The 60,948-nt window shown below is 44.3% G+C and overlaps 1 protein-coding gene across 1 annotated transcript; it reads right to left on the bottom strand.

The window, feature by feature from the left end:
- Positions 1-459: 459 nt before the first annotated feature.
- On the bottom strand, positions 460-40,582 carry LRP11 (LDL receptor related protein 11). The gene is made up of 7 exons (XM_030195105.1): positions 39,997-40,582; positions 36,172-36,329; positions 24,825-24,966; positions 18,453-18,578; positions 14,928-15,140; positions 7,727-7,819; positions 460-1,395 (listed from the first exon to the last, which is right to left on the bottom strand). Exons 1-7 carry the CDS (start codon positions 40,580-40,582, stop codon positions 1,241-1,243), a joined length of 1,473 nt encoding a protein of 490 aa, XP_030050965.1. The 3' UTR covers positions 460-1,240.
- Positions 40,583-60,948: the final 20,366 nt, after the last annotated feature.

Below are 60,948 nucleotides of genomic sequence, written 5' to 3'. Positions count from 1 at the left end.
GGACCCCCTGCCGATGATCCTCTTGACCCCCCTCCCGCTGCCAATCCTCCCCCGCCACCGCTGTCAGCTACCTTTGTTGGCGGTGGACCCCAACCCCCACCAGCCGAGGTCTTCTTCCGGCGCAAGGCTTCGTTCTGTTTCTGTGAGTCTGACATCCTGCACAGACTCACAGAAACAGAACGAAGCCTTGTGCCGGAAGAAGAGGACCTCGGCTGGCGGGGTTGGGATCCCCCGCCAGCAAAGGATGGCGGCGGTGGGAGAGGGTTGGCGGTGGGAGGGGGTCGAAAGGGTCGTCAGCAGGGAGGGTCAAAGTTGGTGGCGGCGGTGGTGGTGGGGTCAAAAATGGCGGGGGGGGGGGGTCTGCGACGCCAGGAGGGGGTAGAATGTGCCTCCTCACCTCAGGCTCTGGACCCCCCCACCGAACCCCCTCCCCCCCACCAAACTCTTGCTACGCCCCTGGTCTGCACTAGTACACAGCCAGCCGCGCTAGTGGCTTAGTAAATCTCAGTGATGGAACAGGCATGGTGAGAGAAATTAGGGCTGAAGGCAGATTTTGTGGTCTATCCTATTCTGTTCCTATATTACACTGATTCCTCTGATATAATAATCTCAATACCTATCTTCTTTGGGGCCAAGCCAAATCTTTTTCACATAAAAGTCACATGGACAGACCTGCCAGGGGCTAACCTGTGCCTGTTTAGTATGTGAATCCCCTCTTATCTGCATGGTGGAGCCACCTGAATTTGGCTCCTTTTGTTACTGAATTTGTAGCTAAAGGAGCAATGCATTGACAGGATACAGTACATTTGGGTTTTCATGTCACTGAAAGTAAATAAAAGTAGTGATGGCTAATATTTCTCTAGACTGGCTACTAAATCAAATCAGTTACATTTACAATGTATGTAATGAAATTAAATGTGGTACTTTCCACTTTGATGCTGCATTTCGGTTTCCAGCCATCCCTTCCTTTTTGCTGGTCTTCTGACATTTTCACGCTTCTCCACTTTATAACCAACATATTGCCCAAACCTGCAGTTGGCTACTTGTGTATGAGCTCAAATTACCATCTTCTGATTCTGATAAATATCTGAAACTCTGAAATAGGAGAACACAAAATGGTCTGCATTTGCTTGCTTTCTTTTTTGTAAAGAATAGTTTTCATAGTGCAGAATTTCACCAGCATTAACCATCAGCAGTCAGGAAGAGCTAGGCCCCTTCTGGAAACTTCATATTGCATTCTCTATAGGTACATGCCATTTATGAGATAGTCCGACGCCTCAGAGGATATGGGACGGGCTTTTTTCAGTTTTTGTCTCACCAAACGCAGTCGGCATGCAACCATGAGAAGCAACAGTGCAGTAATGGCTAAGCCCAGGGCTAAAGGCAAGACAGCTCCTAACGATGGATTAAGAAGAAAAAAAAACATGTCATTAGCTAAGTGATGGTTGTTGTAACATTCATTTTTTTCTATGTACATGTCAATATGTCTCATAACCACAGTTTCCATTTTGCTAAATTTTATTAGCTGAATTTCAAGTGTTTCATTTGCTTGGAAAATAGCATATATTATTTCAGAAACTACACAAAAATGTTGTGTTTTCCAGCATTTTATTTTGAAATGAAATGAACAAGGTTTTGTTTTTTTCATTTTGTTTCAAAGCAAATGCACATCGCTGGTGTTTGTGCTCTAACAGTGCACTACTAATTTGGGGGGACCATTTTACTAAGCCGCGGTAAAACCTGCAGCAGTGCGAGCACGTCTTTTGGGCATGTGCCGGGCCTGTTTTTGCCACATCCTTGAAAAGGGCTTTTTTAAAAGAGGCCAGGAAATGGGCGTGTGACAAAATAAAAACCAGCAAGTGGCCATTTTCAGTCAGAGACCTTACTGCCACCTACTCACTTAGCGGTAAGGTCTCACGAACTACCCGGGTGGTAAGCATGCAGTGAGCGTCCACTGCTGTTTACCACTAGATAAGTGCCATTTGATAGAAAATGTTTTCTACCACGTGTTTTCGGCATGTGCCAAATTCAAAATTACCACCTGGGGCATGCGGTAGTCGACACGCACAAGCCCTTAGACACCTCTGAAAAATGGCTCCTTGGTTTCTAGATGAGTGGGCAGGTTTTGACTGATCTTTCAGTGGGTCAAATTGTAACTTAAACCTTTGTCCTACACAAATTTATGTCAACATCTTACAAATATTCTTCAAAGTGAACCATTATAACCACATTAGTCAGTTTTAGGCAAACCTGTGCAGAGATGGCTTTCTCCACATCAAGTCAAGTTTGATAGCTCACTTTGGCTCTCATGTACAAAGTGACTTTGGAAAAGTACACTTCACATGAAAAATGCAAAACATTTGGAAACTCATAAAAATGCCACATTTCAGGTGTGTTGTGAAGTATTCTTTTGTAAATGTCACTGCCCTTATTTGGCAATCTGACCTTTTGTAGCTGTATCAAATGATTACCACTAGGGGTCAGGAGGTACAATTTGAAGGGGCAAGAGTGAGTGGGAATCCTTCCTGCCTCTGTTACCCCCCAGTCCCCTTGGGACTTGGGTGAGTCAGGGTCTCAAGGGGATGACAATGGAGGAGATGCCTATCCTCAAAATTTTTTTTTTAATTTAAGGGATGGTGTTTCATAGGGATAGGAGATTCTTCAGGCATGTATATATGTACCATTGCTAGGGAAGGGAACTGCAGCTGTTGCACACTAGACCACCAGATCTTTAAGGACTCCTTTGGGTTTCCGGGGGCCCTTGTTAGAACCATTTATCATCATCATCATTTATTAATTTGATATATGATGATATACCGCAAGGGACCAAAAACAGTGGTATCTAAGAGGGGTACAATAAAACACAATGAATAGCTACAAAGAGATAGATAAGAAAAATACAAAATAAGGGAAAGAGACAGGAAGACAACTAACTAAAAGATGGAAAAGCCAGTCTGAATAGATGGGTTTTTAGTGCAGTTTTGAAAATATCGAAGGAGGGTTCAAGCGGATCTGCATGGGGAGTGAGTTCCATAGTATAGGACTGATATAACTGAAAGCAGAGGCACGAGTGATGCCCAAATGAATGACGAAGGAGGAGGTAGGAAAAGGAGACCAGCATTAGAGGACTGGAATGTGCAACGGGTACGCAGGGAATGAGTAGACATTGTAAATAGTCAGGGGCATGGGGAAAGTAAGGGTCAAAAATTTGAATTGAATACGAGAGGAAAGAGGCAGCCACTGTTCAGAATGAAGAAGCGGAGTAATGTGGTCGAATGGGTGGGTGTTATGAAGTAATTGTACGGCTGTAGACTGTACTAACTGAAGGCGTTTAATGGAGCATAGTGGCAAACCAGCATAGAGAGAGTTGCAATCGTCCAGAGACGTGTGATGACCAGGGCATCAGGGTTGGAAGGAGTTGAGGGGGCTACTGGCCCACTGGGGATTAGAGGCCCTGGGAGGTCCAAGGGGCCTCTGAAGTGGGTCATCAGGGCTCTTTAAATATCAGTTGCCAGTGCCCAAAATAAGTCTTTGATTTTTCATATTACTGGCCATGATAACAGCAAAAAATTACTTTCAATAATTAGCTATGGGATGCAGATGAACCAAGAGCTCATTTGCATTTTATAGCTACATAGCGGAAGTGGATACTAAGCTGTGAACACTTTCAGAGGTAGGTACATGAGATCATTTCTTGGGTGCTAGTATTTCTTCCTTTTTTCCAAAGTAATCATAAAGTGTGTTAGGATCCTGGTGCCATTCACTACTGCCTGGAGATGTTCCCCTAGTCCAATAGGGCTCCTGTTATTCAGCTGCAGTAAGCACTGTTGCGTGCTTCCTGCGATAAAAGCACAATGTGCATACACAAACCATAATACGCTAAAAAATAAAATTTATTTTTGCACAGAGGGGCAGGTCGGGGTGAGATTTGCAGAGAGTGGGCATTTCTGTGCTAATCAGTTAGTGCAGCTACACTGCCATACGCTGACTAGTGTGGGATTAGCGCATAAGCATTTACTGCCTACACCATAGGTGTCGGTAAGGGCTCGTACATTAATTTTTAATAATGGCCGTGCATTATGGCAACATAAGCACAAGGCCATTAATTCAGAAAATAGAAAATCAGCTGTTTTCTGCCTGTGGTAAAAATGGCCTTAGCATGCGGGAAAGACCCGTGTAAGGGTGCCCTACGGTTACATGCTACCACAGCTTAGTAAAAGGAGCCCTTAGTCTGATCCCGGCATTAATGGGCCAGAGGCTGATAGTCACACACCAGTGTTACTTCTGGAGTCCTGTAGCTTGAGCTCTAAATTGAGGCTGCAAATCGGTGGGAAAATGTGGGATACAAATGCTACAAATAATAATAATAAATCTGGTCATCAGGTATTGGTCTTAATGATGACCAGAATTCTCTCTCTCTCTCTCTCTCTCCCCCCCCCCCCGCCGCTCCCCGCCGCTGCAGTCCCCGGTCTCACCTGCTTGCACTCGGCTCCGGGCCCCCTGCATTCATCGGCAGTGCCTCACCTCCGTGTGGAAGCGGCAGATTGCCTCCCTTCGGGCCTTCCCTCACTGTGCCCCACCCTCGTCTGATGTAACGTCCGGTTTCCGCGAGGGCGGGACACGGGGAGGGCCCAAAGGGAGGCGATCTGCCGCTTCGAATGCAGGGGGCCCGGAGCAGACAGCAGGCAAGTAAGATCAGGGACTGCAGCGCCGGCGGCCTGACCCTGGGGCCAGGCCCCCTTGAAGGCCTGGGCCTGGGGAATTTGGTCCCCCCTGCCCCCCCCCCCTTGGCGGCCCTGAGTGCTGCCTTCATGACATCACCAGCCCTGGCCGAGCTGGGGTGTGGAAAATCCCATCTGGGAGCTGACTCAGGGACTTTCCACATGAAAAAAACACTAGTTATTTGCATAAAAGGGTACTGGGCACAAATTGATAAAAACTAGCATGCAAAGAGGGGTATAATTGAACGAGAACGTCTATCTGCATGGGCGTTTATCTCCGAGAACGGGTCCATGAAGGGGCGGACCGAACCGTATTTTTGAAAAAAATAGACGTCCATGTTTTATTCGACAATTTGTGAGCTGGGCGTTTTTGTTTTTCAGTGATAATGGAAAATGAAAGCGCCCAGCTCAAAAATGAATAAATCCAAGGCATTTGTTCGTGGGAGGGGCCAGGAGTCGTAGTGCACTGGTCCCCCTCACATGCCAGGACACCAACCGGGCACCCTAGGGGGCACTTTTACAAAAACAAAAAAAAAAGGTAAAAGAGCTCCCAGGTGCATAGCACCCTTCCCTTGTGTGTTGAGCTCCCCAAATCCCCCTCAAAACCCACTGCCCACAAGTCTACACCATTACTATAGCCCTAAGGGGTGAAGGGGGGCACCTACATGTGGGTACAGTGGGTTTGGGGGGGTTTGACGACTAAGCATTAAGCAGCACAATTGTAACAGGTGGGGGGGGATGGGCCTTGGTCCACCTGCCTGAAGTCCACTGCACCCCCTAACAACTGCTCCAGGGACCTGCATACTGCTGCCAGGGAGGTGGGTATGACATTTGAGGGTGAAAATAAAAAGTTGTGAAACATCATTTTTTTGTGGTGGGAGGGGGTTAGTGACCACTGGGGGAGTCAGGGGAGGTCATCCCCGATTCCCTCTGGTGGTAATCTGGTCATTTAGGGCACGTTTTGGGGCCTTATTCGTGAAAAAACAGGGTCCAGGAAAAGTGCCCTAAATTCTAGCTACAAACGCATACTTTTTTTCCATTATCGGCGAAAGGCGCCCATCTCTCCTCAGCCGATAACCACGCCCCAGTTCCACCTTCGCCACGCCTCCGACACGCCCCGTCAACTTTGTACGCTTCCGCGATGGAGTGCAGTTGAAAACGTCCAAAATCGGCTTTCCATTATACCGATTTATTCGTTTTTGTGAGATAAATGTCTATCTCCCGATTTGGGTCGAAATCTAGGCGTTTTTCTCTTTCAATTATAAGGTGGATAGCATGCTATAACTTAGCTTGTGTGCAGGATTGAGGGAAGGTGGTGCTTGCAACACCATTGTCAGCTGATGCTAGAAGTTGCTGTGTTGAGAGGTATATGGATGACAAAAGGTAGAGGTGGGGGGTCATGTGACTTCCTCATGTTTTAAAAGGAAGCACTGCAGTAAAAGATCTTTTCCATATTTTTCAACACTAATAATTGTTTCAGAAAAAGTACCAAAGGTTTTTCCATCCCCATCAAAAAGTGTATGTGTGTGTGTGTGTGTGTTGGGGGGGGGGGGGGGGGGGGGGGGTGAGGGAACCATGGTGAAAAAGGCAGGGGAAACTAAAAGCCTAGTTAAATATCCCCCTTCCCCAACAACCAACTTTTGTCTCAGACCCTACCACAAGTAATTACCTCTCTCTGGAAGTACAGGAAGGTACTGGAGCTGAACCACGGACTGATCCAGTGCAGGCTCACTGACTCTGCCCCTTTCAGGCAGGGGCAGCACTCATCAGGAGCGGCACCTCGGAGGGGCAGTATCTCCCCCTTCACACCATTTTACCTCACGGTGACATTCCAAACCCGGCAGTGGTAGCGATTCCCATACACTGCCCTGCTGGCGCCTCTTCCCTTTACTGTGGCCGCCTCTCTGATGTAACTTCCTGTTTCGTCAGAGGCTCAGGCAGCTGTAGTAAAGGGAAGAGGCAGGTACTGGTGACAGCAGGGCAATGTATGGGAATCGCTGCCACTGTCGGGTTTGGAACATCACCGTGAGGTAAAGCGCTGCGAAGGAGGGGGGCGGCATCTCAGCCCGGGGGGGGGGGGGGAGCGGCATGTTAGCTCCACTTCAGGCGGCATCTTGCCTTGGGCCAGCCCTGCTTCCAGGCTTCCATATGTGAGGCAGGGCCTGTGAACCTGTACTGGGTCAGTCTTAGCAATCACTGCTGCTGCTAGCTTTGTTGGACTCAGCCATAATAATTTTCTTACACTTCGGAAGAGAGTGGGCTGACAAGGGTGGAAGCAAAGTAAGAAGAGAGGGGATGATGAAGCATCTATTTTTGTTCTTAAAAAAAGTGGAGAGCTGGTGCATATACAGAGTTAGTTGTTATTTTCCTGTTGAGTTCATTAACAAATGCAGACCTACATGTCCATGTGTGCAACTGAGTACAACTGCATTCAGATCAACCAGTCCTAAGAAGGAGGGAGCCAGTTGTCATCTCCTCTCTGTATCTTACTGATAGGGACATCATATCACAGTCAGTCTGCCCCAAGCTACTATGGCAGTGGTTCTCAACCAAATTCTTGGGGCACATCCATGCAATCAGGTTTTCAGGACATCCAAAATGACTATGTACAGAGCTGCCAAGGGAGTCAGCCTCCCGAGCGGGAGATTTAGGGCCTGCCTATAACTCTGCCCAGCCCACCCATAGCTCTGTCCAACCTGCCCACAGCCTCCCTTTCCAGCGTCAACAGGAGATGATGTTTAATGAAGACATTTCCTGCTGTCCCTGGAAATGGAGTTGTTCAGCGGGAGATCCCGGATCCCCGGTGGGAGCGTGGGAGATGACCCGCAAAAGAGGGAGACTTGGCAGGCCTGTATGTATGAGAGGTGCATATCAAGGAAGCAGTGCAAGCAAATCTCTCTCATGCATAGTCATTGTGAATATCCTGAAAAGCTACTGGCTGAGTGTACCCTAAGGACTGTACTATGGGTTGATCTTCCACTGAGATACGTAAGATTGCTATATACCTGTTTCTGGAGCTGGATGTCCTCCATCGTGACTCATCTTTGAGATGATATTTCCATTTTCATCTTCGGTAGCTGTCTCTGAAAGGTCTTTATCTGAGAAAAATAAGGCTGACAATATTATACTGATATCAAAGCTCTCTCACTGCTTGGAAGGAAGCAGTAATACTGTATCAAGTGTTCTCACAGGCTGCAAACTCTTTGGTTCAGCTACACTGCTGGAGTGCTCAGCTCAATTCATTTTTATTTATCTTTAGGCTCACAAGACAGCCAAGGTATATAAGCACGGCCTGAATACCCAAACAGAAATCTGCCCTGTGGCATGCTTCTCTAGTTATAGAACGGATTTGCCCTCTTTTTGACCTGCCCGAAGAAGTACATTGGTATTTTAGTTTATAAAGTGGGAATGCAGATACCCCAATTCTGGCCTGGATGCACACTTAATCAGTTGGGGTTTCATGATTGCCACAATGAACATGCATGAGTTAGATTTAAATATACTGGGTCTCAAATGTATGTAACTGTATCTCATGCATATTTACTTTGGATTTTTGGAACAGCTGACTGGTAGCTGGTTTGGGTTCTGCAGATTATGTTTTGCTTTTACTAAAATGCCACAGGCTGAAGACAACTCAGGTTAATGTCTGCAAACAAAGATGGATGACTTAAAAATGCTGACTACTGCCAAAAAAAAAAAAAAAGGTCTATCTTGTGTATGTATAGCCTCTACATGGCTACCATCTTGTTCTATTACTCTACCAAAACACAATTGGGACTAATACCCCTGTTTACAAAGCCACACGGCAATGCCAACACAGCCCATCCAAAGTAAACGGGCTGTGTTGGCATTAGCGCATGGCAGCCACTAGCGTGGCTTAGTAAACAGGGGGATAAAATCAGTAAATGGCGCCCAAAGTAGGGTGCCAAAACAAATGCATGCTGAGCGCTATTCTTTAAATGGTGCTCCAGATGGGTGCTGCTTATAGAATAGCACATAGGTTGGGATCCACACCCAACTTTTGGGCATGAGGAGTTACATCAGTTGAACCCTGATGTACATCCCCGCACCTAAAATAGACGCCAATCCCCTGAATTCTATAACGGTGTGCACATCGTTAATGAATGCCCCTGCCCCTCCCATGACCACGCCCCCTTTCCAGCTACATGCTAAAGAATTTAGAGGCGCTTCTTTATAGGATAGCACTTAGCAAGATGCACGCATAAATCCAAATTACTGCCAATTTAGCACCAATAATTGATAGTGCCCAATTATTGACACTAACAGGCTCATTACTTAAATTAAATTTGAGCGTACAATTTTTAGCGCCAATTATAGAATTCCCCTGTTGCAGATACATCTTCTTGCAAAGCCACATCAATCCTGAATATAAAATTAGAGGCCCTTTTAAAAAGTGGACTTAGTGTGCCCTTACGTGGGTCATTACTGCACACTAAGACTATTTTTACCACTGGAATAATGTGGCCCAAATTCCTATTTTTAGTATTCATGGCTTCACACTAATTATGCCATTAGTGCATGGCCGTTAAAAGTGTACATAAGTACATAAGTATTGCCATACTGGGACAGACCAAAAGTCCATCAAGCCCAGCATCCTGTTTCCAACAGTGGCCAATCCAGATCACAAATACCTGGCAAGATCCCCAAAAAGTACAAAACATTTTATACTGCTTATCCCAGAAATAGTGGATTTTCCCCGAGTCCAATTTAATAATGGTCTATGGACTTTTTCTTAAGGAAGCCGTCCAAACCTTTTTAAAACTCTGCTAAGCTGACTGCCTTTACCACATTCTCTGGCAATGAATTCCAGAGTTTAATTACACGTTGAGTGAAAAAACATTTTCTTTGATTCCTTTTAAATTTACTACTTTGTAGCTTCATCGCATGTCCCCTAGTCCTAGTATTTTTGGAAAGCGTAAACAGACGCTTCACATCTACCCGTTCAACTCCACTCATTATTTTATAGACCTCTATCATATCTCTCCTCAGCTGCCTTTTCTTCAAGCTGAAGAGCCCTAGCCACTTTAGCCTTTCCTCATAGGGAAGTCATCCCATCCCTTTTATCATTTTTGTCACCCTTCTCTGCACCTTTTCTAATTCCACTTTATCTTTTTTCAGATGTGGCGACCAGAATTGAACACAATATTCGAGGTGCGGTCGCACCATGGAGCGATACAAAGGCATTATAACGACCTCATTTTTGTTTTCCATTCCTTTCCTAATAATACCTAACATTCTATTTGATTTCTTAGCCGCAGCAGCACATTGAGCAGAAGGTTTCAATGTATCATCAACGACGACATCTAGATCCCTTTCTTGGTCGGTGACTCCTAACGTGGAACCTTGCATGATGTAGCTATAATTCGGGTTCCTCTTTCCCACATGCATCACTTTGCACTTGCTCACATTAAACGTCATCTGCCATTTAGACGCCCAGTCTCCCAGTCTCATAAGGTTCTCTTGTAATTTTTCACAATCCTCCCGCGATTTAACCACTTTGAATAACTTAGTGTCATCAGCAAATTTAATTACCTCACTAGTTACTCCCATCTCTAGGTCATCCTATATAATAATTCTCACCTCCAACAGGATGTGCCTGGGACTGTGCCTGCCGGAAGTGGTCTGCTAGGCAGGCATGCACTGACATCAGTAACATCAGTGACAGACAATTTGGCAAAGCAAAACAATCTGAGTGCTGGCCATTAGGACACAGGGTTGATAGGAGAGTTTTAAAAGACTGAAGGAAACAAACGTGTTAAACTGGAGAAGGGGGGGGGGGGAGTTGTGAAGGACCGAAAGACATGCAAATTTGGGACAGGAAAACAATCTCAATGCTGCCCATTAGCACACAGGGTACATAGCAGAGTTTTAAAAGACTGAAGGAACTGAAAGGGGGGAGGGGGGCAAGTTCTGAATGAATGAAAGAAATGAAAATTTACGAGAGGAAAACAATCTGAATGCCGGGCATTTGGACACAGGGTAGATAGGACACTTTAAAAAAAAATGAAGGATGTGAAAGTGTTACATCTTGGGGGAGGGGTGAGGAAGAAAGTGGTGGGGTATCCTGATACTGGGAGTTAGGGCCACGGGGGGGGGGGGGGGGGGGGGGGGGGGGTACATAGACTTTTGAAAGCCTTAAGGAACCCAAAGTGTGGGAAGGAGGAGGAGGAGAGGGAACGGGGTGAGGGGCATTAGGAACAGGGGAGGGGGCCCTGCCACACACTCTCCTTCTCACACACACACTGTCACACAGACAGTCTCACTCTGTCACACACCCGCACATTCACTCTGGCTCTCTCTCTCAAACATACACACTCCCAGGAAAACCTTGCTAGCGTCCGTTTCATTCGTTCCAGAAACGGGCCTTTTTTTACTAGTTTATAAATATGTTAAAAAGCAGCGGTCTCAGCACAGACCCCTGGGGAACCCCACTAACTACCCTTCTCCATTGAGAATACTGACCATTTAACCCTACTCTCTGTTTTCTATCTTTTAACCAGTTTTTAATCCACAATAGAACACTACCTCCTATCCCATGACTCTCCAATTTCCTCTGGAGTCTTTCATGAGGTACTTTGTCAAATGCCTTCTGAAAATCCAGATACACAATCAGGCTCATTTTCGAAAGAGAAGGACGCCCATCTTTCGACACAAATCGGAAGATGGACATCCTTCTCACAGAAACGTCCAAATCGGTATTTTTTTTTTAGCTTTCTACCCAAGAGTCTGGCTTCCAGAACCTCTCTCCTACATTTTCCTATGTGCTTGAGCCCTTACTGCCACCCATTATGCAAGCGGTAAGGGCCTATGTGCTAAGTGATTACTAGTTGTTGAGTGTGTGGCATTGTAGTTGTGCTAACCAGTTAGCTGCTCCTAGACATGTCCCCTGGACCGAAAAATAAGTTTTATTGTTTAGCATGTGGGTAGTGCACCTTGCTATATTGGATACAGTTGACATAGAGGCATATTTTCAAAGCAGTTACACTTACAAAGTACTTTGAAAATGAGGCCCATAGGCACTTAAAGGCCCTTTTACTAAGCCGCGTAAGCGTCTACGTATGCCCAACACGTGCCAAAATGGAGTTACTGCCCAGCTACCGCGTGGCTCTTGCAGTAAATTCATTTTTGGCACGCATCCGATACGTGCGGATGAAAAATAATTTTTTTCGGACATGCGTATCAGACGCGCGCCAAGTGGCATTTGAGGAGCATAGGTCATTACTGCCCGGTTACCATGTGAGACTTTACCGCTAGGTCAATGGCTGGCAGTAAGGTCGCAGACCCAAAATGAATGCACGACAATTTTGATTTTGCAGCTCGTCCATTTTTGGCAAAAATTTTAAAAAGGCCTTTTTTACAGGTGCGCTGAGAAATGGATCAGCGCGCACCCAAAACCTGCGCCTATACTACCACAAGCCATTTTTCAGCGCGCCTTAGTAAAAGGACCCCTTAAGTTTCAGATGCTGTAGGTTCTATGTATGTCTGTGAAAGGTACACATATAAACTGGAACAGGACATAGCAAAAATCAATATTGATATAAGATGTTCTCCCCCATTTCCTGTAATGAATACCAAAAAAGTCATATAAAGAGAGTTAATTTGTATGTACTGAGAGAGGCAGTTCAGTCCTTTTTTCATTATTAATATAGGATATGATTTACTGAAGTCAGTAAATATGGAGTAAGCCGAAACTGAATAAAGCTGTGCATAGTTCATGTTTGTACCTCAAAGTACAGGGTCTGGGGTAAATGTTCACCCCTAGAGACAGGCCAATGTCTCCATTAATTTATCCACTACTGAGGCCAGATCATCAGGCCTGTGGACCCTCCCTTCAATCCACCTGACCAAATTCAAGTGCTTAGTAGCGGTCGCTCATACCAGCTCAAAACTGGGTTCGGAGAAATGCAATGAACATCTAGACACTGTTCAGAAGAGCAAGTTCTGTAAGGCTGATGCTCAGATACTATCAGGTTAATATTTAAAAGAACTCATGCGGATAGCAGCACCTGACTATATGGACAGTGCCAGGACAGAGTGTGACCAGAGCTAGGGCAGTCCTGGAAATCATCCACATACCCCCAGATTCTGTATAGTGTAACCTAAGTTGCACGTGCAAAACCAGTCGTATTCTGGATTTGTGTACACAACTTAACTAGTTAACAAGCCAATCAGCACAAATAATTGCCACTTAACATGCAATTATTGACACTAATTGGCATTACATAGAATTTACGTGCAGAACAGTCTAAGTGTACTCTATAACATGATGCGCATAAATTCTAAGCCGCATAGTTGAAAAGGGGGCGCATCATGGGCATTTCTAAAATTTAGGTGCATTGTTATAGAATGCACTCGGTTCGTGCATAATTTAGATGTTGGCATTTATATGCGGATAAGCACTTGGCGTATTCTATAAACCACACAGAAATTTAGGCATATTCTATAAGGCACACCTAAATTTAGGCATATGCCTAGGTGTAGTTCATTTCGGCGCTGATTTTTTTAGGTATGATATATAGAATAGTCCATAGCTGTAACAGTCAATCTGCTATCTAAAGAACTTCATACTGCAAAAAAAAAGCTGTCCTAAATTATCTAGATAATTTGTCTGGATAGCATACTGAATATTGCCCCTAGTGGGACAAGTCATAGCACTGATAGCATCGTCTGAATATTCATTTATAGCCCGCTATAGCCAACAAAGAGTTCTTAGCGGATAACAACTAAAGATGCTAGACATGACGATATGATCATAAACAACTTTACTGTGACTGTTTACTTATCAAGATGATATTTTCAAAACATAGTTGTTTTTAAAACTTTTTTCAAAGTACCAACACTTGATAAAAGTTTAACTTCATCAGCCACTATCTGGATAGGGGGCAATTCTATAACTGGGCACCCCTGTTTAGGTGCCCTGATACCATGTGGTGAAAGCCTGTTCTAGAATGGCATCCTGGCACACAGATTCCATTATAGAATATTAACATAACCTGGAACTGCACACCTAACATTTATGCACCTGCAGTAATACCAGCCTAAGGGCCCTGTTTACTAAGGTGCGCTAGTCTTTTTAGCATGTGCTAAAAATGAGCACGCGCTGTGTAGATGACCATAGGAATATTATGGGCATCTACACAATTAGCACGTGCTAAAAATGCTAGCACGCCTCTAGCACAGCTTAGTAAACAGGACCCTAAATCTAGTATAACTGTGGGCACATAAATTTGGCAAGGATGGGCATAACTTAAAGTATTCTGTAAGTTGTATTGGTTAAGAGGCAGCAGCGCATACTCCCCTTGCATTTGCACACTATCCTCCTAATTCTGTAAAAGTTGTCAAAAATTGTGTGCACAAATTTGAGCGCACAATTTAAGTACATGACAAGCTAATTAGTGCAAATAATGAGCTTTTTAGCAAGCAATTATTGGTACTAATTGAATTTAATTGAATTTTACATGTGACCTGAAAAAGAGGGCACAGAAATGGGAGTGGCATGGGCGGAATGGGAACGTTCCTAATGCTGTCATAGAACAACAGTGATATGCGCCTAATGTAGGCACATACATTTCAGCTGGTGTAAATGGCTAAGCCTAAGGTTAGGCACGATTCCCAGGCTTAAGCTATTGTATAAACTGCACCTAACTTTAAGCACGGCTTACAGAATAGTGCATTTTTTGTGCCAATTTCTTTGGCACCATATATAGTATCAAGCCCTATGGACCGTATTCTATAAATAGCGCTGAAAAATCAGAGCTGATAAAATTCGGCACTCGATATTATTCTGTAAAGGGCGCTTCAGGGTGAGCACTCTTTATAGAGCACTGAGCATCAAATTCAGTGCTCAAATTTGGGCATGAGGACTTATACCAGCTGAAATCTGGTGTAAATCCTGTAGTTTTGTGGGCGTTCCCAAATTTACATGTGTTGTTATGGAATATGGCTCAGTCTGCCTAGATCTACGTGCAGGGATTTATGCCACGTTTTCGTGCATAGTTTTAGGCTCTGGGATATCAACTAAGCGTATTCTATATACCACAATTAAATGTTATAGAATACACGTAAGGAAAAATTATTTTCACAGGGATTTTCCAGCCACCATATATAGAATCTGGCCCTCGGTGCCTTTTAGTAAAAGGGCCCTTAACTTTTTATCTAAATAATTAATGAAATGATCATAGTTACCTGGTAGATGTTTCTCGATCTCCTGCTTTAGTTCCTGAATGACTGACTGGGTCACTGGCTCTGCGTTCAGTGGTACAAGTGGCTGGTCCTGGGGGGTGGTTTTCTGAGTATTTCCTACCAGCAAGCCCTTGTGTATATCTTTGACCCATTCCATGGTCCTCTGCTGGGCAGGGCTTTCAGCAACATGAATCATTGTCTTGTGATCAGGACTAACTGAATAAAATCAAAGAAACTCTGTAAGGTCATGTAATTATTTGGCTCTGTTTTCTGAACTTTTTCCATAATTTCTTTTGGCTTCCAATTGTTTTAACAATAGATGCCTTAAAACCTCCAGACTGGATATTTCCTGCTGTTCACTGTATGGTTGGTGACTGTGCTGTAGATTGCCTTAACACACCACTCTAACTTCACCCATCACAGTGTTCATTACAAGAAGGGATCCTTCTTCCTCATTGGCATTACTATTAATTGAATGTTTATTATATTAGATTTCATTTTTATCCTATTACTTCCAAACAATAGCTCATAGCAACAACAATTTAAGATCTCTGATATCGACAGAGACTATAAAGGGTCAGTGGAAGCCTCTCACATCCAAGGGAATATATATATTTATACTGCCACTGTTAATTTTGTCCCGAGTATCCCAATAGACTTATGAACAGGAAGGAAAAAAGCCTCAGAATACAGTTATTGCACTGTACTTTGAACGGTACTAAAACTGCTTACAGTACATTGTTATGCAAAACCTTCTTTCATAATTCATTTATGCCAATATTTATGTCTTTATATTCATCTGAAGTATTTATATGCATGCATGCTACTGTTTATCAAATAATTTAGGATTTATAATTATTATGTACTCAATCATTTTTCTGGATGATGCCCCAGAAAAGGAAATTATGTCAGAGGAAGGCGGGACCGGCAGCCACGAGCAGGAAGAGTGCGGCCCCACAATTTTTTCTCTGTTTTTGTCACCACTGCTGAAACAGCAACAGCAGCAGTGGTGGCCGTGACAGGGGGGTATTGGGTGGGAGTGGGGAGAGCCTGTTGCACGTCTCCTGCTCCCTCAAGATTTTTTTTTTGGGGGGGTGCCACATCGTCACCCTTGAAAACCATTTCCAGTAAAGGTAGATCTCTTACATCTTCTTCAGTAAAGACCGACGCAAAGAATTCATTAAATCTCCCCCATGGCCTTGTCCTCCCTGAGTGCCCCATTTGCTCCTTCGTGATCTAACAGTCCCACAGATTCCCTCACAGACTTTCTGCTTCTGATATACCTGATAAAGTTGTTAATATGAGTTTTTGTCTCTGCAGCCAGTTTTTCTTCATATTCTAACTTGCCAGTACTTATGTTGCTTCTTATTTTCTTCATTCGGATCCTTTTTCCATTCTTTGAAGGATGTTCTTTTGGCTCTAATAGTCTCTTTCCCTTCACCTTTTAACCATGCTGGCTGTCGTTTGCTTTTCTTTCCACCTTTGTTAATACATGGAATGCATCTGGTCTGGGCTTCCATGATAGTATTTTTAAATAATATCCATTCCTGATTTAAGGTCCTAACCTTTGCGACCAATCCTTTTAGCTTCTTTTTAAACAGTTTGCTCATAGCCACCCTTTCGAAAATTAAATGCTGCTACAGTAGATTTCCTTAGTGATTTCACTCCAGATATCAGCTCCAATTTGATCATGTTATGATCACTGTTTCCCAGTGGACCCAACAGCATTACCTCATGTGCTATGCCCTGCATTCTACAAGGACTAGATCTAAAATAGCTCCCCCTGCCACCAGTTGCTCCAAGAAGCAATCCTTTATGATGTCTAGGAATTTTACTTCCCTAGCACTCCCTGATGTAGCATTTATCAGTCAATATTGGCGTAACTGAAATCACCTATTATTAAACTGTTGCCAGTTTGCCAGCTTTCCTAATTTCTGTAAACATTTCTTCATCTAACCATTCTCTCCTGGTGGATGGTAGTTCAGCCCTACCAGTATACTCCTTCCCTTCACACATGGAATTTCTATCCATAAGGATTTCACGCTGCTGTTTCATGTAGAATGTTTATTTTGTTTGACTCGGTTCCTTCTTTAACATATAATACAGCCCCCCCTCCAGTTTGATCCACTTCATCATTGAAGACTGAACTAGGTCCTGCTGTGTGTTCTAGAGGCTATCTGTTAATGCTGTAGGCTGTGGTAGAAAGTTCAAGTTTACAACTATAGTGAAAAGGGTTTTTACACTATGGAAACTAATTAATAAAGTTTGCTTTTTTAAATTCAAGCTGTCTTTATCAAAAAACGTACAATTCCTCTTTTATCCCCAATCTTTAAATCACCACAGCAGAGAGCAAAATAATGTTCACTTACCCAGAGAAATGCCCTCTTCTCTCAGGGCTTCTCAATAAGTTCGATAACAGATTACCTATCTGATCTGGTACTTATACTGGTTTTGGGCACATTAAGGAACCCTTTTACTTAGCTGTGCTAGTATATGGGCTTAACACACCGGTACGCAGGTCTTTCCTGCATGTCCAGCCCATTTCTACTGCAGCCATAGCCTTTTTCTATTTATTTCATTTCTGGCAGTGCGCTAATGTCAGCATTAGTGAAAACCCATTACAAAAAGAATTTGTGTGGGAGCACTTACCGCATACTATTTAATGGCAGCACGTTAACTGAATAGCGCATTTGTGCCCATTCTCCACCCCTAACACATACCTCCAAAAAAATTACTGTGTGGTTAAGCATGCAGATGGCATAACTAATGCAGAATTCTTTAGCTCATCCTTGGTTGGGTCATTTTTGTTGCATTAAGCACACGTTAGCATCTAATGAAGCATAGTCCCTACAATTTTAAAGGTACACTAACAAACGGAGGGGTCCTTTTACAAAGGCACGCTGAAAAATGGCTTTCGGTAGTGTAGACGTGGGTTTTGGGTGCATGTCAATCCATTTTTCAGCATGCCTGTGAAAGGCCTTTTTTTTTTTTGCTGAAAATGCATGTGCGGCAAAATCAAAATTGCCGCGCGTCCATTTTGGGTCTGAGACTTTACCGCCAGTCATTGACCTAGCGGTAAAGTATCTGGACAAGGCCATGGGGGAGATATCTGGACGGTAATGACCTACGTGCATCAAATGCCACTTGGCGCACGTCCGAAAATAAAAAAGATGTTCAGACGCACGTATCGGACGTGTGCCAAAAATGAAATTCCCGCAAAAGCCATGTGGTAGTCAGGCGGTAACTCCATTTTGGCGCACATTGGGCACATGTAGATGCTTATGCAGCTTAGTAAAAGGACCCCCTGAATTTACACTAATGAATATACATCCCTACTGTCTTCATGCATATCAAGCTTTGGTACCAGGTCTGTGAGCAGAACAATAGATAACACATGAAGCCCTTGCACTGTGTGACCTATACTAAGGGACAGCATCTACCATTTACTGAAAAAAAAATAACTAGCACATTTCCATTTCCTCCCTCCAGAATTTTCCTTACTCCAAAACAGGCCATAAGAGTACTTACAGTTCTGGCAAAAGGCTTCATCAGACCCATCAGGACACTGCACCACTCTGTCACAAGCAAACGTGATGTCGATACAGCAGCCATCATCACAGGTGAACTGGTAGCGTGAGCAATCGCCTGTACAACCTGTCATAGCATAACATTCATTCAATGAGTTTCACAAATATCAACTTCATAAGAAACTACACACCATTTAAAACAAAAACATAAAACAAAACTGAGATATTTGGAATTCAGAGACAGGAGAGATTTAAAGTGTTAAAATTATATATATACTGTATGTGAAGGAACTTTGAGACCCTTTTACTAAGGTCTATGCTTCTCCTAACAGAGGATACATTGAGCCTGTTGAGTAGAGTGGACTGACCCATTTTGCTATGACACTTCCCTCCAGGTGTGATTGCAATGATTTAGTCCAGGTCAGTGAATGTCCAGAAGATTCTGATGAGAAGGGTTTTAAGTGAGAGAAGGAAAAAATCAGTCTCTGGTATCTCTCTAAGAGGGTTGGAACTGGTGGAAGGCAGAGGCAGCAGCCCATTGCCCCCACTTCCTGTTTACCATCAGACCTGGTCTTCAACTGGAGAGGAGGAAGCCTGCCTCCTGCCTCTGGTGTCCAGCAGTGGAAGCATAAGATCCCTGAGGTAGTGCTTCTGATACTGCACTGTAAGCAGTTGTTTCTAAGGAAACCAGCTATGGAAGAGAGGGCGGCCCTGATCTGATGATATAAATCACTGCTTTCCAAAATTTTATCCAATATGATTCCATTTTAACACTTAAAATCTCTAGTAACTCAAGATGGTTGAAAACAAAATAACTGATCTTCACTCCCTTCCACTTCCTCTCCCATTTCTTCCTCATCCCATTTATCCAAAACATGAAGGGAACAGTGACAGTAACAATAGAAAGGGCAGCACAGGGCCCAGTGCACCAGTGTGAGCTCACAGACTCCAATGCTCATAATAGGTTTCCATTCTAACAAGAAGCCCACACAGAAGAAGGAGACTGGGCCTGTGAATATTCATTGGTTCACAGTCCCCATGCTGGCTGCCACTATTAGGCATAGTTCACAATGGACACCAAGAGGGAAGGGGAACAGCTCTGTTCCAGTGATTCCATCTACTGATGATGTAACCCCATATGGGGTTCTGTCACATAGCTTGATGCATTCTTTTTGGCTGATATACGAATGGTTCACTAAACTGTATATAACAGATCTGAAAATTTCTGGATGTTGAATCTTTTTCTTCGCTCCCAAAACTATAAGAGAGGTGCATGGCTCTATTTTTCTTTTACCTGAATGTTGGACCCCTGATGCATGGGCCATGTTGGGTCTATGATCATTCAATAAATCTAGCTGTGCCTGTCTCCACTCCTTGTTTTTTTTGTTTTGTTTTGTTGGGGGGCTTTATCCAGGATGCCAAAGGAATCCAGAGGAAGAGAAGAGGAGAGGTGGAAAGGAGCTTAGAGCAGAAACTCAATAATTTGTTGTAGGTACCTATAGGGTGCTTGGGGAGTCAGAGAGCTCAACAGAAAACTCAAAGTACCTGCATATATGAAAACCACTTTGGTTGCACTAGAGAGGGGAGGTATATCAAATCCATCCATAAAAGTCCAAAGGAATGGAAGGAGGAAATCCTAAGAAAGTGTGGAAGTAAGAATCAAAAATATATCCTCCACTGAAAATATATCCTGTGAAGCTGCAGTTTACACTGTTCCAATTGCATTGCTTTACTTGGAAGACATGTGGGCTCATTTTCGAAAGGGAAGGATGCCCATCTTTCGACATAAATCGGAAGATGGGCGTCCTCACAGGGCTGTCCAAATTGGTATAATCGAAAGCCGATTTTGGACGTCCTCAACTGCTTTCCGTCGCAGGGACGGCCAAAGTTCATGGGGGCGTATCGGAGGCATAGCGAAGGCGGGACTTGGGCATGCCTAACACTAGGACGTCCTCGACCCATAATCGAAAGAAACAAGGATGTCCCTGATGAATAGTTGGACTTTACCTGGTTGTGTTTTTCTTACGACCAAGGCACAAAAAGGTGCCCAAACTGACCAGATAACCACTGGAGAGAATCAGGGATGACCTCCCCTTACTCCCCCAGTGGTCACTAACTCCCTCCCACCCTCAAAAAACATCTTTCAAAATATTGATTGCCAGCCTCAGATGTCATACTCAGGTCCATCACAGCAGTATGCAGGTACCTGGAGCAGTTTTAGTGGGTGCAGTGCACTTCAGGCAGGCGGACCCAGGCGCATCCCCCCCTACCTGTTACATTTGTGTAGGAAACAGCAAGCCCTCCAAAACCCACCAGAAACCCACTGTACCCACATCTAGGTGCCCCCCTTCACCCATAAGGGCTATGGTAATGGTGTGCAGTTGTGGGTAGTGGAGTTTGGGGGGCTCAGCACACAAGGTAAGGGAGCTATGTACCTAGGAGCAATTTCTGAAGTCCACTGCAGTGCCCCCTAGGGTGCCCTGTTGGTGTCCTGGCATGTCAGGGGGACCAGTGCACCAAAATGCTGGCTCCTCCCACAACCAAATGGCTTGCATTTGGACGTTTCTGAGATGGACATCCTTGGTTTCCATTATCGCCGAAAATCAGAAACGACCAAGTCTAGGGACGACCACCTCTAAGGACAACCAAATTTCAGGATTTGGGCATCCCTGACCGTATTATCGAAACAAAAGATGGACGTCCATCTTGTTTCGAAAATACTGGTTTCCCCTCCCCGGATGGGGACGTTTTGCGAGGACATCCTCATCAAAACTTGGACGTCCGTTTCGATTATGCCCCTCATGTTGACCTATAAAGTGTTCCTGCCGCATTCCAAACCAGAAATTGCCCCAAGCAAAACCATCCTTTCAGACCTACACTTTTTACTAGATATCTCTGGGGGAACTAATTATAGCCAGGGACCCAAAAGTTCTGTGGCGTCCTATAGCCACTGACCTTTATTAAAAGATAAAAAGAGGCTTATTCCTGTCTGCATTGATGTTGAGACCTACGCAGCAGTCCAGTGTTAGCATTTCAGCACTGCTCTCAACTACAAGGTCGACATGTACTGTAGGAAACTTTTATATATCAAATATTTGCACTTCTATGTTTAACACCCCATCCCAGTGTGCCCAGTGTGTAGTGTTGGCTTTTGTCAAGCATTGCTGCACCAGGTTCAGGCTATAACAGCTGATCAATCTTTTATAAATAACACACGGTGCTAGTGAATTATTAAGCAGCTGAGGCAACAGTAAAAGTATTTTGAATGACATACATCTCTCAGCTCTACAACTTAACTTTAACCATCTTACTGGTTAGACTAGATATATACTGGTCTTTTCTGCTGTCATTTGCTATGTTACTATGATGTCCTCTCATTTTTGAGTCTGAAACACAGCAAGGGGTGAACAAACATGTGGATAAAGGTGAGCCGGTCGATATTGCGTATCTGGATTTTCAAAAGTTATTTGACAAAGTACCTCATGAAAGACTCCAGAGGAAACTGGAGAGTCATGGGATAGGAGGTAGTGTCCTATTGTGAATTAAAAGCTGGTTGAAAGATAGAAAACAGAGAGTAGGGTTAAATTGTCAATATTCTCAATGGAGTAGGGCAGATAGAAGGGGAGAAATGAGAGCGGAGGAGCTTCATTCCTGGCAGGATGCTGCCAGTGCTCAGAAACAACCCTGATGCAGATAAACAGAATGTTATTTGAATTTGACTTATGGCCTCTATATGCACTTGAACTGTATATATTAGACTAGTTTTTTCATAAACTGATTTCGAGTTGTTTGTTCAGCAAAAAGAAAGCTGAAGTTACTCACCAAGGCTGCTGGTCATTTTTTGCTGAGAGCGAACTCTTGAGTATTCCAGGGGGAAAGAGCCTTTTGGCCTACTGGGATTTAGCCTGGTCCCGGCCTGCGCCCAGCTCAAATGGAGTACAATCTATTTTGTGGACCCTGGTCCTGGGTACTTGACCTAGGGAGCTTAGCCGGCAGTCCTGACTGAGGGGTAAACCAGAGTTACACTTACTTATTCTTCTGCAACCTGAATGCTCCCCTGAGACTTCATATTCTCAATATGGTGAGAGCACCTAGCCATGCTGAGGGCCCCTTTCACTAATGGTTAGCAAGCAATGAAAGCATTACCACTAAAATATCAATGGATGTTGACTGCATAACAATATCTAGGTAAAGGTCATAACAAAGGGAAAGACAGAAGGTGATGGGATTCTATGCTTAAACCAGCATCAGCGCCTTTGCAGACACAGAGGTTTAAGCACACATGTTAGTAAATAGGGGCCTGAGTATGGAGAACTTTTTATTTATTAGGATTTATTTACTGCCTTTTTGAAGGAATTCATTCAAGGTGGTGTACAGTAAGAATAAATCAAACATGAGCAATAGACAATTGCAGCAGTAAAAATATTCAAATAGTATGGCTGAGAGGGGCATAATCGAAAGGGGTGCCCAAGTTATCCTGAAGATGTCCTCGCAGGACATCCCGGCGAAGGGGCAGGGAAACCCGTATTATCGAAACAAGATGGGCGTCCATCTTTCGTTTCGATAATACGGTCGAGGACACCCAAATCGCAAAATTTAGGTGGACCTTAGAGATAGTCGTCCTTAGAGATGGTCATCCCCAATTTTTGGCCATAATGGAAACCGAGGACGCCCATCTCAGAAATGACCAAATGCAAGCACTTTGGTCGTGGGAGGAGCCAGCATTCGTACTGCACTGGTCTCCCTGACATACCAAGACACCAACCGGGCACCCTAGGGGGCACTGCAGTGGACTTCAGAAATTGCTCCCAGGTGCATAGCTCCATTACCTTGTGTGCTGAGCCCCCCCAAAACCCACTCCCCACAACTGTACACCACTACCATAGCCCTTATGGGTGAAGGGGGGCACCTAGATGTGGGTACAGTGGGTTTTTGGTGGGTTTTGAAGGGCTCACATTTACCACCACAAGTGCACACAGGTAGGGGGGGATGGGCCTGGGTCTGCCTGCCTGAAGTGCACTGCACTCACTAAAACTGCTCCAGGTACCTGCATACTGCTGTGATGGACCTGAGTATGACATCTGAGGCTGGCACAGAGGCTGGCAATCAATATTTTGAAAGATGTTTTTTGAGGGTGGGAGGGAGTTAGTGACCACTGAGGGAGTAAGGGGAGGTCATCCCCGATTCCCTCCGGTGGTCATCTGGTCATTTAGGGCACATTTTTGTGGCTTGGTCTTAAGAAAATAGGACCAGGTAAAGTCGTCCAAGTGTTCGTCAGGGACGCCCTTCTTTTTTCCATTATCGGTCGAGTCTTTGTACTTTTTGAAAGAGTAAAAAATTGGATTTATTTCTACTTGTTCTACATCAGCTCAGGATTTTGTAGACCTCAATCAAACAGAATGTTAGGAATTATTAGGAAAGGAACAGAGAATATTATAATGCCTCTATATCGCTTCATGTTAAGGCTGCATCTTGAGTATTGTGAACAGTTCTGGCTGTAACTTCTAAAAAAAGATGTAGTGGAACTGGGAAGGGTAGAAAGAAGAGCAATCAAAACGATGAAGGGGATGGAACAACTCTCATATGAGAAAAGGCTAAAGAGATTAGGGCTCTGAGTGGAAGGGGTAACTGTGAATCGATTGTTTACTCCTTCAAAAAGTACAAAGACTAAGGGACACTCCATGAAGTTTTAGAACAAATAGGAGAAAATATATATATTTTTTCACTCAGCCTACAGTTACTACTACTACTACTTAACATTTCTAGAGCGCTACTAGGGTTACGCAGCGCTGTACAAAATAAACAAAGAAGGATGGTCCCTGCTCAAAGGAGCTTACAATCTAAAGAACGAAATGTCAAGTTGGGCAGTCTAGATTTCCTGGGTAGAGGTGTAGAGGTTAGGTGCCGAAGGCGACGTTGAAGAGGTGGGCTTTAAGCAAAGATTTGAAGATGGGCAGGGAGGGGGCCTGGCGTATGGCCTCGGGGAGTTTGTTCCACGCGTTGGGTGAGGCGAGACAGAAAGGGCGGAGCCTGGAGTTGGCGGTGGTGGAGTTAGGCACTGAAACTTACTGCCAGAGCAAGTAGTAAAAGAAGTTGATATAGCTGGGTTTGAAAAAGCTTTGGACAAATGCATGGAGGAAAAGTCCATAAACTGTTATTAAGGTAGACCTGGGGAAAGTCACTGCTTGTACCTGAGGTTAAGTAGCGTGGAATCTTGCTACTCTTTTAAGTTCTGTAGTTATCTGTGACATGGACTGGCCACTGTTGGAAACAGGATATTAGGCTCGATGGACCCTTGGTTTGACCCAACATAGCAATTCCTATGTTCTTACTCTCATTCTTTCCCGTTCTTGAACTTCTACCAGTTTCTCACCTGTTCCACTGTGCTTGACAGGAAGGACTGTGACAGTAATATTGTCAGAGCTCCTTTGGCCAGACGTATCGGTCACAGTCAGCTGGAATGTGTACACTCCCTCTTGTAGGTGAGACAACTGCAACGTTCCTGGTTGTGGCACCTAAGCACAAAGAGAAATCAATGTATTTCTTAATGTGACAGCTTCAGTCTAGCCACTGGAAGAAGGGGAGGGGGAACTCTATGAAATAGATGCTAATGTTTATGCACCTATTATTCATGTAAACGTTCATAATAATCGCACAAATACTGATATGTGTGTACGTTCAACACATAGGTACCAAAAATGCACCTAAGCACCATTCTGTAAAAACTCATACATCTTGTATAACACCTATCTTTCAGGTAGACAGACTTTGGGCAGGACTCACACATTACATATGCCATGGGTACTCAGGGGGGGCCCACAGGTCAGTCGGGTTTTCAGGATATCCCTAATAAATATGCTGGAGAGAGAGATTTGCATGTAATGGAGGTGACAGACATGCAAATCTCTCTCATTACATTACATTACATTTTTTGCTTCTATACTGCAATATCCCCAAAGAGTTCTCTGCGGTGCATAATCTGAAGAAGCAGGACAAAACCCTGGAAAAACATTTATTTAACCTCACAATTAAAATTACAGTCATAACAATCTAAAATAAATTATAAACATAAGTTTTAAGAGCTTTTAAAAGTGCTGAATAGGGAAATATTTGCCAAATATTCAAAGGCAATAAATTCCACCAATGCAATGACTGATAAGAGAATGTACTGTTGGATAAAGTTTTATATATTACACCCTTCTCATACCTATTTATTAGGGAAAGGGATTGGGATTTGATATACTGCCATCCTGTGGTTACAATCAAAGCAGTGTATATATATGATATACAGGTACTTATTTTGTACTGTGGGCAACAGAGGGTTAAGTGACTTCCCTAGAGTCACAAGATGCTGCAGTGGGACTTGAACCCCATTCCCTTGGTTCTCAGGCCTCTGCACTAAGCATTTGACCACTCCAGGATAGTCCAAAGGAATACCACCTGGAGTGACAACTCCAGGAGAGCCAGCAGTAAAAAAACAATGAACACCAGTGATAATAAATTTTATCCTGGTTGCTATACTGGTGTTCACTGGCGTTTTCACTGCTGGCCTTCCTGGAGTTGCCATTCCAGCTGGTATTTCTTTTGTTTCTTTCACTGCCTCTTCAACATCTCTCTCTCTCTCTTCAGTAGGGGTATCCTGAAAGCCTGACTGGCCTAGGACAGGTCTGAGTACACCTGAAGTATTCTGTAAGTTATGTGCATATCTCTGGTATTCAGGTGTGCTTACACCGGCGCTACTGCTGGCTTAACTGCTCGCTCTTAAATTATAAGCATATAGGACCAGTTTCAATATTTGGTGCTTAAAAAAATTCGGTGACAGAAAAACTCACGCTTTGCGATTCTATAAACCTCTCCTAAAGTTAGGCGCAGTTTACAGAATATCCGTAGCACCTGTCCCTGTGACTAAAATTTAGGCACCACCATTTATGCTAACTAAAACCTGATGTAAATGTCCGCACCAAATTTAACATGGATCAAGCATATTCTATAACAGTGTATGTAATTTATAAGAATGCCCAGGGAACGACCATGCCCTTCTCATGGCTACGCCCCCTTTTGAGATCCACATATTAGAATTTACACGCACCACTTTACAAAATATGCTTAGAAAGTTGTGCGCATAAATTCTAATTAGTGCCAATTAGTGCTGATAATTACTTGTTAGTGGTCAATTATCAGTGCTGCTTGGCTTGTTAAACAATTAAGCTGTACATGCAAATTGGCCGCAAGGCCAATTTGCATGTGCAACTTTAGTCACCATATGTAGAATCTATGTGGGGGTGGGGGGGTACTATATTTCATCAGCTATGCTTCTGTCCTCTAAGGAACATAGGTACCTATTTTCATTATAGAACATGCACCAATCAGACATCTTCTGTATATCTCAGCTATATACAGTGGGGGAAATAAGTATTTGATCCCTTGCTGATTTTGTAAGTTTGCCCACTGACAAAGACATGAGCAGCCCATAATTGAAGGGTAGGTTATTGGTAACAGTGAGAGACAGCACATCACAAATTAAATCCGGAAAATCACATTGTGGAAAGTATATGAATTTATTTGCATTCTGCAGAGGGAAATAAGTATTTAATCCCTCTGGCAAACAAGACCTAATACTTGGTGGCAAAACCCTTGTTGGCAAGCACAGCGGTCAGACGTCTTCTGTAGTTGATGATGAGGTTTGCACACATGTCAGGAGGAATTTTGGTCCACTCCTCTTTGCAGATCATCTCTAAATCATTAAGAGTTCTGGGCTGTCGCTTGGCAACTCGCAGCTTCAGCTCCCTCCATAAGTTTTCAATGGGATTAAGGTCTGGTGACTGGCTAGGCCACTCCATGACCCTAATGTGCTTCTTCCTGAGCCACTCCTTTGTTGCCTTGGCTGTATGTTTTGGGTCATTGTCGTGCTGAAAGACCCAGCCACGACCCATTTTTAAGGCCCTGGCGGAGGGAAGGAGGTTGTCACTCAGAAATGTACGGTACATGGCCCCATCCATTCTCCCATTGATGCGGTGAAGTAGTCCTGTGCCCTTAGCAGAGAAACACCCCCAAAACATAACATTTCCACCTCCATGCTTGACAGTGGGGACGGTGTTCTTTGGGTCATAGGCAGCATTTCTCTTCCTCCAAACACGGCGAGTTGAGTTCATGCCAAAGAGCTCAATTTTTGTCTCATCTGACCACAGCACCTTCTCCCAATCACTCTCGGCATCATCCAGGTGTTCACTGGCAAACTTCAGACGGGCCGTCACATGTGCCTTCCGGAGCAGGGGGACCTTGCGGGCACTGCAGGATTGCAATCCGTTATGTCGTAATGTGTTACCAATGGTTTTCGTGGTGACAGTGGTCCCAGCTGCCTTGAGATCATTGACAAGTTCCCCCCTTGTAGTTGTAGGCTGATTTCTAACCTTCCTCATGATCAAGGATACCCCACGAGGTGAGATTTTGCGTGGAGCCCCAGATCTTTGTCGATTGACAGTCATTTTGTACTTCTTCCATTTTCTTACTATGGCACCAACAGTTGTCTCCTTCTCGCCCAGCGTCTTACTGATGGTTTTGTAGCCCATTCCAGCCTTGTGCAGGTGTATGATCTTGTCCCTGACATCCTTAGACAGCTCCTTGCTCTTGGCCATTTTGTAGAGGTTAGAGTCTGACTGATTCACTGAGTCTGTGGACAGGTGTCTTTCATACAGGTGACCATTGCCGACAGCTGTCTGTCATGCAGGTAACGAGTTGATTTGGAGCATCTACCTGGTCTGTAGGGGCCAGATCTCTTACTGGTTGGTGGGGGATCAAATACTTATTTCCCTCTGCAGAATGCAAATAAATTCATATACTTTCCACAATGTGATTTTCCGGATTTAATTTGTGATGTGCTATCTCTCACTGTTACCAATAACCTACCCTTCAATTATGGGCTGCTCATGTCTTTGTCAGTGGGCAAACTTACAAAATCAGCAAGGGATCAAATACTTATTTCCCCCACTGTAGGTGCACTATCATAGATGTGTAAGCAACTCCCACTTATCATTCACAGAGGGTCCTTTTACTAAGCTGCGGTAAAAGGGGGCCTGTGCTAGTGTCAACTTGTGCTTTTGATGCACACTGAGGACTCTAACCGCATCAGGTAAAAGGCTCTTTTTTTCTGGAACAGAAATGGCCATGTGGTAAGTGAGCCAGTCAAGCACAGCGAGGGTGACAAATGATTGAACAGTAGAGGATGTTCAATATATTGTAGCTTTATTGTAACATCCAAGACGACACGAGTCATGTTTCAGCCAAATACGACTCGAGTCGAGTCTTGGATGTTACAATAAAACTACAATTTATTGAACATCGTCTACTATTTAATCATTTGTCTCCCTCGCTGTGCTTGACTGGTTTGCATGACAGCAAGGGTTGCTGTTCCTCTGTTTTTTTGCTGTGCCATGCGGTAAGTGAACCTCTTGCTGCGTGGCCATACCGGGGGGAGCACTTACTGCAACCCATTGGATTTTGTATTGAAAATCCTTCAATAAAAATATCTGAACTAAAACAAAAACCTAGTCTAAGTAACTAATGTCAGACTTATGGATAAATTGTTGGAAGAATGAGCAGGTGCCAGGTTTCTGACCTCAATATTTGACCTTTAAATTGTCAGTTTCCAGACCCCAAGAGCTGACCTTAAGAGGATCAACTGGTGACAGTTGAGGCTCCTTTGTTTCCTCACTGCTGCTGCTGTGTTGGCAGTTTTCGATGTCATACTCCTGGTCTTAGCATCTGCAACATTCAGCGTGGTGTCATCTGCCATCATTTTCAATCTGCAATTGCAGTTCTTGAATTCTGGCACATTGAGTCAGGAACCTCAACACTAACACTATCACTAACTAAAATAAAGATCTGAAGAAATATAATTATATATTTAGTAAAGACAAACAAAACTGAAATTAGAGAGAAAAGGGTGGCTGAAAAAATTATTGTCAGAAGTGTGTAGCAACTAATTGCGGGACAGTGCACCAAAACGTATCTTTGAACAACCACAAACGAATTCAGACTGAGGTGTTTATAAGAAAGCAGCTGCACATTAATCCTCCAGCTTATGAGAGTGATTCATCATGCTGGTTAATAGAGAAACCTAGGCAATACAAGCTAGTCAAAAATCTCCCTGCTTTTCACTCATCCCCTTGTGGCACCACTCCGCCATCAGACCTGCATTTCTTTCCTCCTTTCCTATATATGATATAACTTCTTTTCTTACTTCCTTAGTATTATGATTACATCTTGCAAACCACTCATAATGGTCTTCTGAATGGACAGTATATCAAATATTGATTAAACTTGAAACAACAGCGGAAACTACCATGGCCCTTCTATTTTCTTTCCACATTTTTCTTCATGAACTGGTCCTGAATGTGACTTTCTTTTATCTTCTGCTAGGGATGAACTTTGACAGTAAACTTCTACACCGTGACAACAAAAAGGGCTGCTTGTTATACAGTACAATATCTCCAGTGTGCAGGTGGACAAACGATCTTGCGTCTGGAACAGCCCCAGGTCAGATGGTAAACCCAAAAGAATGAAGTTCTTGTTCCCTGGCTGCCTAGGGAAAGCAGATGCAAATACAGTCCCTACATCAAGCCCTCTGTTTCCCTCCTCCTGTGTCATGAGCATGTAACATACTTCATTTAGAGGGGGGTCTTATACAAAGGCATGCTAGCATTTTTAGCATGTGCTAAAAATTCATGTGTTAAGCACTAAGATGCCCACAGGAATATTATGGGCAACTTAGCTTTTAGCAAATGCTAATTTTTAGAGCACGCTAAAAACACTAGTGTGCCTTTGTAAAAGGGGCCTTTAATCGGGTAGTTGTCTTCTGTCTTACCAATACACAATCTGTCTGATTTCTAAGAATGGGTAGTCAGAAAACAGTGGCCTGTGGTAGTGTTAGTGTGTGCAATTGCCACATGCTGAGGCCAATTTTTACTGTGGCCATTAAAAGCCTTTTCTTTTTCAATTGGCGTCCTCAACAGCCATGTGCTAATTTCACAATTAGTGTGCAGACATTACTGCCTGAGCCCTTACCCCCACCTATTTACTTGGCGGTAAGGGTTCACGTGCTAATCCAGCAGTATTTGGGCAGTGTGCGGTGATGGCCACACACTGTCCAGTTACCATTGGGCACACCCACTCCCCACCCCCCACACTATTTTCTAACATGGGAAATGGCACGCAGCAAGAGCAGAAATACCACAGGGCATCTGGGCCCCTTAGTGCACTCTCTCTTGAAAGAATGCGCACTATTATTGACAAATGATAAAATGCAAATTTTCATGTTTTCTTTTTTGCTCATTTTCATTCGATAATGATAAGCAACAACATGGGATAAGTAATTGACATTTCCGATATAATTGCAAACAAATGCTCATCCTCACCAACTTCATCTATAAATTCTCAGTACAAAAAGTGCACCGTACATGTGAATTCTTTCCGAAGCCCACATTCAAGTGCTGTAACACTGTGATATTAATCAGAGGCGTAGCCAGGTTTTCATGTCAGGGGGAGCAGACTTTTGTAAATTAGGCGCTGGTCAGTGTCAGACAGGCGGCAGTGCCAGTATTGTCACTCAGGTACAGTGACTGTGGCCGGCAATGATTAATACAGGCTGCCTCTGCTTCATCCCACCTACAAGGAAACTGGAAGTTACATCAGGAGGCGGGAGGTAGCAGAGGTCCTGGGACCAGCCAGAGCATGCTGTCTGTCTTAACTGCAAGTAAAATTATTCAAATTGTGACCATCACCTCAGAATACTCCTTCCACTGGTAGACACTTTGTTTAAATCAGATGGGCTTTTGTTTGTGTGGTGACTCTACAGGATGTGGAGCCCGTTAGTCCTGAGCATTTTTATTTTTGGTGACAAGGGCCACCAAAGGCAGCCCTTGCCCCAGAACCTACTTTCAAATAGAGCCAAACAGTTTATGAAATAACACAAAACCCTGCAAAAAGACATTAAAACCTATACAGGGAATGCCTGTGGGGCCAGCCAGAGGCAGTTTGCTTTACTTGTTGATGCTGCCGGCAGGCATAGAAACACTGGAGGTCTGCCGAGGAGAAAGGCCAAGAGAGATATAGGACTACGCAGGGCAGGGCAGGGGAAAGAGGGAGAAATGCTGGATCAAGTGCTGTGCAATTCCCCGTGTGACCCCGTAGGGATGCCTAGGCCAGTGGTTCTCAACTTTTTTTCAGTCAGGACACACATGATGGATGATGCTTGCAGCCATTACACCCTGGCCACATAATTCTCATGGACCTTGGTCTGAAACAGTATATCAGTTCTTATATATTAAATGTAAACATGCTCTGCATCCACAAAAACCTTATCTCCCCCACAACAGTGTAGATCATAACTAGCACTGCTTTTTGTTTCCCCTCTCTCTCCCCTCTCTGAGTCAAACACCACTGTTTCCCCTCTCTCTCTCTACCCCCCCCCCCAGTCCAGCACTGCATTCTTTCCCCCTCTCTCTCCCCTCTCTGAGTCAAACACCACTGTTCCTCTCTCTCTCTACACCCCCAGTCCAGCACCGCATTTTTCCCCCTGTCTCTCCCCTGAGTCCAGCACCACTTTCTTCCCCCCATTCTCCCCTTCCCCCGAGTCCAGCACCAGTTTCTCTCCCCCTCTCTCCCCCCCTCTCTCTCCCCCTCTTTGAGTCCAACACCACTATTCCCCCCTCTCTCTCTCCAGCCCCCCAATCCAGCACCGATTTATTTCCCCCTCTCTCTTCCTTGAGTCCAGCATCGCTTTCTTTCCCCCTCTCTCCCCTTCCCCCGAGTTCAGCACCAGTTTGTTTCTCCCTCTCTCCCCTCTTCCGAGTCCAGCACCGCTTTCTGCACCCCCCCCCAGACCGTCAAACCTGCTTCATTTAGCAGCCCCTGCATTGATAAGCAAGTTTCCAGAGCTGCTTGAGATCCTTCCTTCCCTCTACCACATCCCGCGCTGCTGTAACTCTTCTTCCTGTTTGCGCGAGGGTGGGAGTTGTGACGCAAGCAGAGAGGGAAGGATCTGACACCGGGCTCAATCAGGCTGCTTGTTTAGCAGCGGAAGCAGCTCCTGCAGCAATAACAAAGTAGCCTTGACAGGATGGGGTGGGGGAGAAGGAGAACAGAGAGTGGCGTTGGGCTTGGAGAGGGAGGCGTGCTGAATGTGACGGCCAGACAGGCAGCAGGCAAGAGAGTGATCCAGGCAGCAGGTCAAGAGAGTAATCCAGGTACCGGCAAAGTCAGTAGGCAGGCAGCAGACATGCGAGTAATCCAGGTACAGGCAAGGTCAGGAGGCAGGCAGCAGACACAAGAGTAATCCAGGTACAGGCAAGGTCAGGAGGCAGGCAGCAGACACAAGAGTAATCCAGGTACAGGCAGAGTCAGGAGGCAGGCAGCAGACACGAGAGTAATCCAGGTACAGGCAAGGTCAGTAGACAGGCAGCAGACACAAGAGTAATCCAGGTACAGGCAGAGTCAGTAGGCAGGCAGCAGACACGAGAGTAATCCAGGTACAGGCTAAGTCAGCAACAAAGAACAAAGTAGAGGAGAAGCACACTACTGAGCAAGTAACACCTACCAAAGTAGAAGCCGAAGCAAGGAGTCTAGGGAGAGCTCAGCTGATAAAGTGCTGGCATCTGACATCAGCAGGAAGAAGGGGCACAGCCATAGGACAAGAGCAGGGGAAGGAGGAACTGGAAGACCAATAGGAGAGAAGCAAGGGAAGCCAGGCAGAGGAAGAGCAGACCCAGGTGGGTGGAAGCAAAGCAATCAAGGAGCCTGGAAGCCAGGCAGAGAGAGAGAGAGCAGAGCCAGGTGCATGGAAGCAAAGCAATCAAGGAGCCTGCAGCCAGAGAAGAACTACACACACACATGGCTCAGGGCTGTGCCAGTCAAGTATGTGTGTCGATGGGACCCTGCGCAGCCCGAGGACGCCGCTTGCGTTGAGGTAGGGGAAATGACAATGGCCATATTCACTACTGGATTTCAGTATGTTTTCTGCAAAACGTACAACATCGGATTTAGATGTCATATTGAAAATAAGTACATAAGTAATGCCACACTGGGAAAAGACCAAGGGTCCATCGAGCCTAGCATCCTGTCCATGACAGCAGCCAATCCAGGCCAAGGGCACCTGGTGAGCTTCCAAAACATACAAACATTCTATACATGTTATTCCTGGAATTGTGGATTTTTCCCAAGTGCATTTAGTAGTGGTTTATGGACTTGTTCTTTAGGAAAATGCCGCTCCATGTGTTAGCATACCTTTGCTTCTGTGGGAAAGATAATTACACCTCTAAAAGTGTAGTTAACATTTATGTAATAATCCAATTTGCTAATATTAGCACATGCTGTGTTGTTATATTTGCTTAATAATGACTTATCAGGTGCCATCTTAATAAGCAGTAATGATGGGGCAGGATTGAAAGGAAATCTCTTCTACCCAAAGAAGACTACAAATGGGAAGAAGATTTCTGGGGGGGGGGGGGGGGGGTTTGAGAGGTCCAGGGGGACTTTTAAATGTAATAGATACACATTTTCAATGTTCTTATCACGTTCTTTGAATATGCAGTATGTAGTTGTTTGTAAGATTCTTTAGAATATAATAAAGATGATGTTTCCATAAAATAGTTCATGCTGTTACTTGGGGGGAGGGGAGCCCATCAGTGCCATCACGAAAAAAAGGTGTTTTGTTTTGGAAATGACAATAAAACAAGAAACGTCATTCCAAATAATAGTATATCCAATGATTTTGAAGGTTATTTAGTAGCATCTGTTTTGCATCCACTTCCCCTTCTTCTTCAAGTTTATTTGAGCACACAATAAACATTTTGAGGCCAATATTCAAAGGTTTTAAGGGCCCTTTTAATAAGGTGCACTAACAGATTTAGCACGTGCTAAATGATAAGATGCCGATAGGAATGTAATGATCTTATCATTTAGCGCAGGATGATCATTGGTGTATGCCAAATCCATTAGCACATCTTAGTAAAAGGACCCCTTAAGCTGTAATTGTGAGAGCTGGACTCCTAAATTGTCCTCTTTGAAAATGTACTAGGGCTAAGTACCTAACTTTTTGCTCCTAGTTTCCTAAATTTTGGGAGCATACAAAGTAGGTGGCAATGGGTGGGGAAAATACTTAGGAGGCTAGGACCAATTTTCAACATTTTATATCTAAATTAGGATTCTAATTCTGGCTTAAAATTAGCAGCATAACTTTTAAGCTCTTAAAGTTAGGTGAATTTTCAGCTGAAAATTTAGGCTGCTAAATTTGGTTAAAATAAGAGACAAATTTAGGAATATAAGTTAAGGGGGATTCTATATATGGCACCTAAAAAATCTGTTCCGAAAACATTTTCGCCTAAGTGTATTCTATAAGCAGCGTCTAGATTTAGGCGCGGTATATAGAACACACTTAGTTGACACCCTAGCGCCTAAATCTATGCAGCTCCATTTACACCAATGAAAACATGGCATAAATCCCGGCACATAGATTTAGGCGCAAACGGCCATATTCTATAACAGTGCATGTAAATTTTGGAATGCCCATGAAATGCCCATTTCCCCACCTATAACCACATCCCTTTTTGCCTGCACTATTAATGTTTAGGCGATGTGCATTACAGAATATACGTTAGTAATTTACGCATGTAAATTTTAATTATTGTCAATTAGTGCTCAAATTGCTTACGTGCTGTTAACAACGCTGATTGGCTTGTTAAGCCAATTAAGTTACGCACATTGTTATAGAATACACACTCTTTAGAAGTGGGTGGAACTTTGCTCTTGGCCTACCCTTGTAAATGTATAGTCCGATTAGGACTAACAAAGTATGCTTTCTTCTCACCAGACCATTTAAAATCTTTTCTAGATTCAAAAACTTGGAAGCCTAAAGAATAGATTTGGGAGCAGCATGAAGCCTTTCTTTTTATATGAGTATATGATATGTAAGAATCTTCTCTAATACGTTGATTGTCCCCCCCCCCCCCCTCTTTTATTGTGGTCTAAGGAAGCAAAAATGAAGAATAATGGATAAATGGAATAATAGTTATATGTTTACCTATTGTTTATATTTTTGAGTAAATAATGGAAGACTGTTATATAAGTTTAAAAATTATTATACTGCTGTATTGCTGTGACATTGTAAGATTATTACTTGTCATTTATTTTGAAAATTATAAATAAAGAAATAAAAAAAAAAAGAATACACATGGATTTTGGCACAGAATGCTAGGCACGCTATATAGAATCTGAGGGTAAGTTCCTAAGGGGTTCTTTTACTAAGCCATGGTAAAAAGTGGCCTGCAGTAGTGCGAGCACGTCTTTTGGGCACATGTTCAGCCATTTTTTTACTGCATCTAGAAAAAGGGCCTTTTTTTAAGGGGTCGAAAAATGGTGTGGTAAACTTGAAACCAGTGCGCATCCGTTTTCAGTCTGAGACCTTACCACCATCCATTGACCTAGTGATAAGGTCTCACGCGCTACCAATGCAGTAAGCATGCAGAGTGGACCAACTGCTGTTTACCACCGGGTAAGCGGCCCGCACTAGAAAATAGAAATTTATTTTCTACCGTGGGATTCAGCGCATGCCAAATTCGGAATTACTGCCCGGCTCACGCGCTAGGCCCTCCCGTGCCTTTGTAAAAGGGCCCCTCAATTTGTGTTCAATATTGTCTTTCTTGTATTCATGTGCTTATTATACATACCTTCGTATCTACTGAGGGTTGACCGTGAACCAAAGCCCATTCGTAACGGACAATCCCATGATCATCTATACTTTCCCGGCCATCCAAAACAACCCAGTCTACAGGCAACTGTAGTACCACATCTTGTCCAGCATTGCTGTGTGGAGGCTCATCACTGCCTGTAACAAAAGAAGAAATTTAAGGAGAATATCAAATATTCAAGTTTGCTAAACATTTACATTATTTCCTGGTTTCCTGATTGTACCTTTATATTGCATTACTTTCTATTGTGATGACTTGCGGTGATTTCCAAACCAGAACTGGGCAACTCCGATGGCCAGTTAGCTGGCTAACTTCAGTGCTGTTATTTTTTTTTCTTGGTGCCATTTTGAAATTTCATAAAATATAAAATTGATCAAGGCATAAACCCACCTATTATGGAGGCAAGTCTGTAACTGGTGTTTTGCCTTAGGCATTCCAATGGGGCATTCTTAGCTCCAATTCTATAAGAGCAGTTAGTCATGCCTAAGTTGATTTATTTAGATTTTGCTCACACCTTTTTTAGTAGTAGCTCAAGGTGAGTTACATTCAGGTACTCTGGATATTTCTCTGTCCCAGGAGGGCTCACAATCTAATGTTGTACCTGAGGCAATGGAGAGTTAAGTAACTTGTCCAAGATCACAAGGAGCAGCAGTGGGATTTGAAATGGCCACCTCTGGCTATCAAGACCAGTGCTCTAGCCACTAGGCCACTCCTCCACTCTCATTGGGGCGGGTTAGCTTTGGATTCTTGCATACAGGGAGTCTTGCATCGGGGAGGGGGAGGGAAAACTGATCAGGGGGTTATTGACTTTGGAGATTATTGCTTCAGGGGAGTCAGGGTATCTTTGGTGGTTTGGGGCCAAGGCTGTGCAAACTGCTGTCTCTTGAAGTGGTGTTAAAGGCACTTATGCTATCTGCAGCAATGTACTGCACACTGTCAGTTCTTGACACTTTCTATCCCTGTTCATAAGCAGCCACATTCCTGCTTCAATGCACACTAAACAGCACCAGATTTTTATTACACTAGTTAATTTTAATGAGGTTAATGTAGGTCCACATTAATGGTCGGTGCTTGCTAATACCCACACTAACTGCTTAGGGCACCTTGGTAAACAGGCCCCATATTTACTCATTTATTTAGCAACATTTGATTTCACATCTCCCCCTAATCATTCCAAGGCAAATTACATTATTAAAAAATGCATTAAAAAAAACAATGAGACAACTTCTCCCTGACCCCTGTCCTTTGTAAGCCCTTAGTACAAATCCAATCAATGCTCAGTCAAAAGCCAAGTTTTCACTTTTTTTACAAAAAGAAAGAAAATTTTCCTTCAGTTTGCAATCCAGCAACAAATAATTTCAGAAAAGAAGCCAGAAGAGGCAAAAGTCTGAGATTTAGTCCTTCTAAGTTGCACCTCCTCTCCTTCGCCCGCCCCCCCCCCCCCCCCCCGCAACAGAAGAGACAGGAATGACTGATCAGAAGAGCTTTAAGTATGATCTGGAACGTAAGGCTTCAAGAGTAACACCAATAACAAAGGACCTCCATGAAGGAGCAACTTAGAAATCAAGCAGAGTGCACACTAAAGTCTTCTTGGAACCAATGAAGAGATTCAAGCAATGGTGTAACATGATCTAAAGTCTTCTTTCACAGAGTAAAGCACACAACCCTATATTGTGCAAGTTGAAGTCTTTTAAGTTGATACTGAAGCAAGCCTGCATATACATTACAGTAATGAAGCCTAAAAGTAAGAAAAGTGTTAATCAAAGTAGGTCCTCTTAGCTTATCCAAGTACAAACACGCTGCTGAAGCTGGAAAGTACCAAACAACGGCATACTAGTGGAAATCTAATACCGTATTGATAAATCCTTGTCCAACTAAACACATGGGGGGATAAGGAGCCCTGGCATTGACTATCTGGGGTTACAGGATAGGTTGTTATTAGTACCTGGTGTTTTCCTCCAGGCCCGCCCAGCGCGCCAGCCCCAGCTCCCATTACCGGCCACTGCTGCTTTTCCTGTTGAGCAGCAGGGCCGGTGCTATAAAAAGAAGACGCGCTCAGCTGACTGAGCTGAGCGCAGAGAGCTAACGACACAAAATGTTGAAAAAAAAGTGTGCACCGCAGGCAGCCTTGAGGCATTGGCTGCTGGCTCTGCAGGCTCCTCCCGTCTCTTACGTCACTGCCCCTGCGTCGCTCCAGGGGCAGTGACGTAAGAGACGGGAGGAGCCTGCAGAGCCAGCAGCCAATGCCTCAAGGCTGCCTGCGTTGCCATGCTTTTTTTTTTCAACATTTTTTGTCGTTAGCACTTAGCTCAGTCAGCTGAGCGCTTCTTGTTTTTGTAGCGCCGGCCCTGCTGCTCAACAGGAAAAACAGCAGTGGCTGGCAATGGGAGCTGGGCTGGCGCGCTGGGTGGCCTGGAGGAAAAGTGGGCGGCCAGGGCCCGTCCGTGGCTACACCCATGAAAATTTAAGCTACTTGCACAGGTTACCATTGAGCACTGCTTGTGGAATGTGGCAGCGCGGAACTGAGGTAAGCGGCGAGGGTAAGCACCGTGGCGGCACCCTCCAGAGGTTGGCGCCCCTCTGCAGTGCTTACCCCGCTTACTGTGTTGGCACGGCCCTGAGTTCAGCCCATGGCTGGAAGCAGCTTACCAGCTGCTTACTGATATGGGCTGAATATCGGGCCTAGAATATTCCCAACAAATCTTCACTCTTTTTGGTATATTTTCTAGAACAAATTTTTAAGGACCATCATAGCCTTTCCAAGCTGAAAAGAAAACATTCCCAAGAGTTCCACAGTTGCTCTAATCATAGAACCATATTGCAAAAAACATTTTCATATTCTATAACAATGCACATAAATTTGTGCAATGACCTGCCCATTCCACACCTACAACCATGCCCCCTTTTCAACTATGTAACTTAGAATTACATGCATCACATTACAGAATGTGCTTAGATAGTTGTGCACGAAAAATTCTAATCAATGCCAATAAGTGTCAATAATTCCTTGTTAATTGGCAGTTATCAGCACTGATTGGCTTCTTAACTAATTAACTTGCGCTTGCAAATACTGCCCGATTTGCATGTGCAACTTATGTCACGCTATATAGAATCCAGGGGTTAATGACCACCCTTGTCTGTCCTATCTTGGAGGCCTGTTGCTCTATCAAATCATTAGTATGAGTAGATCTACAGAATTTCACAATAAGGTAAACCCAATTCATGCCTCAGTTGTTATTTCACAGCACGTTTCTTCTCCAGTTAGTAGAAATCGAAGGCTACTTAAATCTAATCAACTAGCAATCTGTTTCATAACAACCTACTACACTTAAAAGAGCACTGCTATCAATGAGGAATGGTAATTTCGAGATTATTTATTATTCTTTGTATTCAAAGGTGGTTGTTGAGAAATGCTAATTTGTGCGTTTTCCCCTATCCATGTAGTATCTAAAATTGCTGGCGCTATCGATAAAGGATCTTTCTTGTCTACGCACTGAGTTCTCGGTTTGCTCTTGTGGGGGGGTTTTTTTTCTCGTTATTTGCAAAGCACTCCATTACAGTGTAACCGGCTGACTTAATCCTATTATTCATGGCTACCATCTGGCAGGAAAGAAATTTCCATTATCATGCAGTGTGCCTAAGAAAGCAGTCAAAGAAAAGGCCTTTCCTCTTGTGCAAGGTTCCAACCTCTCTATACCCATCTCCCTCCATAAAGAATAGACACGAATGATTGTAATAAACAGGGTTCCAACAGGACCAAAGCTAACAAGCAAATCGAGAGCCAAGCAGGGGGGGTTTCCTTACCTGGCCGCGGCCGGGTGCTATTGTGAGCTGCCTGCAGACTGTAACTGCTGTAGCCCCGGTGCTGCGAGAAGCTGCAGAGATTGCTGCCGCCGGCGCCCCTGCAATCGAAGAGGTAACAGCTCCGGGCCGGACCCGGCGGCGGAGGTTCCGGTTGCTGCAGCACGGCCACCGAGCAGCGCGGCTCCCCGCAGCAGGCAGCCAAGCACTGCCGCCAGTCCCACACGCCGGCGGGAGCCCTCAGGAAGGTGGCACCGGCTGCCAGCGAGTCCTTGGTGCGGATGATGCAGTCCGGGGCCAGGGAAAAGTGGCCGCGGCTGCAGGTGGTGGCGGCAAACGTCCCGATCGCATCATCCTCCTCCTCCGTTGGCTCGGTTTCCTCGCCCTGGCGCTGCAGCTGGAGGCGGAACTCCTCCAGCAGCTCTTCCACCCCGGAGATCCGGGAGCGCAGCTCAGACAGCTCAGGTTCCGGGGAGCGTAGCCGGAGGCGGCTTTCAATCCTCGGGCAGCGGCACAGCAGAGCAAAGAGTAGCAGTAGCGAGACAACCCCGCCGCTCCGCGCCACCTGGCACCCCGCCGTCCCGGCCATGCAGCACCGATTCCCCTCCGGCCCGATATGGGATATGCAGCGGAGGGGGAAGGAGCCAGACACGCCCCCGCCACAGCGCGGGCAGGTAATCTCCCTCCTCCAACCTGTCACCCTACGCCCCCCGCCCTCACTTCACTCCCCAAGCACAGGTTGGCCCTGTGAGAGCGATCAGCACCTGCGGCGGGGAACAGCTCCCTCCCCTTTGTGCCCCCTACACAGTGCGGAAAGGTCTACCTCCCCCTTCCTATCGGCCCCGCTCTGACGTCACAGCGGAGCGCAGTCCTGATCTCAGCACCAGCCAGTGTGGACAGCGCCCCCGAGTCTTCAGCAGGGCTCTAAGCCTAGCTTTCTTGTTTTAGTTTATTGGGTTTTTCGTTCGTTTGTTTTCTTTTACACAGCCCTTCCTCTCTCTTTTCTTTTTTTTTTTTTTTTTAAGTTCAATATATTTTTATTGATTTTTTTAACAGAGAAACTGACAGAACTGACAACAGGAAATATGCAATAATCATCGGTATCTCGCAGAAACCCAAACAAGAGTCCACGGGAGTGTGTTATATAAACACATCAAAACAAAAATACAATAAATGAATCTATAAAGCCACTATAGAGTAAAACCTGTACACTCAAAAACATAATCTTTAAGTTAAACCTTTTAAGATAAGAAGACCAATAAAAATCATAGACGTGTGTGCTGTGTGTACCATGTAAAAGGCCTGAAATGTCAATGTAAGCTAGAAAAGTGGGTTATAGGGGACCACATTTTGTCAGTCGTTACCACTCTGTTAGAGAATTTATACTTGTGAATCGTCAGGACTGTTGACCACCAAAATATGATTTAATGAAACAGATTTCCAATTATGTAAAATTATTTGGATAGTAAGTGTAATTAGGATATCCAGTAGTCTAGATTGCCAGATAATCGTTCATTAATGGCTAGTGAGCAAAACATTATCAGATGTGAAGATAGACGGGAAGCAATGGGCATGATTGCTTCCCCTCTATCTTTTTGGTCCACAGGGGCAATTAAAAAGCATGTGCATTAAATATCCTAAGTGAGCATTACAATGCCAACATAAATTGATTGGACTAAGGTTGGATCTGTACAACCTACTAGGTGTCCAACCTGCTTATTTTCGAATGAGAAGGCCAGCCATCTTCTGACACAAATCGGGAGATGGCCGGCCATCTCCTGAAGCTATTGAAATCGGTATAATCGAAAGCTGATTTTCGCCGGTTTCAACTGCTTTCCGTCGCAGGGCCAGCCAAACTTCAAGGGAGCATTTTGGCAGGGTATGGAAGGCATATAGATGGCCAGCGCCGTTCGATTATGCCCCTCCAAATAGCTTTGTGAAATACATAAAGAGAGTGACTGCATTAAGCTAGTACAAGTGGATGGGCAAATAATATGAGTAAAACACTTGTTCTATGCTGGGATATCTCCAGTCCAGGAGCTAACTTCTATCCATAATGAAGTAATAGACTTTCTAAGAGGAAATTTCTTCTCTCTTAAGAGTTTGTAAAATAAGGAAATCGTATGACCTTGAATACTACCAATAAGACAGAATTTGAATAGCTCAGAGGATAATGGTAGCGAAGAGAGCAAGCTGAAAATGGAAGATATGCAGTTTCAGTTGATGCCAAGCAAAGAAGTCAGTACTTGGTAACTGGTATTTAAGCATTAATGAGAAAAGGTAAGTATGGAATTGTTTTGTATAACATGTGCCAGAGTATTTATTTCTCTAATGGACCATGAGTACCAAAAAATAGGTAATCAATTAAAATATTGACATTGTTCCATAAAGGAGCAGATAATGAGAACCACCTATTTTTTGTGAAAGTGGAATCAAGAATATGAATAGCATGTAAGGTGGTCTGAATGATTTCAGATTTACACTGAATTGAATGTTTAGGGGCATATGGAAGCTTAACAAGAGGAATAGGGTAAACCAAGTCTGATTCTATCTTAAACCAAGAGGGACAGAAAGAGATATCACTGGGTTGAGATAACCATATGGACCCATAGTGAAGGAAAGCTGCAAGATGGTATGAGTAAAAATCTGGGAAACAGAATCCGCCATCTGCATTAGAAGCTTTCAAGGTACTTAGGGAGATTCTAGCAGGTTTATTACACCATAGATAAACGGATAGCATGGATTCTATTTTTTTAATAGAAAGAGAGGGGAGCTAACTCATACTAAGAAAGAAATTGACAATAGGCATGATGGTCATCTTTATTGCTTCCAACCTACCCCACCAGGAGAGAGATTTTGGTGACCACTGATAGATAAGTTTATTAACCTTTGAAGGTATAGCAGAAAGATTTATGTCCATAAGATGATCCTGATGTATGTGAAAAAGGACACCTAGATATTTTAGATGTGTAGATGTCAGACTTGTGAGTTCTTGTACCAAGTAGAGCGCTGCTGAGCCCGGTACTTGGACCAGGTTCTGCTTGACGGCTGGACAACCCCGGGTTTCACCTGCACTGACCACCATTCCCCAGAGGTTGAGCCCCTAGGTGCGGGTGGCCTGCGGGACTTGCAAGATAGAGCAGGAAGCAGAGTGGTGAATGTATCAGCCAGGCATGCAGCAGGCAAGAGAGTGATCCAGGTACAGGCAAAGTCAATAGGCAGGCAGCAAGCAGGGGAGTAATCCAGAACCAGGCAATGTCAACAGGCAGGCAGCAGGCAGGGGAGTAATCCAGGTACAGGAAATGTCAATGGGCAAACAACAGGCAAGAGAGTAATCCAGGCCCAGGTAAAGTCAATAGGCTGGCAGCGGGTCAGGAGAGTAATCCAGCTACAGGCAAAGTCAGCAATGAGGTACAAAGTAGAGAAGAAGCAGACTACTGAGCAAGCAACACCTATCAAAGTAGAAGCTGAAGCATAGAGTCCAGGAAGAGCTCAGCTGATAAAGTGATGGTGTCTGACATCAGCAGGGACCAGCAGGGAGAAGGAGCACAGCCATAGAACAAGCGCAGGGGAAGGAGGAACCGAAAGACCAATAGGGAAGCCAGGCAGAGAGAGAAAGAGCAGACACAGGTGTGTGGAAGCAATGCAATTAAGGAGCCTGGAAGCCAGGCAGAGAGAGAGAGCAGACTCAGGTGCATGGAAGCAAAACAATCAAGGTCCCTGCAGCCAGAGAAGAACTACACACACATGGCTCAGGGCTGTGCCAGTCAAGTGTCTGAGTCAACAGGACCCCGTGCAGCCCGAGGAAGCCGCCTGCGTTGAAGTAGGGGACATGACAGTAGAGGACCATTTAAGTTCTGAGAGACCTACATCAGCCTGTATGGTGTTATGATTGAGTGGCATGACTTCTGATTTGCCCCCAATTGATTTGGTAGCCTGCAAAGGAAGAAAAATGAGATACTGTCTGCAAGAGTGTGGGTACTGAGGAAACAAGTCTGGTGAGAAAAATAAGTTCATCAGCATATGGAAGTGTTTTAAATTGAAACTTGATGGAAGAAATACCTGAGATATCACCTGAAGAGCATATAGCTATAAGTAAGGGTTCTAGAGCAATATTGAAAAGAAGAAGAGGAGAAAGTGGACAACCCTGTCGGGTACCTCTTTGTAATCAAATGGGGGATGAAATAGAATGAAATAGAATCATTGATTTTTAGTCTAGAACATTGAGATGTATAACGAAAGTAAACCCATTGAAAAAAAAAAATAGCACCAAAACTAAAGCACTTGAATGTATTGAAAAGGTGAGGCCATTCTACCATACCAAAGGCAATTTTACATCAAGTGAGATGCCAATGGTAGACTGATTATACATCTGTGTTAAATCCATAACCAGGTGAAAAGTGCATGCATTATCCTCAATATAATGCCCTTTCATGAAACCTACTTAATCTGGGTGTATAAGATGTCCCGGTACTTTTTCCAAACAAGAGGCAAGTACCTTAGCAAGAATTTTACAATTGAGATTCAGAAGAGAGATAGGTGGTCTATAGTTGGAAACCTTGGAGGGGTTGCTACCAGGTTTAGGTAAAACAGTTATTTGTGCTTCTGTGAATCTACTTTGGTCATTTGGATGAGAATGGAGATGGGTAAATAAATCACAAAGTATAGGTGACAGAGATGCAGCAAACACTTGCAGAATTCAGCAGGTAAGCCATCTGGACCCAGAGCTTTATGTGATTTGATTGCAGTTTAATCTCATTGACAGAAATGGGTGCATTAAGTATATCATTTTGAGAGTCTGAGAGAATTGGGTGAGGAAGATGTTGTAGAAATGTAGCAGCAGCATCTGAAGGATCATGTTAATGGGTGATGCAATGATAATCAGGTAGCTTTTTTTTTAATGTTTCCTCCTGTACTCCTTCGAGGAAATTCAAAACAAAATTAATGTGTTTCCCGTGGATATTTCATATTTTAGGGTGCTTCTTCTCTCTGCTCATTTCTCTAGTGCTGTTACTTCTCCCCTGCCTCTCCCCTATTGCATTTATTGTCAACCCTTACTGCTTTCCTACTCAGTTCTATGATGGTCCTATTTGCTTGTGGTGATGTGTATCCTTTCTGGCGACCCTATGGATCACACATATTTCTCCATGCCTGCTGGTGACCTTCCTTCTTGTCCTTCGTGTCTGTCTCTTCTAGAGATACTAGTCTTCTCATTGCCACATTTCTATTCCTTTCTCCACTGATGATGCTGTCTCATATTCTCACCTCCAGTACCCTAAAATTTGCCACAGCCATGATAATGAGGAGAATTACCAGCACCAGGAGGGAGTGAGCATGGAAGAAGAGATGGTCATCACCAGGAGAGGAGGCTAAGCAAGGAGCTAGAAGTGTCACTATTGCTGGACTGTGGTAGGGTTGGTTACCTCAGTGGCATGCAACAAGCACTGTTTTGAGTCATACCAAACAGGTACAGCAACACTATTACAACAGACAAGCATTCTTGCTCCTTATTGCATTGAGAGTTGAAGAATAGTGGGAAAGAGGATAATCAAACATTGGCTTTAATGTTGAGGAACATCATCCTCTCCCTCACAAGCTTATGTACATCTGAGACATAGTCCTGTTGCTCTTCCAAGGATCAAAGTGACAACTCAAAGAAAATATACTTTTCTTGGTGTAGCAGACCTCTCAGATGAGTGGAGCTGAGGGTAACCCCAGAGACTGTTAAACAAGCAATATAGTATTTGTACTTTAAAAAAAAAAAGAAAGAAACACCAATGCCTCAAAGTACTTCTTACAAACTAGTCAAAGGGTCCCCTGAAATTGGAGAATTTCCTTAAATAAAAGTCTCTGGAAGGCATGATAATGTAGAATGGGACTGCTGAATAGCATGTATTAAAACCCCCACATTTATCTAACCCTTCACAGCTACTAAAATGCATACAATAATGAGGAGACAGAAATGATAAGACCAGCAGTTCATAAAAACAAAGTAGCAAAAAAATTTCAAAGATGCTCAAAGTATTAACAATTCTTGGTCTTCTCTGAGAGGTGTATTCTCCCATGTTCTCAGACATCTCTCTCACTCCTTCTGCACTGAATGAGTTCTGTATCTCTCTATTTTTTTGTAAGTGCCTTTTTGCTCTGTCAAAGTGCTTAGCAGTCACTTTCCTATATACCCAATCTACCTTGTAATTCTCATATTTTAGGACGCAGGTTAGATCCTGACTTTTGCCTTTCTAGCTCCAAGTTGGTAGTACTGTTACTTTGTGCTCTCAATATACCTCTGTCCACTGTTAGTACTACATGGATCTGTGTTTCTCAGTGCTTGTCTTATCTTGCATTTAGACAGGTCAGGGTTCACACAGAACTTGAGCCCTACCACCTATCCAGGGGCACACACCTAGGGGCTCATTTTCTAAAGAGAAAACCATATAAAAAGTGTCACAAAACAGCATTTGGATGACTACTAGAGAGATTAAGGCATGAACACCCTTGCTCTCCCAGTGGTCACTGACCTCCTCCCACCCCCCCCCCCCCCAAAGATATGAAAGAAACAGTACATACCAACCTCTATGGCAGCTTCAGATATTATTGCCAGTCCTATCAGAGCAGCAAGCAGGTCCCTGAAGTAGCCTAGTGGTTGGTGCAGTGAACTGTAGAGAAAGGGACACAGACCCCTATCCCACTCTGTTACATGTGGTAGAAAGTGTGAGCTCCCCCCAAACCCACCAAAAAAACTACTGTACCCATATGCAGGTGACACCTACAGGCATATGGGCTATTATAGTAGTGTACAGTTGGATACATTAGGTTTTTGATGGGTTATGGAGGGCTCAGTATGCTACTGCAGCTAGGAAAGCGAATAGAATGTTGGGTATTATTAGGAAAGGTATAGAAAACAGGTGTGAGGATGTTATAATGCCATTGTATTGTTCCATGGTGCGACCGCACCTTGAGTATTGTGTCCAATTCTGGTCGCCGCATTTCAAGAAAGGTGTAGTGGAATTGGAAAAGGTGCAGCGAAGGGCGACGAAACTGATAGCAGGGATGGGACGACTTCCCTATGAAGAAAGACTAAGGAGGCTAGGGCTTTTCAGCTTGGAGAAGAGACGGCTGAGGGGAGACATGATAGAGATAAATAAAATAATGAGTGGAGTGGAACAGGTGGATGTGAAGCGTCTGTTCACGCTTTCCAAAAATACTAGGACTAGGGGGCATGCGATGAAACTACAGTGTAGTACATTTAAAACAAATAGGAGAACATTTTTCTTCACCCAACGCATAATTAAACTCTGGAATTCGTTGCCGGAGAATGTGGTGAAGGTGGTTAGCTTGGCAGAGTTTAAAAAGGGTTTGGACGGTTTCCTAAAGGACAAGTCAATAGACCGCTACTAAATGGACTTGGAAAAATCCACAATTTCGGGAATAACATGTATAGAATGTTTGTACGCTTGGGAAGCCTGCCAGGTGCCCTTGACCTGGATTGGCCGCTGTCGGGGACAGGATGCTGGGCTTGATGGGCCTTTGGTTTTTTCCCAGTATGGCATTACTTATGTGCTTATGTATATGTACTTATGTAATATAAGGGAGCAACAGTGAGATGTGTACCTAGGAACTTTTATATGAAGTCCACTGCTGTGCCCCCTAGGATGCCCCATTGCTCTACTGGGATATCTGTGTGGCCAGTCTGCTAAGAATGCTGGTGCCTCCTACATCCCAATGGCTTGATATTGTATGTTTTTCACTTGGACATTTTTTTCATAAGTGGACCACGTGATTAAGGGTCCTTTTTACCAAGCTGCATTAGGCACGAATGTGCATCTAACACAGCAAAAAAAAAAAAAAAAAGTCTAGTGTGGGAAGTATTAATGTGTCCAGCATTAGATTTGGCCATTATTTTGGGGGAATTTTTTTTTTGAAAGGCATTGCAGGGACAGAGTGTGGGCATTCTTGTGCTATATACATTACCACAATGCCTAACTGGTTAATGCACAGTTAATGCGGGATTCCCTTACCATCACCTAAATAGGTGGCGTTAAGCGCTCACATGGTAAATTTTTTTTTAAATGGCTGCACATTAATGGTAACTTTAGAGCATGGCCATTAATGAAAATTATTTTTAAAAATCCTTTTAGCCAACCACACTAAAAATGGCCTTTTTCACAGGAAAGATCTATGTATGCTAAGGCCAATTCTTACCACAGCTTAGGGAAAGGACCTCTAAATGCTTAGGGGTATGTTTACTAAGGTGTGTTAGCATTTTTAACGTGCCTGTAATTTTAAGGCACATTAAATGCTAACATGCCTATTGTAATGTGGATCCTCTTTTCTCAGCGGTTGCAGCTCTCCCCCACCTGAAGACCCCTTTCAGTCCTGACCTCCTCCCGCTCGACCCGGCTTGGCCCCGCTACTTCCTTGGCTTTCGCTGAGCCAGAGCTGAAAAGTCCATCGGCTCTTCCAGGGTGTTCTCCGGTTCAGTCAACTCCATAGGGCAAGGCTCACTCTCTGCCTCTCTCTCCTCAGGAGCCCAATCCATATTCTCCTCGCCCCGCCCTTCCCCCAGCTGCTCCCCCTTTCTTTCATTAAAGCTCTTTGGTGGCTCTTCTTTCTCCACCCACCTGTTCCACCACCTCTTCCACCAGGTTGGAGAATCAGCCTTATTCCTTCCCCTGCGGCCCTCCTCTGGAGACTCCTGGGAATGCACATAGTTTCTCTTATCCCCGGTCTCCCTTGGGGCATGCTGGGAGTTGTAGTTCTTTATTTCTAGTTTTTTCCTGGGGAATGCCTGCCTATAACGGGGGTATTCTGGCCTATCCCAGGGTTCCTTTGGGACCTGTCCTACATACTCTTTACATACCCCCCCCCCTTAAATTTCCACCCCCCCCCTTCTTTTTCCTCCTCCTCCTCCACCCGGGACAGAGCATCAACATTTCCTAAACATCGCCCGGGACGATGCTCCACAGCATATTGGAAAGGCTGCAATGCTAAGTACCAACGCATTAGTCTCCCATTATTATTCTTCATTACATTCAACCATTTCAGGGGAGCATGGTCCGTTACCAACTTAAATTTTCTCCCTTCTAAATAAACACTACACTCCTGCACTGCCCATCGTATGGCTAAACACTCCTTTTCTATGGTGGAGTAATGTTCCTCATGAGGCAGGAGCTTCCGGCTTAAATAAAGCACCGGGTGTTCCTCCCCGGCATGCTCTTGGGACAGTACTGCGCCTAACCCCCTCCATGAAGCATCTGTTTGAAGGATAAAGGGCTTTTCAAAATCAACTGCCTGCAGCACAGGTTCCTGGCACAGGGCCCTCTGCATCTGCTCAAATGCCCTCAACTCCTCCCCTCCCCACCTCAAGTGGTCCGGATTCTTCCCTCTCAGCATGTCAGTTAAGGGAGTGGCCATTGCGGAAAAATGCGGGATGAATCTGCGGTAATACCCAACCATCCCCAGGAATCTACGCAATTGTTTCTTGGTGTTCGGCCTGGGAAACTCTTGGATGCTTTTAACCTTATTCAATAAGGGCCGGACCTCTCCCCTTCTCACATTATACCCTAAATACTTCACCCTGTACTGCGCAAAATAACATTTTTTGGGGTTCAGGGTGAGACCTGCCTCCCTAAAAGCCTGCAGCACTGCCTCTACCTGGTTTAAATGGGTGTTCCAGTCTCCACTATGTATTACCACATCATCCATATAGGCGGCGGCATATGCCTGATGTGGTCGGAGAACCCTGTCCAGCAACCTCTGGCAGCTTGCAGCTGCTGAATTAAGGCCAAAGGGCAATCTTTTGAACTGATACAGGCCTATGGGCGTACTAAAGGCGGTCTTAGCTTGTGCCCCTGACGTAAGGGGAATCTGCCAGTACCCTTTTGTCAAGTCCAGGGTGGTGAGATATTGTGCAGATCCTAGCCTGTCCACCAGCTCCTCAATATAGGGCAAAGGATATGCATCTGCTTGCGAGATATTATTAAGCTGGCGGAAATCTATGCAGAATCTCCACTCCCCTTCGGGTTTTGGTACTAACACCACTGGGCTCGACCAGGGGCTATTTGACTCTTCGATCACCCCGAAGTCTAACATTTCCTGGACCTGTTTTATCACCTCCCTCCTTTTCATGGGGGACAGCCTATATGGCTTTTGCCGAACTACTTTACCCCTTTCCGTTATGATGTCATGCTCCACTAGGTGAGTATTTCCCGGGCAGGCCGTCAACACATCATCAAACCCTTTTAGGAGCCTTCCCATCTCTTTCTTTTGTACTTGTGTCAACCGGGGATTAACCCCTGGTTCACAGGGCTTAAAAATATCTCTTATTTGCGGTCCCAACTCTTCTCCCTCCTTTTCCTCTCCCCGGGTCTGAAAGCCTACCCTTGCTACCCAGGGCTTCATCAGGTTAACATGGAAGGTTTGGACCCGCCCCTTTTCGTTCGCCACCTCATATGTAAGAGGCCCAAGTCTCCTCCTCACCACCCAGGGACCCTTCCACCTAGAGGCAAACTTATGAGGATCCTCCGAGATTAGGATAAGGACCCTGTCTCCTATTACAAACTCCCTCTCACGAGTACCCTTATCATAATATTCCTTTTGACGATTTTGGCTCTGTTCAAGCATATCCTGGGAATATTCCTGTAACTTATCTAATCTGGTCCTCAGATCCTGTAGGTATTCGACCACTGACTGATCGGAGGGGTCCGGGGGTACCCAGTGTTCCTGTAAAATATCTAAAATGCCCCTGGGCCTCCGTCCAAACATCAATTCATAAGGCGCAACTCCTAATGAGTCTTGCACCTTCTCCCTGTAGGCATATAGCACGAAGGGTAACAGTTGGTCCCAACCCGTCCTATCCTCGCCTAACGCTTTTTTTAACATACCCTTTAAAGTTCTATTAAAACGTTCCACCATCCCATTAGTTTGAGGATGGTAGGCCGCTGTACGGATATGTTGTATCCCAAAAGCCTCCCACACTTGCCTTAAGGTACTTGACATAAAGTTGGACCCCCTGTCGGTCAAAACTTCTTGGGGGAATCCCACCTCACAAAAGATTTTTATCAGTTCCCTGGCAATGACCTTCGCTGATATACTTCTCAAAGGAATGGCCCAGGGGTACCTAGTGGCCATATCCATAACCACTAAAACGTAGAGGAAGCCTCTCTGAGATTTTGTTACTGGGCCAATAATATCCATGGCTACTCTCCTCCCCGGTTGTTCCACTCTAGCAAGGGGTTTTAACGGGGCCTTAGGTGGTAGCCGGTCTGCCACCTTCTGACAGTTGGGGCAGGACTTGCAATACCTCTCCACCTCCCCATAAACTCCTGGCCAATAAAACCGGCCCAATATCTGAGTCAGGGTAGCTTGGGAGCCCTTATGCCCCCCCAAAGGGTGATCATGCGCGAGCCTTACTACTAGGGGACGGAAAGCTTGGGGGACTACTAGCTGTCTCCCCGCTTCAGAGTTCTCCCAATTGGGTACCCGGCGATATAGAATGTCCCCCTCTATCAGGAACCCCGGGGCTTCCTGGCCCTCCCCTTGTCGGGCCCGTTCCCAGGCATATTCTAAAGTAGGGTCCGTGGCCTGCTCCCTATGAAACTGGGGAAACTGCTCGCTCAATTCTTTCGGGGCCACTGGCAGATAACTTTCTTTTCTTGCTTGCTCCAAGGCCTCCCGTCTGCCCCTCTGCTCCTTTTTTTTTAAAGCTTTCACCTTTCTCTCTTTTCCCGGCTCCCCTAAAACCTCCCCTTGAAAAGGAAAAATACCTCCTATTCCCTCTTCCTCAACCTCAGGGTCTCGCCGAGCCTGAGAGCGGGTAGTGACCAACACTCTTTTTTCACTAATACACTCGGTAAAGGGGGGCCAGTCCCTTCCCAAAATCATCTCCTGTGGCAGTCTGGGCAGAACGGCAACGGCTATCTCTATCTCCCCTGTAGGCCCCTTCACGTGAACCCTATGGAGGGTATAACGCGTACTGGCCCCATGTATACATTGAATAGCCACTGCTCCCTCATAGGTATCCTTACCTCCTGTCCTCCTCTTTCTTATTTGTTCCCATAACCTCCTGGAGATCATGGACTGGTCTGCCCCGGAGTCTAACATGGCTACAATCGGTAACCCCTCAACCTCCACCTTAGCAGTATACCGAGGCCTAAACCCTTGGGCAACCTGCGAGGTCCATTCCTCTCGACCTGGGAGATCCCTCCGGAAGTGCCCAGTCTTCCCACACTTATAACAGAGTTTTCCCTCATACGAGGGGGCCTTTTTATCAGGGCCTGAGGGCACTACGGGCTTTTTACCCTCCCAGCCGTAATCTGGTTTCCCCCCCGGGGCTCTGTCTTAAAGAGGGAACTTTTGGAACCCCAGCCCCCCCCCCCCCCCCGGTCGGGGTTTCCCACCCTCCAGGTCGGGTCCTCTCCAATGTTGGGCTTCCAAATAACACTCCAACCCGGCTGTCACGGCCTCCACCGTCTTACAGCCCCTTTGGACCAATCCTGCCCGAATCTCCCTGGGAAGGCCCTGCAGGAACTGCTCCACTACTAATTCTTGAAGAATCTCTCCCGTGGGGTGGCGATCAGGTTCCAACCATTTTTTTACCAAGTCCATCAGTCTAGTGGCCAGCGCTTTAGGGGTTTCCCCCTTTTCCCATTTAGTGGACCTAAATTTACGCCTATAAGCCTGGGTACTCAGTCCATACCGGTCTTTAATGGCCTCTCGCAACCTCCCATAATTAGCAGCGTCCCCAGGAGCCAAGTCTTTAAAGGCTCCTAGAGCCTCCCCAGATAATGAAGGCACTAACTGCATGGTCCACTGCTCTTGTGGCCACCCTGCGGCCACTGCCACCCTCTCGAAGGTGGTCAGGAAATCATCTACATTATCCTGCTCAGACAACTTTCCCCAAGTAAGTGAGTTCAGGGATAAAGGGCCTACCGCACCGCTTCCTCCTGGCCCCTGTCCAGCTGCTCCGGCTCCACCGCCCCTGGGAGCCTCGATCCCTCGCTGGAAAAAGTCCTGGAGCATATTCAGCACCGGTTGTTGCTGCTCTCGTGCCGCCGTCAAGGAGTCTTCCACCATCTTCCCCGTCAGTTCTTGCTGTTTCTGGAACTGCATCATCATCCACGCGAAGATCTCCTTGGGGTCCATCCTTGCTCCGGAACAGCGACTCCTGGTGGGGAAAAAAAAAAAACAGAGGACACCTCCAAGTGCGGTTTCACTACTTATGTTTTCCCCTCTGGCTAGGATCCCTTTATTTCCCCCAATCTAGGCCCCGCTTTCCGAAACCCCAGACGGGTCTGCGCCTTTCTCAGCGTTGGCCCCTCCGTCGGGCTTTTCTGTCCTGCTGGTCTTGACCTCCTCGAGCGACAGGTCCGCGAAGCGATCCCACCACTGCCACCAATTGTAATGTGGATCCTCTTTTCTCAGCGGTTGCAGCTCTCCCCCACCTGAAGACCCCTTTCAGTCCTGACCTCCTCCCGCTCGACCCGGCTTGGCCCCGCTACTTCCTTGGCTTTCGCTGAGCCAGAGCTGAAAAGTCCATCGGCTCTTCCAGGGTGTTCTCCGGTTCAGTCAACTCCATAGGGCAAGGCTCACTCTCTGCCTCTCTCTCCTCAGGAGCCCAATCCATATTCTCCTCGCCCCGCCCTTCCCCCAGCTGCTCCCCCTTTCTTTCATTAAAGCTCTTTGGTGGCTCTTCTTTCTCCACCCACCTGTTCCACCACCTCTTCCACCAGGTTGGAGAATCAGCCTTATTCCTTCCCCTGCGGCCCTCCTCTGGAGACTCCTGGGAATGCACATAGTTTCTCTTATCCCCGGTCTCCCTTGGGGCATGCTGGGAGTTGTAGTTCTTTATTTCTAGTTTTTTCCTGGGGAATGCCTGCCTATAACGGGGGTATTCTGGCCTATCCCAGGGTTCCTTTGGGACCTGTCCTACATACTCTTTACACTATACATTTCTATGGGCGTGTTAGCGTTTAACATACGTACACCATTTACGCACATTAAAAATGCTAACACACCCATAGTGCCGCTTAGTAAGCATAATAATTAATGACTTCCTCTGACATTATTTACACTTTGTTTCATATTGGCCAAAATTTGCCGTCTTCTACTTTTGCTTTCTCTTCAGAGGTTCTTCTTATCACCATTTCAAAGTCTTTCTTTACTACAAAATTGACAGCTGGTCATTTCTATCCCTCTACATTAAGACCTGAGGAAAATCAGGGTCAGGAAAAAGGTGCATATTGTCATTTTGTACAGAGAGCTGGGGAGCTTTCACTCTGCACTTTCTCCTTTCAGTGAGTGATCACTGGAAGCACCAAATCTACCCTTTGGTTTGCAGAAGGGCAGGTACCTATAATGGACAACTAGTCCGTGTTTCACCACAAGTGTACAATGGTTTGGATTTAAGGTTCAGTTGTGAAGATAGACTGCTTAGTCAAGTTTGTCACCTTATGTAAAAATATAACCCCCCTCCCCCATTTACAAGGCCACTCTAGCTCTGTAAACAGGGGGATAATGTGCTGCAACCCAGGATATCTGGTTTTTGCCTGGGGCACAACAATGAGTCATATTTAACTGCTATGTTAAAGAGGCAGAATGCTTATTTGATGTAGGGGAGTCAACTTTCACTGGATCTGTCAGCCACCTTGAACTTGTAGACCCTCAGTTATTGATTGGTCATGTCTTTGAGCTGTAAATTGACTGGTTTGTCTCATACCTCAGCTCTAGGTTCTTTAAGGTTAGCACATACTCTACTTTTTAAGAACATTTGTTGAGCTGTGGGATATCAAGAAGCTCAGTGGTTTTCCCTATACTTTTCAACTTATCAATCCTCTTGCAACTCTGATTCAATGCCAAAGAGCAAATGGATACAATTATGAGATGGTGTCCAGCTACTATACTATGCTATGCTGATCCTTCTTTTCTGGATTTTAACTCTGAACTCTTGCTTAGAGGCGGTAGTCTGACAGCAACAAACTGAGGTTCTATGATTCCAAGTCTGAAGCAATGAGGATTACTGATAGACTGGCCCCAGTCATGATCTCCCCTATTATCTCCAGCTTTCCAATAACGCAAAGAAATTCTCTCTCAGTTCTAGGTTTTTGTTTTGATTCACAGCTTTCATTTGATAAATCAGTTACCAGATCACATTTTCTTGTGCTCAGACATATTTGTGCCATCAGATTCCTCTTAGGTAGTAAGGAGCCTCATGAGTTGATCTGTGCCTGATCCTTAACCACCTGGGTTATTGTAATACACTGAATAATGGTGTCAGGCTCTCTTCACTTGTGGCTTCAAATAATTCAAAATATTGAGGGGGGGGGGGGGGGAGAATATATATGGCACCTAAAAATTGGTGCTGAAATCAGTGCCAACTAAGCATATTTTATAATCAGTGCCTAGATTTAGGTGCCGATTATAGAATGCACTCGATATTTCAGCACCTAAATCTATGTGCATCCATTTACACCAATGAAGCTGTGGTGTAAATCCCAGCATGTAGATTTAGGCACAGTGGGCCATATTCTATAACTAGGCATGTAAATTTTGGAATGCCCACAAAATGCCCATTTCCCTGCCCATAACCATGCCTTTTTTTTTTGCCTGCACATGTTAGAAGTTTGGTGCACATCGTTACAGAATATGCTTAGTGAGTTGTGCACCTGAATTCTAATCAGTGCCAATTAGTGCTCATTATTGCTTGTTAAGTGCTGTTATCAGCACTCATTAGCTTGTTAAGCTTTGTGACAAGGCTACATCCCCGATGTATAGAGTGAAGCAGCAGAACCATGAACTACATATCCCAGAATGCATTTCCAGTCCTAGCAGTGAGATCCCAGGGGATAGGCAAGCTGGCCATATACAGTCTCTGACCACAAGAGGGAGGGTGAATGAAGGAGCCAGTTCCCGGGACCAGCAATCTGTATATCATGCTGCCCACCTGTAATAGGGAGGGGTGGGCTGAGAAGCAGCAGGAGGAGGAGGATTGGATGGAAGAGGGAATTAATCAGCCTGAGCAGGGGAAGAAAGGAGAACGGAATGGGAGCTTGAGAGCTGAGGAAGGCAGCCCCTGAAGGTTTGGAACCTACATGGTTTTGGGAATTTATTTTGGTTTAAACCCTGCTTAAGTAGAGAAGCCTGGTTTTCTTTAAGGGAAACCCTGAGTGGTGGGGGAATTACTAACCTGTTTTGAGAACCTCTGAAGTTGGAAGGCTTGTTTATGAAGGAGGGCTGTCTGGTGGGAAGAGGGGTTCAGTTCAGGAGGATAGGAGCAGTGCAGGCTGAAAATCCTTGGGCAAGACAGGTCCCTAAAGAACTGAAGCAGGCTGAAATACCTTGGGTGGAAGGAAGTCCCAAAAGTATTGAACCTCCTGAAAGTAAAGGCTGCTTGGTGATTAACACTGTCTTTAGGGGAAATCCTGCTTGTGGGACAAGTACTATTTGTTTGCTACTGACTGAGACCACAAAAGCAGGGATTTCCAAAGGACTAATGCATTCCCCTCCGGGAAGGGGGCAAAGTCTTTGTGTAATTGGTTGATGTACTAAGCAAGGCAGAACAGCCCTGCCTGAGAAGCAAGTCTCTACTCTGGAGTGAAGTTTTGTTTATGAATCTGGAAAATAAAGGAATGTTTTGAAGTATTTCCTGGTGGCAGTTTTGTGAAGTCCTGGCTATTCGCGGGAGGCGGCTTCCTCCCCCCATACTGGAGCAGCGGGCCCGTTTACAGCTTGTTAAATTAAGTACATTGTTATAGAATCTGCACCAATTTCAGCACGTATCTCTAGGCACACTATATAGAATCTGGGAGATTGTGGATAAATTTGATCACACATCACCATTACTAGTTGATCAGCATTGGTTATTGATTTTGTTCCATATTATGTTCAAAGTATTGATCCTTACACACAGAGTCTTGTTTTTGCATGCTGAACCCATACTGACTTCAGCATTATCTTCAGACCCAACATGACAGTTTGTTGACTATCTCTTCCTCTTCCTTGATGTGACTGGAGATGATGCATTGACTTGTTTTCACATACCTCCCTTCCTCCCTCTGGAACTCTATTCTTTCTGTCCTTAAGAATGAGTTCTCCTTTCCCAAGTGAATCTCATAGTCTTTTTCTTTACACGGGGCATTTGAAATCTTGGTTGGTGAGTAGTCTGCATAGTAAGCCCAGGCCGCTCTTGACTTTGACCTGTTCTACTGTTCCTTTGTTTCTCTCTTACAGATTGGTCTTTCTTCCCTCTTGTTTTCATTCTCCCCCAGTTTCTTTCCTCACTATTGTTATTTGTCTCTTACTTCATAATGTTGTAATCACTTTGCCGTACATTTTCAAAAAGTGATGAAGTAAGTTTTTTTTAATAAACTGAAACTAAACAAAATGTATGTCGTCTTTAACTGTACTAAATCTCTTTAGCAGGTGCTTTTCGTATTGTGTTAATTCAAAGCCATCAAGATATTGAGAGGGTTTTGACAAAGGGAACTTATTTGTGATTTCCGATGATCCTGCTTCAAAAACCACCTACAGATTCTAATCAGGGAAAGAGTGATCCATAATGAAAGTCATGCTGTAGGTGGCTTAAACAGAATAAAAATGTGCATTCATTTGAACTGACAGGAATAAACCCCCAATGTAGGTCTAATCTGAAAGGACAGGGAAAAAGAAAAACAAAATGATGTGTTTTTCCTATGTCATTAAATTTCAGCATTTCCCCCCAACATTAATAGTTATTATACATAAGCTAGCCTTGAACCTGTAACTTTTAGATTAGATAGTAATCACCTTCTCAGAGGAGCTATTTTGTCTCATAAGAGTTTACTATAACTGGACCAGGTTTAGCTGTCTTAGTTCCTGTTTCCTGATTGGCCAAACAGGAATCAGTTTGGGAAATAGGAATCAGTTCAGGGCAGGATAGAGCACTTCTACCCCACTTCCAAGGCTGTTTCCTATTGCTTCCGTGTTGCTCTTGTGCAGTTGTGCCCTAAAACGAATTTATAAAAACTAACCACGCATGAAGGACTTTAATGTAGATTGGGGAGATCCTCAAGGGTCACCGCTGTCACCTTCTTTATTCAAAATCTATCTAAGTACGATGGAAACAGTGTTGTCCACCTTGGGAGTATTGGTCTACTCATATGCTGATGATATTTTTCTTCTGTGTGAAGCTTGAGAAAAGTGTGAAAATACTTGACCTTCTTGAAGGAGATTGTCATCAAAACTGATAATTGAGCTAAAGCTAATTTTGTTTGGTTTGAAGATTATGAGAAGCTGACAGCTAAGTGTTTGGAATGGGGTACAGGTGAGAAACCAATGATTGAGGACCACTGAAGTGTTGGGAGTCATAGCTGATTCAGGCTTAACTTCTGAATCACATGTGAAGGCTTTATATATTAAAAAAAAAACTTTTACGATTACAGCCGCTGAAAGCAATTCGATCTAAATTACACCCAGATAACCTTAGAACAGTGGCACAGATGGGCAATCCTGATTCGATACTTAGGTTATTGCAACTTGTTATTTGGGGGTCTTACTAAAAAAAAAACTACTACAAAAAATTCAATTTCTGCAGAATACAGCAGCAATATTGATTTACAGCCTGGAAAAGTATGAAAGAGCATCCCCACTGTTGAAGGAGCTACATTGGCTTCCTGTGTCTTCAAAACTGAAGTTTAAGCAAGTATGAAGTACAAAATGCTATATGGAGATAGATCTGGTAGACTCAATTATTTAGATTTCCCATCATCTTTTCCCTCGGGTAGATTAGAATGCTGTTTGAAATTAAATTATCCATCTTTTAAGGGTGTTCGGAAGAAATCCATGCTAGTGTTCCTTTTTACATCATGCAGTTAAGCTTTGGAACGGACTGTCTTTAGACATTTGGAGAATAAAACAGTACTATTCCTTCAGGAAAGCGTTAAAGTCTTGTTTGTTCGATGAGAAAGATGTTTCTTAGTTTCTGAGGAACTTCCTCAGACTGTAGTTGATGAGATAGATGGTTTTTTCATTTCAATATATTAGATATGCAACTGTAATTAATGTTTGAAATGTGCAATTGATGATAAAGATGTTTGTTTGTTTTTAGTTTCAATGTATTAGATATGCAATTCTAAATTCCTCTGAAGAAGGACTTATTGCATGTAATCCGTTTAGAATCTCTTTTGGACTTACGGAATATAAGAATCATATAGCATAGCATAGTAAAGGGGCCCATAGGACTCATTGCATAAAATAGGACTTGTACTAAAGTAGCATTAGTTAGTGGCAAAATAACATGTCTTAATGGTAACTCACGTTGATAACTGTGGGGTCTTTTTAATAAGGTGCACTAAATGTCATGCACCCATGGGAATAGAATGGACCATGGAGCAATACAAAGGTAGAGGAGTAGCCTAGTGGTTAGTGCAGTGGACCTTGATTCTAGGGAACTGAGTTCGATTCCCACTGCAGCTCCTTGTGACTCTGGGTAAGTCACTTAAAACTGAGTTCGATTCCCACTGCAGCTCCTTGTGACTCTGGGTAAGTCACTTAATCCTCCATTGCCCCTGGTACAAAATAAGTACCTGAATATATGTAAACTGTTTTGAATGTAGTTGCAAAAACCTCAGAAAGGCAGTATATCAAGTCCCATTTCCCTTTCCCTATTTGAAATTCTACATGGAATGTTGCTACTATTGGAGATTCTAGATGGAATGTTGCTACTATTGAAGATTCTGTTGCTACTATTTGAGATTCTACATGGAATGTTGCTATTCCACCAGCCTGAAACCACTGATATCTCCAATACCACAAATCTTTGGAAACTGCAATCACGCTCTTCACTAATCCAAAGACAAGAACTAAGCGTATGCAAACAGCAATTAGATAAATACCACTGATAATATATGTATATATATGCAAGTTTCACATATTTATGTATTTGTTGGGAGCCCTCGGACGATACCACTTAACAGCAATTACATTAGTTTTTTGCCTAGTGGCTAGGTCTCTCTTCATCGAGCAATCCCTTTTATTAAACCATAAATAAATGCTGTTGCAAACTCATTCCACTGGTGCCCAAAAGTATACGTGCTCAAAATATAAAAATTCAAAAGAAAAAATAGAGAAAACTTATCTTAAACATTACTGCATGTCTCTCTGTTGAAGTCCACTTTGGCTTCCCCTAAATTGCGCCCGACGCCGCGGGTTTCAATATTTTCATCAGGGACTCGGGTTAATCTTGCCCGCCTTGAATCCTCAACAGTCCGTGCACGCAGACTCTCGCAGTGCACTGAATTGTTCTTCCTTGGCGCTATTTAATGACAGTGAAGTACTGGCGCTTCACTAAGACGTCACTGTGGGAACAAAATCTAAAGTTGGTAAAAAACCCCCATCGTTGTTTGTTACAAAGAACCAAAAATGTATATCTTTTTCATAATGCATTTAATACTTGAAATTTATGCTTATAAACATTGCACTAGTCCAGCTTACTATTGTTGAGTTAAGTTAAATCAAGCAAACTATGTATTTGAAATGATATATATATTCAGACTAATTTAGGAAAATGACATATTAAGACAAAATTAAATCATAGAATTCCATTCGACCGATTCATTCAATCCATAAGGACTAACTGTGTGTAACCTATGTATCCACCATTGTTCTCTTCGTGTTAAAACTGTAGCCCGATCCCGTCCCGCAATGGTCTCTGGGACCTGCTCTATGATAAACCATTTTAGATCCGCAAAGGTATGATGATACTGTAAACAGTGTGGTACCAGAGGAGCTGACAATGTTTTTGTTTTTAATTTACTTTTGTGTTCTATGAGTCTTATTCTCATGGTCCTTATGGTACGACCAACGTACTGTAAAGAGCACGGACAATATATGATATACACCACGTAAGATGATAAACAGGTAGTTTGTTGTTCCATATTATATGTGCGTCGGGTGTTGACATGAGTCCACTGAGACATGGTG

This window comes from Microcaecilia unicolor, chromosome 3 (assembly GCF_901765095.1).
Source record: "Microcaecilia unicolor chromosome 3, aMicUni1.1, whole genome shotgun sequence".
In the NCBI taxonomy this organism is placed as follows: Eukaryota; Metazoa; Chordata; class Amphibia; order Gymnophiona; family Siphonopidae; genus Microcaecilia; species Microcaecilia unicolor.
Note: the sequence above shows the minus strand (reverse complement) of the source record. Positions and strands in the feature narration are given on the sequence as shown.

Coding starts and splice junctions, on each gene's coding strand:
- LRP11 (XM_030195105.1), bottom strand. CDS start 40,582: ATGGCCGGGACGGCGGGGTGCCAGGTGGCGCGGAGCGGCGGGGTTGTC. Junction 7,820..14,927: donor GATCGAGAAACATCTACCAG/GTAACTATGATC, acceptor TATTTTTCTCAG/ATAAAGACCTTTCAGAGACA. Junction 1,396..7,726: donor ACATCCAGCTCCAGAAACAG/GTATATAGCAAT, acceptor ATCCATCGTTAG/GAGCTGTCTTGCCTTTAGCC.